The sequence below is a fragment of the Triticum aestivum genome, chromosome 6A (assembly GCF_018294505.1).
Source record: "Triticum aestivum cultivar Chinese Spring chromosome 6A, IWGSC CS RefSeq v2.1, whole genome shotgun sequence".
NCBI classification, from domain to species: domain Eukaryota; kingdom Viridiplantae; phylum Streptophyta; class Magnoliopsida; order Poales; family Poaceae; genus Triticum; species Triticum aestivum.
The window spans coordinates 569,523,532-569,595,620 of NC_057809.1; positions in this window are offsets into that span (position 1 = coordinate 569,523,532).

Sequence of the window (72,089 nt, forward strand, 5' to 3'; positions counted from 1 at the left end):
GCCGCACACGCATCGGTTTCGACCATTGATTCGGAACCTACTACACCGATCGAGGATCAGCGATTGGACGCTGCCTCAGGGGCTGCGATCTCAGAGGCGATCGAGCCGAACTCCAGCCCCGCACTCCGCATGGCCCGTGACTCCGAGGAGCCGGATTCCTCTCTGAACTCCGAGCCCCCTGCGCCCCTGCCAATCGAATCCGACTGGGCGCCGGTAATGGAGTTCACCGCAACGGACATCTTTCAGCATTCGCCTTTTGGCGACATCCTGAATTCTCTTAAGTCTCTCTCTTTATCAGGAGAGCCCTGGCCGGACTACGGTCAGCAAGGGTGGGATACGGACGGTGAGGAAATTCAAAACCCACCCACCACCCACTTTGTAGCCACTGTCGATGACTTAACCGACATACTTGACTTCGGCTCCGAATACATCGACGGCATGGACGACGATATAGGAGACGAACAGGAATCAGCACCTGTAGGGCGCTGGAAAGCCACCTCGCCATACGACATATACATGGTGGATACTCCAAAAGATGGAGATGGTGATGGAACAATGGGGGATAACGTCCCCAAGAAACAGCCAAAGCGGCGGCGTCAGCGGCGCCGCTCTAAATCCCGCCAAAGCAAAAACGGTGATTCCGGCACGGGAGATAATACTACCCTGGACAACGACGAAGAACACCCACCTCAGCAAGATTCGGCACAGGAAGATGGAGAAGCCAGCCCTCACGAGAGAGCGGTAGACCAAGAGGTCGAGGATGATAACTATATGCCTCCCTCCAAAGATGAGGCAAGCCTCGATGACGACGAATTCATCATACCATCAGACCCTGCCAAACAAGCTCTTAGCCACGGCAAGCAGCCTCAAGAAAAAGCAGCAACAGCTTAGAGCTGCCCAAGATTTGCTAGCTGACAGATGGACTGAAGCCCTTGCGGCCGAAGAGTATGAACTTGAACGCCACTCCAAGAGTTACCCGAAGCACATGCAGCTACCCCGGTCAGAGGAGGAAGCACCTACATCACCAGCGCATGACATGGCAGACCGGCCACCCCGTGGCCGTGACAGAGAGGCCGCTCAGCCCTCCACCCAAGCCATGCCCCGACGCCGCACAACTAAGGCACGGGAAAATGCGCCCGACCTGCGAGACACACTGGAGGATAAAGCAAGACAAACAAGATCGATCTACGGATTGCGCAGGCGCCCTACGACATGTGACAATGATCTTCACTCCGGATACAACAAATCCGGCCGGGCCGAACACAACAGACATAGCTATGCTTCACGAATGAAGTAATGGATCATAAAATCCCAGAGGGCTTCAAACCCGTAAACATCGAATCATACGATGGCACCACAGACCCGGCGGTATGGATCGAGGACTATCTCCTTCACATCCACATGGCACGTGGCGATGATCTACACGCCATCAAGTACCTCCCGCTCAAACTTAAAGGACCGGCCCGGCATTGGCTTAACAGCTTGCCAGCAGACTCAATTGGTTCTTGGGAGGACCTGGAAGCCGCATTCCTCGATAACTTCCAGGGAACTTACGTAGGACCGCCGGATGCCGACGACTTAAGCCACATAATTCAGCAGCCAGAAGAATCAGCCAGACAATTCTGGACACGGTTCCTAACAAAGAAAAACCAGATAGTCGACTGTCCGGACGCAGAGGCCCTAGCAGCCTTCAAGCATAACATCCGCGACGAGTGGCTTGCACGGCACCTGGGACAGGAAAAGCCGAAATCCATGGCAGCACTCACGACACTCATGACCCGCTTTTGCGCGGGAGAAGACAGCTGGCTGGCTCGCAGTAAAAACTTATCAAAGAACCCTGGTAATTCGGATACCAAGGACAAAAGTGGCAGGACACATCGGAATAAGCAAAAACGCCGCGTTAACAGCCACAGCAATGAAGAGACGGCAGTCAATGCCGGATTCAAAGGCTATAAATCCGGTCAGCGGAAAAAGCCATTCAAAAAGAATACTCAGGGCCCGTCCAGTTTGGACTGAATACTCGATCGCTTGTGCCAGATACATGGCACCCCCGAAAAGCCAGCCAATCACACTAACAGGGATTGTTGGGTGTTCAAGCAGGCAGGCAAGTTAAGAGCCAAAAACAGAGACAAGGGGCTGCACAACGACGACGAAGAGCCCAAGCCGCCGAACAACAATTGACAGAAGGGCTTTCCCCCACAAGTGCGGACGGTGAACATGATATACGCAACCCACATTCCCAAGCGAGAGCGGAAGCGTGCGCTGCGGGACGTATACGCGATGGAGCCAGTCGCCCCAAAGTTCAACCCATGGTCCTCCTGCCCGATCACCTTTGATCGAAGGAACCATCCCACTAGCATCCGCCATGGCGGCTTCGCCGCATTGGTTCTCGACCCAATCATCGACGGATTTCACCTCACAAGAGTCCTCATGGACGGCGGCAGTAGCCTGAACCTGCTTTATCAGGACACAGTGCGGAAAATGGGCATAGATCCCTCAAGGATCAAACCCACAAGAATGACCTTTAAAGGTGTTATACCAGGTGTAGAAGCCAACTGTACAGGCTCAGTAACACTTGATGTGGTCTTCGGATCCTCGGATAATTTCCGAAGCGAAGAGTTAATCTTCGATATAGTCCCGTTTCGCAGTGGCTATCACACCCTGCTCGGACGAACCGCATTCGCAAAATTCAATGCGGTGCTGCATTACGCATATCTCAAACTCAAGATGCCAGGCCCTCGAGGAGTAATCACCGTCAACGGAAACACCGAACGCTCCCTCCGTACGGAGGAGCATACGGCGGCTCTCGCAGTGGAGATACAAAGTAGCCTTCTTAGGCAATTCCCCAATCCGGCCATTAAATAGCCAGACACCGCCAAGCGCGCCTGGAGTAACCTACAGCAGGACCGCCTGGCACACTCTGAGCAAGCGTAGCAATGCGGCCCCAACCCCAGCTTTGGCGACCTAGCGAAATCAGTACCTCACATACACAACTACGCCCTTGAAATACCATGGGCACAGGGGAAGGGGCACAACAAACGGCACGCCGACATACGGCTTAAAACGTACTAGGGGCTGCCGGATTCTTTTTTTTTAATTTTTTCTTACTTTCAGGACTCCATACTTCGGATGACCTATTCGGCAACTCGACTGCCGCACAAACGATGCAAGATCCAGGGAGGCAGACAAGCCATGCCGCATTATGGAACTCCCAGGTGGTCTCTGTTACGAGCGGTATACCTGTTTTAAATACAATTCCGCGGCTTGCCCCTGGTCAGGACATACTGAATAGTCCAATATCTTTTGCTTATCGCACTATTTGTATCGTTCGGCTTTGATAAATAGCCTCTCTATAAACAATGCTTAGCTTCTCGTCTATTTTTTGCATTACTTTATTTTATATATCGTTGCAAAGAAGCCTAACCTTGCATTGAAGGCCAAGCTCACCGTGGAAGAAGAAGAAGAGGAAGAAGAGGAGAGCAACCCCGAAGATACGAAGTATGCATATCATGAACACATGGCACTTGCTTCAAGGCAATTTTGGAGAAAGAAAAACTCGAGGCCAAACTTTAGCAAAAACAACTCGAGTGGCACAAAGGGCAAGCAACATGTAAGGACTTGCTACAATTGCGGCAACGTGAGTCATTTCGTTGCGGAATGCCCGTATGAGAAGAGGGAAGACAATGGTGGCAAACTCATCCGAAAGGACAAGGCCAAGTCGTTCCCCAACAAGAACAACTTCACCAAGAAGACTCCTCCCAAGGCTTTGGTTGTGCAAGAAGAGTACAATAAGGATGATGACGATGATGAAGATGATGAGTCGGTTTCCATGGTCTCCGTGCCATTGCAACAACGTCACGGGTGTCTCTCTTCGACTCCCCCAACGAGAGCATCACTTCCAAGTGCCTCATGGCTAAAGCCACCAACAAGGTAACCTCCAACATCAAAACTACCATCATTAATCATCCTTCCCCAACAGATAGCATTAATGAACTTGATGGAGCTAATGTGGAGGCTAACGAGTTTGAGGCCTTTATGGGAAAACTCAAGGGAAAATCCAAGAAGCACTTTGTTGCTCTCTTGGAACAACTTGGTGAGGCCAATGACATGATCGAGGCTCACGAAGACACCATCTCTAAGATGGAAGGGCATAGTCGTGACTATGCCGATGAGATTTCGGATCTTTCCAATGCTCTTGAGGAAGAGCGTGGTCTTCGTTTGGCTCTTGAGGAGTCACACATCGTTGATCATGCTAAGTTAAAGAAATATTATGATCATGCCCTCATTGTTTCTCGTGTGCTAAATTCCGAGAAGGCCAAACTCGGGGTTGATCTTGCTAGACTCAAAGAGGAGTTTGATATACTTGACAAGGCCCACAAGGCCTTGAAGGGTATTCACGCTAGTCTCAAGGAGTCTCATGATCAACTCCAAGTGAAGCTAACTAAGGAGAAAGCAACTTTTCCTCATATGGTTTTAATTGATAATGCAAATTCTACTAACCCGTGTTGTGAGCATATACATCTTGTTGAGGAAAATGCTAAGTTGAAGGAGCAACTTGAGAGAGGTCTTTCGGATTGCATACAAGGCAAGAAGAACCTCAACGATCTCTTGATCAACCAAAAGGGAGGTGTGGCCAAGGAAGGGGTTGGGTACGTGCCCGACTCCAAGAACAAGAAGAAGAAAGACAAGACCAAACGACCTCCTCCCCTCATGAAAACCTTTGTGAGGGAGGGAGAGAGTGCCCCCGAGGAGAAGAAGAAGAACAATGTCAAGAAGGGCAATGTCACCCCTCCCAACAAAGCCGCCGATTTTAATCCTTCTTATGTGTTATGTCGTGCTAGTGATGGGCATGTTTATGCCAAATTTGTTGGTTCTCTTCATGAGTACATTGAATGGTCTATTTGGGTTCCTAAGACCCTTGTTACTAACATCAAAGGACCCATTACAAAATGGGTACCTAAAACCAAGCATTGATCTCTTGTAGGTGTTTGCTTCCGGTGGTGGATCATGGTTGCTCGATAGCAGAGCTACAAATCATATGACCGGAAGCAAGGACTTGGTGGTGGACGTGCACAAAGTTCCATCTATGCCCACCAATGTCGAGTGGGGTGACGCCTCATCCTCTAAGGTATTGGGACTTGGCAAGGTGGCCATATCTCATGATCTCATGATTGAGAAGGTCATGCTTGTTGAGTCCCTTGCATACAATTTACTTTCCGTTCATCAACTTGCAATCATGGGCTTTGCCACTTTCTTTGATATCGATAATGTGGCCCTCTTGTGGAGCAAGACTCTTAAAGTAGCTTTTGTTAGGAATGTCGAGAACGGTCTATATGTGATTAACTTTTCGGAGCGACCCACTAAGACCGCGACATGCCTAATGGCTAAAGTTGATGTGGGATGGCTTTGGCATCGCCGTTTAGCCCATGTCAATATGAGATCTTTGCAAAGTCTCCTCAAGGGGGACCATGTCTGTGGACTAACAAATGTTAGTTTTGTTAAAGATCGTGCTTGCAGTGCCTGTATCGAAGGAAAGCTACATGAGAAGGCTCACCCTCCCATGACTATCATTTATTCAAATAGGCCCTTGGAGCTCCTTCACATGGATCTTTTTGGGCCCCCATCCTTCGATAGTCTTGGAGGTAGGAAGTATTGCTTGGTGATTGTCGATGACTACTCAAGGTACACGTGGGTGTATTTCTTCAAGAGGAAGAGCGAGACCCAACAAACCGTCATTGACTTTGCAAATGAAGCACAATGTCAACACAATGCAAAGATCTTGACAATAAGAAGTGACAACGGCACCGAGTTCAAGAACTACACCTTGGATGAATTTCTTAGTGATGAGGGAATCAAGCATCAATATTCCGCACCATACACCCCTCAACAAAACGGTGTTGCAGAGAGGAAGAACCGGACGTTGATGGATGTGGCAAGGACCATGATGGCGGAGTTCAAGTCTCCATACAACTTTTGGGCCAAAGCCATCAACACCGCGTGTCATGCATCCAATCGGCTCTACCTCCGCAAGGGCTTGAACAAGAATCCATATGAGATACTCACCGGTAACAAGCCCAACCTCAAGTACTTCCGGGTATTCGGGTGTAAGTGTTTCATTCTCAAGAAAGGTGTTCAGTTGTCTAAATTTGAGGCTACAGCTTATGAGGGCATATTTCTTGGTTATGCTACAAACTCTCATGCTTACCGTGTCCTCAATAAATCCACGTGACTTATTGAGGAAACATGTAACGTGGAGTTTGATGAGAATAACGGCTCCCAAGTGGAGCAAAGTGGCACTTGTGATGTAGGTGATGAAATTCCTCCTCAAGCCATAAGAAGAATGGGTGTTGGTTTCATCCTACCCATTGAGGAACCCCTTGTGGCCGAAGGAGAAGGACAATGCTCCACTCAAGTGGACCCATCACCAACCCAAGGACCACACGCTTCCGAAGAACAAAGTGAAGGCCCTCAACCTCATGAACAAGACCAAGGGCAAGATCATACTCAAGACGGTGTTGACACACCAAGTGATGCCCAAGGTCAAGTTCTCTCCCCCGAGCAAGTTCAAGATAAAGAACAAGTTCATGACGGCGCTCAAGATGATCAAGTAACCGCTCCTCAACTCACCACCGAGGAGGAATTAGAGCGTCGTGCCGCCAAGGTTGCTTCCAAGCTCTCCACCAAGGATCATCTCATGACGAATGTGCTTGGAAGCTTAAGAAAGGGGGTAAGCACTCCTAGACAATTAGCAAATTATTGTGAGCATCACACGTTTGTCTCTTGTGTGGAACCCCACAAGGTCTATGAGGTGCTAGAAGATCTGGATTGGCTCAATGCCATGCACGAATAACTCAACAACTTCGAGCGCAACAAAGTGTGGAGATTGGTGCCCAGGCCAACGGGGAACCACAATGTCATTGGAACCAAGTGGATATTCAAGAACAAGCAAGATGCCCATGGGATTATCATTCGAAACAAGGCTCGTTTGGTAGCACAAGGCTACTCCCAAGTCGAGGGTATCGACTATGGTGAAACCTTTGCTCCCGTTTGTCGTCTTGAATCCATTCTCATGTTGATTGCATATGCTTCTCATCATAACTTTAAGTTACAACAAATGGATGTGAAGAGTGCTTTTCTTCATGGTCCCATTAATGAATTGGTTTACGTCAAGCAACCCCCCGGGTTCGAGGATCCCTACTTTCCCGATCATGTGTATCAACTCGATAAGGCACTCTATGGCCTTAAACAAGCCCCACGTGCGTGGTATGACCACCTTACCGAGTTGTTACAAGACCGTGGTTTTGAAGTTGGGCTAATCGACCCCACTCTTTTTACTAAGAAGATCAAAGGGGAGTTGTTTGTGTGCCAATTATATGTTGATGATATTATCTTTGGTTCTCCCACGAAGGGTCCACGAAGAAGCAACCACCCACAAAGGGTCCATGAAGAAGCAACCTTGTCTATCCCACCATAGCCATCGCCCACACAGGACTTGCCTCACTAGCGGTAGATCTTCACGAAGTAGGCGATCTCCTTGCCCTTACAAACTCCTTGGTTCAAATCCACAATCTTGTCGGAGGCTCCCAAGTGACACCTAGCCAATCTAGGAGACACCACTCTCCAAGAAGTAACAAATGGTGTGTAGGTAATGAACTCCTTGCTCTTGTGCTTCAAATGATAGTCTCCCCAACACTCAACTCTCTCTCATAGGATTTGGATTTGGTGGAAAGAAGATTTGAGTGGAAAGCAACTTGGGAAGGCTAGAGATCAAGATTCATATGGTAGGAATGGGATATCTTGGTCTCAACACATGAGTAGGTGGTTCTCTCTCAGAACATACGAGTTGGAATGGTGTATGTGTTCTGATGGCTCTCTCTTCAAATGAAGAGGAGGTGGAGGGGTATATATAGCCTCCACACAAAATCCAACCGTTACACACAGTTTTCCAATCTCTGTGGGACCGAATCAACAAACTCGGTCGGACCGAAAAGGTAAACCTAGTGACCGTTAGAGATTTCGGTGGGACCGACTAGATCAACTCGGTGGGACCGATGTGCTAGGGTTAGGGTAAATCCGAAACTCGGTTTGACCGATTACTCAAACTCGGTGGGACCGATTTGGGTAATAAGTGAGACTGAGATTTGGCCAAGCAAAACTCGGTGGAACCGATTGCATATCTCGGTGGGACCGAGAATATTGCAATGGGTAACAGAGAGTTTGCAAGCCCATCTCGGTGAGACCGAGATCCCATCGGTGAGACCGAACTGATTAGGGTTTGGCAGTGGCTTATGACAAGTGAAACTCGGTGGCGCCGGATAGGAAGAATCGGTAGGACCGAGTTTGGCTTAGGGTTTAGGTCATATGTGGAAGTGGGAAAGTAGCTGAGGGTTTTGGAGCATATCACTAAGCACATGAAGCAAGAGGCTCATTAAGCAACACCTCATCCCTCCTTGATAGTATTGGCTTTTCCTAAAGACTCAATGTGATCTTGGATCACTAAAATGTAAAATGATGAGTCTTGAGCTTGAAGCTTTAGCCAATCCTTTGTCCTTAGCATCTTGAAGGAGTTCCCACGACCTTTAGTCCATTCCACTCCATTGTTGAACTTATCTCAAACATGCTAGATCGAAATGTTAGTCCAACAAGAGATATGTTGTCATCAATTATCAAAACCACCTAGGGAGCACTTGTGCTTTCACTCACCTAGTTGCACACCTAGACAACCTACTTTGATGCAAAGTTTAATTTGGTAAAGAAAATCTAAAAATTGGTAGTTGCCTATTCACCCCCCCTCTAGTCAACCATATCGATCCTTTCAGGATGACCCACACCTTTATAAAGAAGGAGCAGATGGTGTTATTAGACATTGTGTACCTGAGCATGAACAGGAACAGATCCTACGCAAGTGTCACTCCGAGGCTTATGGAGGACACCATGCTTGAGATAGAACTGCACACAAGGTACTGCAATCCGGTTTTTATTGGCCTACTCTCTTCAAGGATGCCCGTAAGTTTGTCTTGTATTGTGATGAATGTCAAAGAATTGGTAATATTAGTAGATGTCAAGAAATGCCTATGAATTATTCACTTGTTATTGAACCATTTGATGTTTGGGTCTTTGATTATATGGGACCGTTTCCTTCCTCTACTGGGTATACACATATTTTTGTTGATGTTGATTACAGTACTAAGTGGGTATAAGCTATTCCAACTAGTAGTGCTGATCATAACACCTCACTTAATGACTGATGGTGGTTCACATTTTATTCATGGTGCCTTCCTTAAAATGCTTGCTAAGTATGATGTTAATCATAGAATTGCATATCCTTATCACCCCTAGTCTAGTGGTCAAGTAGAATTGAGCAATAGAGAGCTTAAATTAATTTTGCAAAAGACTGTTAATAGATCTAGAAAGAATTGGTCCAAGAAACTTGGTGATGCATTATGGGCTTATAGAACTGCATACAATAATCCTATGGGTATGTCTTCGTATAAGATGGTTTATTGAAAAGCATGTCACTTACCTCTCGAACTAGAACATAAGGCATATTGGGCCATTAAAGAGCTCAATTATGATTTCAAACTTGCCGGTGAGAAGAGGCTTTTCGACATTAGCTCACTTGATGAATGGAGAACCCAGGCTTATGAGAATGCCAAACTGTTTAAAGAAAAAGTTAAAAGATGGCATGATAAAAGGATACAAAAATGTGAGTTTAATGTAGGTGATTATGTATTGTATACAACTCTCGTTTAAGATTTTTTGCAGGAAAACTTCTCTCTAAATGGGAAGGTCCTTACATCATCGAGGAGGTCCATCGTTCTGGTGCCATAAAAATCAACAACTTCGAAGGCACAAATCCGAGGGTGGTGAACGGTCGAAGAATCAAACATTATATCTCAGGTAATCCTATATATGTTGAAACTCATGTTATTGAATCCGTAACCCCGGAGGAATACATAAGGGACATGTAATAGCCTGGATTTTGGCCCTTTTCTTTTTGATTTATTGGTTTTTGCTCTGTTTTTCTTTTTGGAGTGGTTCTGTGGCCTTGTCACCTGGGAAATCCTCCTCATTCTCCCCCTCCCAAGTGGCTCATCATTCTCCAAACCTTTCCAAGATCATGTAACTCCACAGCTTGACCAAACCTTAATTCCTTTTTCTAGGAAATATTTGTTTTTCTATTAAAGGAATAATCCTATCTGCCCTAGGTTGTGAAGCAACCTATATTTCTGTCCATCCAAAAATCCCCAAATAATTCTTATGAATTGTTTGGGTCATATCTTCCTCAAATATGGCAAAATATTTCATTGGCCATATTTCTCATCATGCTCAATAAATTCATTTCTTGTTCTGTCCTAAATGGCACATTGTGAAGCAAGTGCTATTTCTCTTTTCCCATTTACCCCCAAACTATTTGGGCATGATATATCATCCAAATAATTGACCTGTGACAAAATTCAACTTTATTTTCCTAGCCAAACTTCCTCAGTGATGTTTCATAGTTCCTGTCTGAGGGAAGCCTTTGTGAAGTAAGTGCTAGCTATGTTTATCCAAATGAGTTGAAATTTTGCATGCCTCTTCTTGCGCTCATATTATCTCACTCTGAAAAATTTCAGATCCATCCCTTGATATATGTGAGCACACCATCAAATCTTTGATTCTGTCAATATTTTCAGGTTGTGAAGCAAGTATATTTTATATTGCTTCATTTTGCCTGAAAATTTACCAAGGCATTCTCCTACCAAAATAACTTCTCTGCACCCAATTTGGCATCAATTATTTAAGCAAATATTTCTCTAGAATATTTGCAAGTTTCTGGACAAAGGGAATAGCTGTGAAGGAGTACCATTTTGGTAAAACCGATTGGTATGAAATTTTTACAGAACCTTTGTTTGGCCAATTCATTAAGCCTTGCCAAATTTGAGCTCAAGTGGCATCACCATGTGAGTGCGTCATCCAAATCTCATTTCTAGACCAGTTTATGTGGTTGTTAAGCAACTACATTAAATATTGGCCTTAATCTTCTCAAAGTTACCAGGGTGAAAGTCCTTCTTTACCTAAACCTCTCAGACAACTCCTTTGCTTCCAAGCTCCTTCCTGTTGATCAGCAGTACTCGGTCAAGTTTACGGCAGTAAACTTCAGGTGGTGACTACCATTTAACCATGTCACTTTTCACTGATCTACCACCGTAGTTGAGACCTCCACTGGGTGAACTACGCACTAGACGACATGGTCAAGCCCCTCTCCCCCACTACATGCCAGTGCATGTGGTGACTGCGTAGCTGGCATGCACATTTACGCGCTCTGTGCGCTGTGGCGTGTCCAGAGCACCGTTTGTGCTTTGGCACCGCTCCCTCTTGTTGTCTTTATGCTCGTGAGCATGTCCAGTGGCTGCATCTCGTCGTCGCCGTTCCCCTGGACCCCTCTCCTCCTCCGTCCGCTTCCTCACCGCCGCAAGCCGCCGCACGTCCACGAGCGAACAATGGCGTCTTGGCTCGGTTCATCACCGTCGTCTTCCCCCATGCTCTCTTAGCCGCCTCTGCCCCGTGAGAGCCTCCACTGTGCCTCCCTTGTCGCCTTCCTCTGATCTTGTGCGCGTGGGCACGCGTCCGCGGCGCTGGCCACGCGTCCGCGGTAATGCTAGCTCGGCCTCCTCGCGCCGCGGCTATATAAGACCACCCCGCGGCCTCCCGAGCATCTCATCAGCTTTGCGTCACTCCCAGAAACCTGCCCAACCTCTCCTCCGAGATCGAGATGGTCCAGAGACCTCCCATGGCCGCCTTGGCCATCACAGGTCCCCGGCTAATTTCACTCAAAGCTTACTCCCTCACTCCATCCCTTCACCACCCGGCGAGATGTTGAACTCTAGCGGAGCCTCTCAACTCTTTCCCTCGACTACCGGCGACCTCTTGTCCCCTGTCCATCCATGGACGAAGCCTCTGTCCACCATGGCCTTGCTTCTGCTCGCTCCGGGCTTCTTCGTCACCCGTGCACCACCGGGGCAGGTGCGTGGTGTGATCCCGAGCCCACTGGTGGTCCTAGCTCCACCAGGGTTGGCCCGAGGCGCCGGGGCTAGCGCCGGCCGCGCCCGGCCTCGCCTTCCTGTCGCGACCATCGCGAGAAGGATGATGGAGGCGGGAGGAGAGAGAAGAGATGCTGTGGCCCCCACGCGTTAGGGACCCAGAGGCCGGCCCCGCACTCTGTTGACGTGGAGTAAGTGGACACGTATTCCTTCAGATATGTTTTCCTTTTAGGAAAGCGCATTTTCACCTTCTTTGGATTAAAATGCGTTTCCTTAGTTCTGAAAGCGCATTCGCTGAAATACGTTTTCTGTTTTGTCCTCCAGGGGCCTGTTTGTAGAAATCTTTTTACAGATTGGTCCCTGAACTTCGCCGGGCTATAACTTTTTGCTCGCAACTCCAAATGAGGTGATTCCAAAGCCCACTTCTTCGTTTCATCAAGCCCGTTCTGATGGAACCATTTTCACCATGTTTTGACATTCTGAAAATGACCATTTTGCCCCTACCCTTATTCAGGCCCCTCCGAGAGAGTATGTTTTCCAGTGATTCTTTCCGCGACCCTCTCACACTTCTTCTCGGTGATTTCTTGCACCCCAGGCAAGCCACACCCTCCATTTGCATGATTGCAATGCAGTAGCATGGTTTAAGTTATTTGAACTTGTTTAAAATATTGCATTAGCTATGTATGATTTGTTCATGGCATGTCTCGGAGTATTGTTTTGATATTGATATTGCCATGATATTGCTTGGAGTTCTAGGACTTATATTTTGATGATTATTTGGATATCATGTGCCTTTGGATTCTTAGTGGCTAGTATGATTATTTCATGATGGTATCTGGTATTATTTTGGAATATTACTTTGGATATCATGTTGCCTTTGGATTCTTAGTGGCTATTATGATTATGTCATGATGGTATCTGGTATTATTTTGGAGTATTACTTTGGATATCATGTTGCCCTTTGGATTATTAGTGGCTAGTGTTAGTTTCATCATGATACTAGATGATATTATGTTTTGGAGTATGATGTTGGAGATGATGCTTGCTGTGGAATCATAATTGGATAGTTAGATCTTGATATTTGAGTACTAGTATTATCATTCTTGGATTCATCATAGTAGTGTTATGATGTCCTCTGAGTATTTTGGAGATACAATATTCAACTTTAGATTATTTGTTGGATATTTCTATGACTTGGATTATAGGTAGATAGGTGATATCAGAGTATCAGTCATTACTATTATATTTTTGGGGATAAATTCTATCATTAAGTTGGTCAGGTGCAACCGAACCGGGCTTTCTCCAGTGCAACCACATTTGCCTTTATTGGAAGGCCCTAATGCGGTCAATTATCGTGCCTCTTGCCGGTGCCTCTAATGAGGGAAGGTTATGGGTGTGCGGTACCCGGGCCCGGTAAGCAAACATAACCTTGTGTGCTCGTTGTTGTTGTTATGGATGCGGTCCCCGTGAGTGACGTTTTGGCCACGACAGTGGTCATTGTGTCTTTGGTAGACACGGGGCCACCCAGGACTGGCCCAGTGGGGAATGGGTCAGAGTTGCCAGGAGAGTGTCATGGCAGTAGATCGGTTTTGTCGGAACGCCATTGGTCCACCTGAATGGGAGTGCGAGGCCATGGGTTCCGTGGTGTGGGTACAGTGCACTACCTCTACAGAGTGTATTTAAATCTATTGATATCCGCGTCCTCGGTCATGGGCATGGGTTCATACTAGGTCACACCGTTCGATCAAAACTCACATGACAGAATGACTTACCGTTGATTTATATGTTGATATGTTGAGCAGCATAGATGGGTAGGATGTTAATGATGACGTTTGAGACCAAGTGTTGGTCATGGTAGTGATCGCCGGAAAGATCACCGTTTGAGACCAAGTGTTGGTCATGGTTGTGATCGCCGGAATGATCACCGTTTGGTTTTGACCACGAGGTGATTGAGATGGTTTATTGCTTGGCTGGTTAGACAAGAGTGATATGGTTATGGAGATATGAGATGGTGATTTATTAGTATTGTATCAGTTTCATACCATGGTTAGTAGTTGTTTCATCATAATAGTTGTTAATTTAATTAACCTGTTAAATGCTATGTTATTGTCTTGCATTGATGTTTATGGTTTTTGTTAGCTTGCAAGTACATTCAATGTACTGACCTGGCGTGTCATGCCAGATTGCAGGTGATGCCATGATTGCTTGGTTGCTTGTCGATGGTTGCCGTGCGTGCGAGCTAGATCGTGTCCCAGCCAGAGTCCCTACGGAGTGGAGTTCACCACCTTCGTCGTTGTTCCGCTGCTAGAAGTATTCCGCTGCTACGAGTTGTTCCGCTGCTAGCATAGAGAAAGTGTAGTATCACAGGCATAGTGTCGCCGTGCTGATGTGCTTCTTTGTAACTTCAGACCCTTTTATTATTATTCTTGTAATGAGAGCTGATTTTTTCTATGTCAAGCAGTGTCGTATTCCAGGGACTTCTCCTCGATCTCTGGGCTGGAATACAGGGCGTTCCATTTTCTCTGAGCCGGGGTGCTACAGGCTTGGTTTCATAGAAGGCCTGGCTGTAGGACGCCCTAGTCAGTGCGAGCGGTAGAAACCGGTAGAAATTGGTAGTGTAGAGTTTGGCTTGTTTATTGCATATGGTTGCTGCATTTGTTTGTTGCACAACATGCATGTAGCCTTATTATTTTGCTACTGACGATTTATCTGGTGATTGTAGATGGCATTGGTTCAGATCCACTACAGCTCAGCCTTTGCATTTCTCCAGTTCCTTTTTCTTTCGGTGTTTGGTGTCATTTATGTCCCAGCAGAGTGATGCCAAGTGATCCCGACATGCTTCTACCCCGGACCGTCCTTTTTCTTGTCGTGTTTGCAACCCTTAATGGTCTTAGTCATCAAGAAAGGGCAGTGTCAATAGCCTCAGTTTTCCACGCCATCCTTATTTCTTGGACGATTACAGATATTTTCCGTCTGCTTGATAATAATGTGGTCGCGACACTTGTGTCCGGCTACATGGTTACCAAGTACGTCCTCACCTCCGAGCTAGTCCAGGTTGCTACCTGGCTAAGCTGGCACTTGGTGTAGAGTTGTTTACACTGATTCTTCCACACCTTTATTCGTCCTCGTGCACATCATCACAACATGCTAGATCGTAGAACCGGAGATCCCGCGAGAATTGTGTGCTTAAGTAGGCATGCATATTGTGTGACTAGCAATAATATGTGACACTGATTGTGTGTGAATTGATTGTTGTTGCGTGCTTGAGTTTCTTTTGCTTCTTTCTTTTGGGCCCCGATGTTACATTATTTTTCCCTATAAAGAGTTGCTCATCAACTGACACCGGATCCGAAGAATCAACAAGGAGTTCTATTTGGAAGCTTAGCTAAACAGAATGGAATTCTCAGCCGACTGCAGTGAAATGGGGAATATATGATCTTGAGGCTGATAACCAATTTTGCATTAGTGTGCACTCCTCACAAAAGTTCTGATAACTCAAGTCTACATCAGTACAAAATACTCACATCAGTAATAATCATGTCAGCAGCAAGACAAGTCAGGTACAAGATCCACGGTATATTTTCAGTCCAAGGTATGGAGCATATACAAAATTTTGGCTCAGCAAGGCATGATGCTTGAAATATATTATCATCTGAAATAAAGTCAGAATGTGATATGCTCAAGGAAGACGGTCAAACAAATTTTCTCATGCAAATAATCATGGGCATGTGTGTAGATTTCAGTCTGCATATTAGTATGAAGTTTTGGATATAAGAAACCCAGAATTATTCCACACGCTATCGGAAGAAATTTATGATGCAGGCTCTCCTCAATTTTCCTCAGCATGATTTGTGAACAATTTCTGGCCCATGATAACCGGTCTTACACACCAAGATACCTTAGTAAAAGCTTCTGATAGACGGAAATGAATTTTTCTCAACAAGCAAACCGGGGAGAAGCTTCTCAAGTACGGAAACCCGGCTTCTCCTACACAATAATCATGTCAAGCTTCGTGTGTAAGCTATCGAGGCTTCTTGTGCAAGCTACCCAGACAGAGGCTTCGAGCAGAAGCTAATGAGCCTTCCTCGGCAAGCTGCATGAATGGCTTTTCTCTGAAGTGCAAGGATCAGATTTGCAATAATTTTGTCAGAGATACAATGCAGTCAAAACATATGCCTACCGCAAGGATCGAGTGTTCGGTGGCATATGCTTCTTATACATATGGTGAGCATGCACCCCCAATCATATCAGTCACTCATACGAGGTACGGATCCAACAGATATACTTAAAGGAAAGTACGGATCCCACAGCCTCATGAATCATGCAAAGGAAGATAAGCAGAGATACATCTCATGAATTATAAGGATCAATAAGATCTGGGGATGACATCACAGAATCCACAGTGTTGCCAATGGTCATCAAGGTCATTATTCCCGAACCAGACAAGGTGATACCAGGAAACCTTGTCACCTTGTTGTATGATTGGCCTCAGCAATGAGCTCCGTACAGCTACAAAGCCTGAGTATATGTCATATATGTGCGGACACGGGTCAGAAAAACAAGCACAAGAAATAATGTCAAAATATTAATCACACCCATGGTCATACGAAGAATCAAGTGCAGGCGTGGCCATGTTATTTCAGCAAGGTATCCTAACAAAGAAAATCGTGACCATTAAAAGGTGGGACCAACAACAAAGGTATGATGATTTTGGATGACCATCAGGGTCCGGATACCCCAAGTCAGTTGGAGGCCATAATTCCATATGGATCCACAAAGACATACCCTCAGAGGCCTACTCTGTGTTACAAGAATTTCATATCCCGCTAACCCGCTTGGAATGGTTAGTGTGGAAAATCCAAATGAGTGTACCGAGAAAATGAGAAAGTCAAAAGCCGAACAATCTGCTTAGACCCGGTATACTCACCGAGGAAATCAAGTACATGGTCAGTCTGTCAGGAAAAAGCAATTGTCCGTCAGCCCCTATCGGGTCAGTCTCAAGATGTAAATATTTGAGGTATGACACAGCTATAACTCCATACACCGTTATATTGCTCCTGACAAAAGACAGTCAGATCTTTGGTGCATATCTCACGCTTGAGCCAAAGGAAATTTATACTCGGACTCATTGGATATCACCACAGGTATGAAAGAATCAACGTCAGTAAAAATAAATTGGTATATGAGCAAAGACCTGTCAGGATTTGGGGAAAGGTGAAGCAAACCACCCCAGAACAAGGGAAGAAAACCGTATGAAATTCTTCGGGGAACAATAAATTAAGGAAAAAGGATAGCCAAGCTGGAAACGGTATCCTCCAGTCATACTTATTCCTAGAGCAATTAAATCTCGAGGACGAGATTTCTTTAAGGGGGTAAGAGTTGTAACAGCCTGGATTTTGGCCCTTTTCTTTTTCTTTTTGATTTATTGGTTTTTTCTCTGTTTTTCTTTTTGGAGTGCTTCTGTGGCCTTGTCACCTGGGAAATCCTCCTCATTCCCGCCTCCCAAGTGGCTCATCATTCTCAAAACCTTTCCAATATCATGTTACTCCACTGCTTGACCCAACCCTAATTCATTTTTCTAGGAAATATTCCTTTTTCTATTAAAGGAATAATCCTATCTGCCCTAGGTTGTGAAGCAACCTATATTTATGTCCATCCAAAAATCCCCAAATAATTCTTGTAAATTGTTTGGGTCATATATTCTTCAAATATGGAAAAATATTTCATTGGCCATATTTCTCATCATGCTTAATAAATTGATTTCCTATTCTGTCCTAAATGGCACATTGTGAAGCAAGTGCTATTTATATTTTCCCATTTGCCCCCAAACTTTTTGGGAATGATATATCGTCCAAATAATTGACCCGTGCCAAAATTAAACTTTATTTGCCTAGCCAAACTTCCTCAATGATTTTTCAAACTTGCTGTCTGGGGAAGCCTTTGTGAAGGAAGTGCTAGCTAGGTTTATCCAAATGAGTTGAAATTTTGCATGCCTCTTCTTGTGCTCATATTATCTCACTCCTACAAATTTTAGCTCCATACCTTGATCTATGTGAGAACAACATCAAATCTTTGATTCTGTCAATATTTTCAGGTTGTGAAGCAAGTATAGTTTATATTGCTTCATTTTGCGTGAAAATTTACCAGGGCATTCTCCTACCCAAATAACTTCTCTCAACAAATTTTGGCATCAATGTTTTAAGCCAATATTTCTATAGAATTTTTGCAAGTTTCTGGACAGAGGGTGTCGGTGTCAAAACCGGCGGATCTCGGGTAGGGGGTCCCGAACTATGCGTCTAGGAAGATGGTAACAGGAGGCAGGGGACACGATGTTTACCCAGGTTCGGGCCCTCTTGATGGAGGTAATACCCTACATCCTGCTTGATTGTTCTTGATAATACGAGGAGTACAAGAGTTGATCTACCACGAGATCAAAGAGGCTAAACCCTAGAAGCTAGCCTATGGTATGATTGTTGTGCCTACGGACTAAACCCTCTGGTTTATATGGACACCGGAGGGGGCTAGGTTTACACATAGTCGGTTACAAGGAAGGAGATCTACATATCCATATTTCCAAGCTTGCCTTCCACGCCATGGAGAGTCCCATCCGGACACGGGACGAAGTCTTTAATCTTGTATCTTCATAGTCCAATAGTCCGGCCAAAGGATATAGTCCGGCTGTCCGGATACCCCCTAATCCAGGACTCCCTCAATAGCCCGTGAAGCAGGCTTCAATGACAATGAGTCCGGCGCGCAGATTGTCTTCGACATTGCAAGGCGGGTTCTTCTTCAAACTCTGAGTACCTGTTAAATTGTGTCCGGCTTCTCGTAAATGTTGCGCTTCTTGGCTTCTGTGTCCTATAATGGTCATCTTCCACGTGTCAAGCGAATGTGAGGAGCCAGGGTCTTTTTACATTTACCACCTGAGGGAGTCCTGGATTAGGGGGTCTCCGGATAGCCGGACTATCTCTATTGGTCGGACTGTTAGACTATGAATATAGAAGATTGAAGACTTCGTCTCGTGTCCGGATGGGACTCTACTTGGCGTGGAAGGCAAGCTAGGCAATACATATATGGATATCTCCTCCTTTGTAACCGATCTTGTGTAACCCTAACCCTCTCCGGTGTCTATATAAACCGGAGGGTTTTAGTCCGTAGAACAACAATCACAACATACAATCATACCGTAGGCTAGCTTCTAGGGTTTAGCCTCTCTGATCTCGTGGTAGATATACTCTTGTAACACCCATATCTTCAATATTAATCAAGCAGGACGTAGGGTTTTACCTCCATCAAGAGGGCCCGAACCTGGGTAAAACTTCGTGTCCCTTGCCTCCTGTTACCATCCGGCCTAGACGCACAGTTCGGGACCCCCTACCCAAGATCCGCTGGTTTTGACACCGAGATTGGTGCTTTGATTGAGAGTTCTGCTGTGCCGTCACCACAAGGAAGGATGTCTCGTCCCGTCTTTAAAGACGGCACTATCGCTGAGGGAGCTCTGGCTATCGGCCAAACTCTCCGGCTAGGTGGTTTTCTTATGACCGCCTGTTCGGCTGTTGCGCCGACGATGACTTCTCGGGTCATCGAAAGCAATCTTCACATTAACTCGGAACTCGCTGAGCAGTTAGATCCAATGGAGCTCTCTTCCCTGAACGAGCTCTTGGATCGTATCGCCGCCCTGGGAGTCGCTACAGACTACGATCAGATTGGGCCTAAACTAGATCTAAGAGAAATTAACTCTCCCTAGGTCACCCACCACGTTGCAGTGGTGGAAGAACAATGTAGAAAAACTTCATCTATCTTAAGGACTAGCTACGTCCGGATTCCCGATGCCCCCAAATCGGATACCCACGGAGGGGAAGACGTCACTCAAAGCCTGAACCCAGAATCAGGCAGCGGGCTAGATTTACCAGAAAACATTCAAGAAGCCAAGCTTTCGAGTCCGGAAACTCCTTGGCCACCGAGCCTCAGATTGGGTGAGGATTCTGATTCAATTCCACCCACCACCCAAGCATATAAGCGATCTATCCCAAATTAGGCAAGAGCCCGAAGAAACAGTACACCATTACTGGGGCAGATTCCTCCTAGTTAAGAATAGGATAAAGGACTGCCGCGAGGAAGACACAATTTCATTCTTCTACAATAGTTGCATGGACAAGGGAATCCTCAACGCCATAAGTCGTCGCGAAATTACACGCTTTGCCGACTTGGTGTCCATAGTGCGAAAGTACTGTGCGATGGAAAGTGCCTGGAAAACCAAAATAAAATTTTGGGATAATCCGGCCCTGAATACAAACCCAGTCCGAAATAAAAGGGTGCATTATCACAATACACCTGGGTTAACTACCAAAAAGCAAAAGCCCTCTATGGGGCAAGGAACCGTACTGGAGGGATGGCTCAACGAACCCTGCAAAATTCATAGTACAACGGATGCGATACCAACGCACAGCCTTAGAGCATGCTGGATACTCCGGCAGGTGGCCAAAAGTGGTGAGGAACTACTCCTCCCAAAAACCAAAGAGCACCACCCCGAGGACAATAGTACGGTCTTAACGGTCTTCGAGACCTTTGCATCAAATAAAAGACGGAACACTCCGCAGCATGTCCGAAATCTGCCACATAGCAGAAACAAATCCTTGGAGCGACACGGCTATTACCTTCAATGCCAGTGACGAACCTAAATTCCGAACATCCCGAGTACCAGCCGCACTGGTCCTCAGTCCAATCATGGACGGCTTTCGACTCACCAAGGTACTCATGGACGGCGGCAGCGGATTGAACCTCATCTACGAGGAAACTCTTCAAAAGATGGAAATAGACTGGAGCCGCATTAAGCAAAGCAGCACAACCTTTAGAGGAATCATCCCCAGTCGGGAAGCACACTGCGCCGGAAAAATCACACTAAACGTGGTATTCGCCACGGTGGATAATTACAGGTCCGAAGAAATTACATTCCAAGTGGCCCCGTTCAGCAGCGGATACCATGCTCTATTAGGGCGGGAGGCATTCACAATCTTCCAAGCCATACCCCATTGCGGGTACATGAAGCTCAAAATGCCCGGGCCCAACGGAATCATCACTCTTGTTAGTGATCCGGACATAGCACTCCGCGCCGAAAATAAGACAGCTGCACTGGCCCTTGAGGCAATATCCGAAGCCCTAGCGGCCGAAGAACTAACCGCGCTGCACTCCACGGTAAACAGGGACGACGTGATACTCGATAAAAGATCCAAGTCCACCTCCTTTAATCCGGCAGACGAAATAGTCAAATTCCAAGTCCATCCAACGGACCCTACAAAAATAGCTTCCATCGGGGCACAATTAAACCCTGATGTTGATGCCGCACTGCGAGAGTTCCTACGCAAGAACTGGCATATTTTTGCCTGGCACCCTTCAGACATGCCAGGAAACCCACGCAGGCTGGCTGAACACAGCCTAAATATCATAAAAGGTTTCAAGCCAGTCAAGCAGGCTCTTCGACGTTTCTCTGAGCCTAAAAGACAAGCCATGGGAGAGGAACTAGCCAAGCTATTGGAGGCCGGATTCATCAAAGACATAAAACATCCGGACTAGCTAGCAAACTTGGTGATGGTACCAAAGAAGGACAAATCCTGGCGCTTGTGCGTCGATTTTAAGGACCTTAACAAGGCCTGCCCAAAGGATCCCTTCCCCCTCCCCCACATCGATCAAATCATCGATGCTACCGCAGGACATGATTCATTGTGTTTCCTCGACGCATAATCCGGCTACCACCAAATCAAAATGGCAGAGCCAGACCAAGGCGCAATGGCATTCATCACACCATATGGCCCATTCTGCTTCAACACAATGCCCTTCGGGCTAAAAAACGCTGGTGCAACATATCAGCGCATGATTCAGACATGCCTGGCAAACCAGATCGGCAAAATAGTGGAGGCATATGTGGATGACGTGGTCAGTAAAACCAAGCATGTCAAAACTCTAGTAGACGACTTGAGGCTCACATTCGACAACCTCCGAACATATGACATCAAGCTCAATCCGGAAAAATGCGTCTTTGGCGTACTAGCAGGAAAGCTCCTGGGATTCATTGTCTCCAGTAGAGGTATTGAAGCTAATCTGGCCAAAATCCGAGCGTTGTCATAGTTGGCTACCCCAACAGACCTCAAACAAATACAAAAACTAACAGGATGCGTGGCGGCTCTAAGCCGCTTTATCTCCCGCTTGGGAGAAAAGGCATTACCCCTTTATCGCCTCCTCCGGCGTACCGAACACTTCGAGTGGACGGACGCCGCCACGGCCGGACTCAACAAAATAAAAGCCATGTTGGCAACAAACCCAGTCCTGGCCGCGCCAAACATTGCCGAACCAATGCTATTATACATTGCGGCAACTCATCAAGTGGTAAGCGCAGTGCTTGTCATCGAGCGAGAAGTGGACGGACACAAATTTCCCATTCAAAAGCCGGTTTACTACGTGTCCACTGTCCTTACTCCATGCAAGTCGCGGTACCCGCATTATCAAAAGATAGCGTACGCGGTATTTATGGCATCCAGGAAGCTGCGACACTACTTTCAAGAGTGTTCGATAACGGTAGCCTCGGAAGTACCACTTAACGACATTATAAACAACTGCGATGCGACGGGTCGGATTGCCAAATGGGCCATTGAGCTCCTCCCGTTCGACATAACTTACAAGCCACAGCGATCTATTAAATCGCAAGTTTTGGCTGACTTCGTCGCTGAATGGATGGAAGCCGAACTCCCTAAAGAGAACGGCACATATTCAAACTGGATCTTGCACTTCGACGGCTCCAAAATGTTGGCTGGTCTGGGGGCCGGCGTCGTTTTGACGTCCCCAACAGGAGACATAGTTCAATACGTACTACAGATAATGTATACAGACTCCAACAATGCAGCCGAATACGAGGCCCTTCTACATGGTCTCCGGATGGCAGTATCCATGGGTATTCAACGCCTAGAGGTGCGCGGGGATTCAAACCTTGCAATATCCCAAATAAATGGAGACTTTGATGCCAAGGATCCAAAATGGCCGCTTATCACAATGCCATCCTAAAAATATCAGCCCGGTTCGAGGGGCTCGAATTTCACCATGTGGCTCCGGAAAACAATCAGGCAGCGGATATCCCCGCCCGCATTGGCGCAAAACGCGACGCGGTCCCTCCCAACATTTTTCTGGAAAGGCTTTTCAACCCATCCGTAGCATAGGAAGGGGACACCGGTAACAATCGTCCGGACCCGGCCAAAATACCCAATACTGAACTCTCTGACACAATCGGAGGCTCCGCCACCGAAATAACACAATCAGCCCATGAAACAATGGCTATTATTGCCCCGTGGACATAACCATTCCTGGCCTACTTAACTAGACAGGAACTCCCGGAGGACCAAAATGAGGCATGCTACATAGTGCTACGATCAAAGGCCTACAGGGTCCACGAGGGAGAATTGTACAAAAAAAGCGCTACCGGAGTCCTTCAACGGTGCATCTCCGAAGAGGAAGGACAGAACCTTTTGGGAGAAATTCATGTCGGACTCGGCAGTCATCACGATGCAGCCCGGGCTCTTGTGAGCAAGGCCTCCCGTACATGATTCTATTGGCCAATGGCCCGGGCAGACGCACATGACTTAGTCCAGCGCTGCGCCGGTTGCCAGCTCTTTGCAAATGAAAGCCATATGCCACCCACCTCCCTCCGAACAATCCCCATTACATGGCCCTTTGCGGTCTGGGGGCTTGACATGGTTGGACCCCTTAAAGGTGGAACCCACAAGGAAAAATACTTATTGGTCATGGTGGATAAATTCACCAAATGGATAGAGGCCAAACCGGTTAAAACAGCCGAATCTGGACCGGTGATAGATTTCATATCCGGGGTTGTACATCGCTACGGCGTCCCCCACAGCATCATCACTGATAACGACACGAACTACACGGCCGACGAGGTAAAACTCTGGTGCAGCAAAATGGGCATCAAGCTTGATTATGCTTCAGTCTACCATCCACAAACCAAGGGTCAAGTCGAACGAGCAAATGGTCTTATAATGAGCGGCATTAAACCCAGACTAGTGTGCTCCTTAACAGAGTCTGACACACACTGGGTAGAGGAGCTCGACTCCGTACTCTGGGGGCTGTGGACCACGCCGAATCGTAGTACCGGATACACACCATTTTTATGGTGTACAACGCAGAGGCAGTCCTGCCCTGTGACATAATTCATGACTCACCTCAAGTGTGCATGTACGAAGAAAGAGAAGCCGAGCTCGATCGGTAGGACAGTCTAGACACCTTGGAGGAAGAGCGCGACGTAGCCAAGGCCCGTTCCGCATTTTACCAGCAACAGGCCCGCAGATACCAAAGCAGAGAAGTACGAGCCAAAACTTATAACGTTGGTGAACTAGTTCTCCGGCTGCCGGATAAGAAAAAGAACAAGCTAGAGCCCAAATGGGAAGGTCCCTTTGTCATCGACATAGTTCTGACCGGCAGAGCGTACCGACTGCGGGATGCATCGACTAGTCGACTCGAGCCGAACCCATGGAACGCAGCCAGGCTCCGAAGATTCTACGCCTAGCACTGGACTTTATGTTAGTCCCTTCCCTTTGTCCATTTTCTGCATATGCGTCGTCTGTCTTGTTTCCCTTTCTTTCTTTTATTCCTCTAGGCCTTCAAGGGTCACCTTGTGCCTCACTTGTACACTACAGAGGTGCTAGCCACACTATCTACACCTGGGGGCTTCTTTCACAGAAGCTTAAATTATTTACCTGGGCATCACGCCCAACACATGCGTTATACTTCCGCATGTACCTTTTTTCACCATTATATGCATTGATATGACTTAAGTTTTGGCCAAGCTGGGTTGCCTGGCTCTTGTATTTATGCCCTATGTTCCCGTTAATTCGGCTAGGGCATAAGGGGAGCACCTCTGCGATTGTTACCGCCGGGTCAGCCGGACGTGTACCTCAGACTAGGTGAAGCCGAAAGCTAGCGTTCTTAAGAGAATATTCGGTCGGTGAACAAAAGATGACTTTTATTTATTAACCATATCTGCCCCCAGACGTTTTTACTGCGCTTCTTGTCGTAGTCCGGACATGCACTTTAGGGCATGCCTACCCAAGGAAAGGAACCCTTAACGGAACTATTCTCCCTGGAAGATGTTTCTTACTACCCATGTAATATAACATAACTAGTTGGGCACTTTTCTGATAAAGCACTAATGACCCCTACGCCTAGTCTCCATGCATGCCCCGGTTCTTATATAACCGAGAGGGTATTCGGATACACTCCGAACTGTCGGGTCCCGAGGTTGAAGCGAAAAGGTCCGCCACGACAAACGATCTACAATCCAGCTAGAAGGCATCATATATGTCACTTTACAATTACATAGTCAATTTGACTGGTTGAATTCCTCTTCAATGCCATCCAATAGGCTGTCTAGTCTACAATCCTGTTGGGAATACTTGGCGGCCAATTCTAGTTGGCCGTACACTAAATTTACAGGGATCTCCTTGCCATCAGGCCCCACAGGTCCGACTTCGGCCATGTGGTTCGGGTCAGCCTTCGTGTACCATGTCTTCACCATCGCCCAAGCTTCCCTGGCGCCCTGACGGCAGGCTGATATCTTCCATAATCGGAAGCGCCGCCGTGCTCCCTTCAGCTTTTCTGCAAGCTCGCCAAGGCCTTCAGGTAGGGAGACGGACGGCCACAAGGCCTGGGCAACGCCTTGCATCACCTGCCAAACTTGTTCGTGCAACTGTGCAAGCTTGGGAAGAAGATCACCCGTCGAACTAGGCATCTCCTCGGTAGGACGACCTGTTAACGTACCTACAGACATACCTCTGTCAGCCAGCTTCCCTGCCGAACTCTTTTTAAGTTCATTCAAGCACTTACTAAATATGCCGCACCGAAGCCGTCGATTCTCCTTAGAGTCCGACAGTTGGGAACGAACATCTTTCTGTTCCACGCCCAGCTTGGTGTTGGCATCTTGGAGATCATTCTTCTCTTGCCTCACCCTTGTAAGCGCGCTCTCACCAGCCTTCAGCTGTCGTTTCAGCTGTTGCTTATCCAGCTTCACTCCAGCGTTATCTGCAATTTTTTCGTCAGATTTGCATATAAAGCCGCACTCTAATATGATACTTATCATTTGACGGATATGTTACCAGCGGGGGTCTCTTTGGGCTCCCCTGCGGCGGACAGTGCGGCCTGAAGTTGGGCTTTGCACCCTTCCAGCTCCTGGGACAGTTGAGTATTCTTTTCTGTAAGAACCTACATAACAAATGATCCTTAAATCAGTTATCCTAACAGTTTCAAGTCTCAGGGGCTACTGATATATATAATCATCAAATTTTCCCACCCGTATGTCTTTTACATACTTCTCCGTGGCTCTGGCTAGACCATCTTGAGCGGCACGGAGGTGCGCCTCTCTCGAGTTGAAGGCATCCAATGCCTCTGGGGAGAAACAAGCATCACGAAAAACAGTCCGGCGATGCCTGTGGTTCATGGCACTTTCCACCTCGGAATGGGTGGCGGACAGTCTATCCGTATCCTCTATCGGAGGAGCACCTAGCGCACGCCTTGTACTCGTTCCCACCTCCGAGTCTGGCCTTGGAGCCCGGCTTGTGGAGGCGCGATTGGTAGCCTCTCCGGGTATAGTCTAGCGAGCACTCTTTTTCCTGAAAAGAACGCATGGGCATTAGTATGCCTCTATAAATAATGTCTTGTAATAAAAATGGCGCGCCATACCGCTGCGCCGGTGCCTCAATTCGGACTGTGGATCTTTTTAGCCTGCCTAGCATAGCGGCCCCTTGTTGGCTAGTTGCCACGGGCTCGGCCTTCTGCCCCGAGGACCTCCCCTGCAAAACATGGCTGTTATATGGCAATAAAAAGAGCACAAGGACGGATCCCTTTTTAAGTGCTGGGATTTCGGTCTCAGTCACCTGTGAGGCTGGAACTAGCCCAGGGTAATCGGCTGTAATGGCCACCAAGGTATTGTCATTACTCCCTTGGTAAAATACCCCGTCAATCAGCTCCACGGATATGTCCGAATCCTCCTGGGAGGCCGGGTCAAGGGACCGTCCAAGGTCCTCGGGCTGTGCGAGAGGGCTGTTTATCTCCTTTACTACCTGGCGCAGCTCCTGCGATGAAATCGCTAGAATGAATACTTAAACTACGGGAATACAAAATGGATGGGCGAGAAAAATCTGCGCTTACCCAGCTCGGAGGATTGTACATGGAGAATCCGCCCCACGAGTTGACACGGAGGAATTCCTCCTCTTCTCCCTTGTACAAAGTGGACAAGATCTTTACTCGATCAGCAGCCGATCCTGGCCCTGTGCGGCCGTGGCGGGTGGCGTCATCCTCCCCGTTGAAATCCCACATTGGGTGGCCTCTATACTGGAGCGGCTGCACCCCCCGCATAATGCATATAGCCATGACCCCGATCATGGTCAATCCGGATCGAGCTAAAGAGCTTATCCGGCCCATCAGATAAAGAATGTCCCGGTTGTCTTCCTCCAGGGGGCTCCGTGGACGCTAGCCCTGATGCTTCTTCAAAGGGGCGTTGTCAAAATCTGGAAGGCCGATCCGAATAGGGTCCGAAAGGAGGACATCTTCTATATAAAAACATTCTGAAGGCCAGTCTTCGGACGTCTTCTTTGGGGTCCCGGATAGGTATCCGGTCCCGGCGATACGCCACGCTTCGGCTCCGCCCACTTGATATATTGATGCCTTCTTAGAACAGGGCACCAAGCAGAACAGCTTCTTCCACAGAGCGAAATGAGCCTCACAGCCCAAAAATAACTCGCGATATGCAGTAGAGAGGCAGGCGTGAGGTTGTGCAGCTGGAGGCCATAAAACTCCAGAAGCCCTCGAGAAACGGATGGATTGGGAATCCAAGCCCTCTTACCAGATAAGGGACAAGGCATACCTGCTCTCCCTTGGAGGGATTGGGACGGCTCTCCACTTGCTCTCCGCCATTATAAGTGGCAAGCCCGGCTCGAACCGGGACCTGGTACGCTGGGGGAAGAAATCCCTTAGACTGAAGCATCACCAATTTGTTGTGCTGGATGGAACATCTCTCCCAATCTCCAGGCTTAGAACTAGAGGTGCGAGAGGAGGAGCTGCGTCGACCGGCCATGGTGGAATGGATCTCTGTCGGGTACGCTCTGATGAAGACTCGGCAAGGGAGGATGATGTGATTTGGATCTGAATCCTCATCTTTTTAAATAGATGGGTCATTTACATAGCTAGGGGGTAAATGTGAAAACACCCTAGCTCTTCACATTTGCTCGACACATGGAAAGTAGCCATTATTGGGTGTAGAAGCCAAGAAGTACAAACCATCACAAGGAACCGGACATTATTTCGACAGGTACACAAAATTTGAAGAGGAACCCGCCTTGCAATGCCGAGGATAATACTACGCGCCGGACTCATCGTCATTGAAGCCCGGTTCGGGGGCTACTGAGGGTGTCCTGGATTAGGGGGTCTCCGGATAGCCGGTCTATCTCCGTTGGCTGGACTGTTAGACTATGAAGATAGAAGATTGAAGACTTCGTCTCGTGTCCGGATGGGACTCTACTTGGCATGGAAGGCAAGCTAGGCAATACGTATATGGATATCTCCTCCTTTGTAACCGACCTTGTGTAACCCTAACCCTCTCCGGTGTCTATATAAACCGGAGGGTTTTAGTCCGTAGAACAACAATCACAACATACAATTATACCGTAGGCTAGCTTCTAGGGTTTAGCCTCTCTGATCTCGTGGTAGATCTACTCTTGTAACACCCATATCTTCAATATTAATCAAGAAGGACGTAGGGTTTTACCTCCATCAAGAGGGCCCGAACCTGGGTAAAACTTCGTGTCCCTTGCCTCCTGTTACCATCCGGCCTAGACGCACAGTTCGGGACCCCCTACCCGAGATCCGCCGATTTTGACACCGACACCACCCCATCTATGTAAATGAACTGTCTATTAAAGAGACTCAGATCCAAACCACACCATCTTCCCTCAGCGAGCATTCATCGGAGCACGCCCGAAAAAATCCATCCCAACATGGCCGACCAGCGCAGCTCCTCCTCTCGCTCCCGCAGCCCCAAGCCCGGATATTGGGAGAAGTGTTCCATCCCGTACAATCAATTAGTGAACCTACAGACCCAGGGATTCCTCCCTCCAGTGTATATGGTCCCGGTTCGAGCCGGGCTCGCCACCTATAATGGCGGGGAGCAAGCGGAGAGCTTTCCCAACCCCTCTAAGGGAGAGTGGGTATGCCTTGTCCCTTATTTGTTAAGGGGACTCGGATTTCCAATCCATCCATTTCTCCGAGGGCTCCTGGAGTTCTACGGCCTCCAGTTGCACAACCTCACCCCTGCCTCCATACTGCACATCGCTGGTTATGTAGCCCTTTGCGAGATGATTCTGGGTTGCGAAGCTCATTTCGCGCCGTGGAAGAAGTTGTTCTGCCTTGTTCCCCGTACATAGAGGGGATCAATATATCAAGTGGGCGGAGCCGAAGTATGGCGCATCGCCGGGACCGGATACCTATCCGGTACCCCGAAGAAGATGTCCGAGGATTGGCCTTCGTTGTGGATTTATATGGAGGATTTTCCTCTCCCGGATCCTATCCGGATTGGTCTTCCTGAGTTCGACAACACCCCTTTGAAGAAACGCCTAAGCTGGCGTCCACGGAGCCCACAGGAGGAAGATGATAGAGACGTATTTTATCTGATGGGCCGGATAAAGTTGCTGGCCAAATTAGGACTGACCATAACCGAGGTTATGGAAATATGCATTATGTGGGGGGATGCAGCCACTTCAATATCGAGGCCACCCCATGTGGCACTTCAACGGGGAAAATGATGCCACTCGCTGCAGGCGCAAGGGACCAGACTCAACTGCTGCCCTAGAAAAAATTCTATCTGATCTGTATAAGGGGGAAGAAGAGGAGTTCCTCCGCATCAAGCCACGGGATGGATTCTCCATGAACAACACTCGAAGCTGGGTGAGCTTCCGCTCTTTTTACTTCCATCCTACCCTTGTTTTCGTGATAAATATTTACCTTGCTGTTTCATCGTAGGAACTGCGTAAGGCGGTGGGGGAGATCAATAGCCCACCTCCACAACCGGAGGATCCTGAATGGGCCCTCGACCCCGGCCCCAAAGAGGGTCCAGACATATTCGTGGAGCTGATTGATAGGATTTTCTATCAGCTAAGCTGTGATGACGCCATGGTGGACATTATAGCCGACTACCCTGGGCTACTCCCAGCCTCGCAGGTAAATGAGACCAGAGTCCCAACCTTTGAAAAGGATTTTCTTTTATGCACTTCACCTACCGTATACAAATGGTGTTTTATAGGGAAGGCCCTCGGGATGCCATGCCGAGCCCATGGCGACTCGCCAACAAGGGGTTTCAAAGCCGGACAGGCTAAAAAGGAAGGTGGTATGGACGGAGACACTGGCGCAGAGGTATGATGCAACACCTCACTCCGTGGTTTTCATCTTTAAAAACATAATAACACCCGTGTTTCCTAGAAGGAAGAACGCTCGCCAGACAATATCCGACGAGGTCGCCGATCACACCTCTACCAGTCGGGCTCCAGGGCCGGACACAGAGGCGGAAGCTAACACGAGGCACACGCCGGATGCTCCTTCTACAAAGGATGCAGATAAGATATCCGCTACAAATTCCGAAGTGGAGAGCGCCATGAATCACAGGCGTTGCCGAGCCGTACTCCGTGACGCTTGTTTCTCCCGAGAGGCGTTTGATGCTTTCAACGCAGGAGATGCGTACATTCGTGCTGCTCAAAATGGTCTAGCCAGAGCCACAAACCAGTATGTAAAGGATGTACGGGTAAGAAAATTTGATGAGTATATATATCAGTAGCCCCTGAGACTTGAAATAGTTGGCACAACTGATTTAAGGATCATTTATTGTGCAGGTTCTTGCAGAGAAGAATACTCGACTGTCACAGGAGCTGGAGGAATGCAAGACCCAACTTCGGGCCGCCGTTGCCACATTGAAGGAACCTGAAAAGTACCCAGCTAGTAACATTTGTTTCAAAGAATGATAGGTACCATATAGTGTGCGGCATGGTTGTAGATCTAATAATAGATATTGCAAATGACTCCGGAGAGAATCCGGAGGACCAGCATGTCGCACGACAGCTAAAGGCTGGCGAACACGTGCTGACTAAGGTCATGCGGGAGAAAAACAATCTCCAAGACGCCAATACCAAGCTGAGCATGGAACTGAAAGATGTTCGAGCCCAGCTTGCGGACTCCGTGAAGGAGAATAAGCGGCTTCGATGTGGCATTTTTAGTAAGTGCTTGAACGAACCCTTAAAAGAGTACGACGAAGAAGCTGGCTAACAGAGTTATGTCTGCAAGTATGCTGACGGGTTGTTCCGTGGAGGAGATGCCCGGGTCTGCGGGTGATCTTCTACCCGAGCTCTCACAACTGCACGAACAAGTTCGACAGGTGATGCAAAGTATTGCCCAGGCCTTGTGGCCATCCATCTCCCTGCCAGCAGGCATTGGAGAGCTTGCGGAGAAGCTCAAGGGAGCACGGTAGCGCTTCCGATTATGGAAGATATCGACCTGCCGTCAAGGTGCCAGGGAAGTCTGGGCCATGGTGAAGATGCGGTATACCAAGGCTAACCCAAACCACATGGCTGATGTCAGACCTGTGGGGTTAGATGGGAAAGAGTTCCCCGTTAGCTTAGTGTATGGGCAAGTAGAATTAGCCGCAAAGTATTCCCAACAGGATTGTAGGCTAGACAGCCTGTTGGATGGTATAGAAGAGGAATTTAGTCAGTCTACATGACTATGTAATTAAAGTGACATGTATAATGCCTTCTATCCGGATCGTAAATCATTTGTCATGGCGGACCTTTTCGCGTCAACCTCGGGACCCGATAGTCCGGAGTATATCCGAATACCCGCTCAGTTATGTAAGAATCGAGGGATGCGTGGAAACCAGGCATAGGGGTCATTAGTGCTTGAACAGATAAGTACCCAACTAGTTATGTTATATTACATGGGTAGTGAGAAACATCTTCCAGGGAGAATAGTTCTGTTAAGGGTTCCTTTCCCTGGGTACGCATGCCCTAAAGTGCATGTACAGACTGCGAGAGGAGACACAGGCAAAAACATCTGGGGCACATATGGAAAATAAATAAAAATCATGTTTTGTACGTCGACAGAATATTCCCTTAAGAACGCTAGCTTTCGGCTTCACCCAGTCTGAGGTACACATCCGGCTGACCCGGCAGTAACAATCGCAGAGGTGCTCCCCTTATGCCCTAGCCGAATTAACGGGAACTTAGGGAATAAATACAAGAGCCAGGCAACCCAGCTTGGCCAAAACTTAAGTCATATCGATGCATATAATGGCGAAGAAAAGGTACATGCGGAAGAATAACACATGTATGGGGCATGAAGCCCAGATAAATAATTAAGCTTCTGTGTAAGAAGCCCCCAGGTATAATGAGTGCGGTTAGCGCGTCAATAGTGTGCAAGCAAGGCACAAGTTGTCCCTTGAAGGCCTTGAGAAAGAATAAAAGAAAGAAAGAGAGAAAAGACAGATAATGTATATGCAAAAAATGGACAGAGGAAGGAGACAGACATAGAGTCTGGCACTAGGCGTAGAATCTTCGGAGCCCGGCTGCGTTCCATGGGTTCGGCTCAAGTCGATTATTCGATGCATCCCACAGACGGTACGCTCCACCGGTCAGAACTTGGTCAATAATGAAGGGACCTTCCCATTTGGGCTTGAGCTTGGTCTTTTTCTTCTCCGGCAGGCGTAGAACTAGCTCGCCAACGTTATAAGTTTTGGCCCGTACTTCTCTACTTTGGTATCTTCGAGCCTGTTCCTGATAGAATGCGGAACGGGCTTTTTCCACGTCGCGCTCCTCCTCCAGGGTGTCCAGACTGTCCTGCCGATCAAGCTCGGCTTCTCTTTCTTCGTAAATGCGCACTCGAAGTGAGTCATGAATTATCTCGCATGGCAGAACCGCCTTTGTGTCGTACACCATAAATAAGGGTGTGTATCCGGTAGTATGATTCGGCGTGGTCCGCAGCCCCTAGAGTACGAAGTCGAGCTCCTCTACCCAGTGCGTGTTAGACTCCTTTAAGGACCGCACTAATCTGGGTTTGATGCCGCTCATGATAAGACCATTTGCTCGCTCAACTTGGCCGTTAGTTTGTGGGTGATAGACAGAAGCATAATCGAGCTTGATGCCCATGTTGCTGCACCAGAGTTTTACCTCATCGGCCGTGAAGTTCGTGCCATTGTCAGTGATGATGCTATGGGGGACGCCATAACGGTGTACAACCCCGGATATAAAGTCTATCACTGGTCCGGATTCGGCCGTTTTAACAGGTTTGGCTTCTATCCATTTGGTGAATTTATCCACCATGACCAGTAAGTATTTTTTCTTATGGGTTCCCCCTTTAAGGGCTCCAACCATGTCAATCCCCCAGACCGCGAAGGGCCAGGTAATGGGGATTGTTTGGAGGGCGGTGGGTGGCATGTGGATTTGGTTTGCAAAAAGCTGGCAATCGACGTAGTGTTGGACCAAGTCCTGTGCATCTATCCGGGCCGTCGACCAATAAAAACATGTACGGAAGTCCTTGCTTACAAGGGCCCGGGCTGCGGCATGGTGGCCACCGAGTCCGGCGTGAATTTCTGCCAAAAGCTTCCGCCCTTCCTCTTCGGAGATGGACCTTTGAAGGACTCCGGTAGTGCTTTTTTTAAACAGCTCTCCCTCGTGGACCCTGTAGGCTTTAGATCGCCGCACTATGCAGCGTGCCTCATTTTGGTCCTCGGGAAGTTCCTGCCTAGTTAGGTAGGCCAGGAATGGTTCTGTCCACGGGGCGATGATGGCCATTATTACGTGGGCTGAAGGTGTTGTTTCGATCGCAGAGCCTCCAATTATGTCAGAGTGTCCGGTATCGGGCATTTTTGCCCGGTCCGGACTATTGTTACCGGTGTCCCCTTCCCATACCACGGATGGCGTAAACAACCTCTCCAAAAAGATGTTGGGGTGACCGCATCACGTTTTGCGCCGTTGCGGGCGAGGATATCCGCCGCCTGATTGTTTTCCCGAGCTACATGGTGAAATTCGAGCCCCTCGAACCGAGCTGACATCTTTAGGACGGCGTTGCGATAGGCCGTCATTTTCGGATCCTTGGCATCGAAGTCTCCATTTATTTGGGATATTGTGAGGTTCGAATCCCCATGCACCTCCAGGCGTGAATGCCCATGGAAGCTTCCATCCGAAGACCATGTAACAGCGCTTCGTATTCGGCTGGGTTGTTGGAGCCTGTATACAGTATCTGGAGTACGTATTGAACTGTACCTCCGGTTGGGGATGTCAGGAAGACGCCAGCCCCCAGACCAGCCAGCATTTTGGAGCCATAGAAGTGCATGATCCAATTGGAGTATGCGCCGTACTCTTTAGGGACTTCGGCTTCTGTCCATTCGGCAACAAAGTCGTCCAGTACTTGCGATTTAATGGCTCACCGGGGTTTGTATGTTATGTCAAACGGGAGGAGCTCAATGGCCCATTTGGCAATCCGGCCCGTGGGGTCGCGGTTGTTTATAATATCATTAAGTGGCACTTCCGAAGCTACTGTAATTGAACACTCTTGAAAGTAGTGTCGCAGCTTCCGGGATGCCATGAATACCGCATTGGTTATCTTTTGATAATGTGGGTACCGTAATTTGCATGGAGTGAGGATAGTGGATACATAATATACCAACTTTTGAAGGGGGAGTTTATGTCCGTCCGTTTCTCGTTCGACGACAAGCACTGCGCTTACAACCTGATGAGTTGCCGCAATGTACAACAGCATTGGTTCGCTGGTGTTTGGCGCGGCCAGGATTGGGTTGGTTGCCAGTATGGCTTTTATTTCTTCCAATCCAGCTGTGGCAGCGTCCGTCCACTCAAAGTTTTCAGTGCGCCAAAGGAGGCGATAAAGGGGTAATGCCTTTTCTCCTAAGCGGGAGATAAATTGGCTTAGAGCCGCCACACATCTGGTTAATTTCTTGATTTGTTTGAGGTCTGTTGGGATAGCCAGCTGTAACAGAGCTCGGATTTTGGTTGGATTTGCTTCAATTCCTCTACTGGAGACAATGAAGCCCAGGAGCTTTCCGGCTGGTACACTGAAAACGCATTTTTCCGGATTGAGCTTGATGTCGTATGTTCGGAGGTTGTCGAATGTGAGCCTCAAGTCGTCTATTAGAGAGTCGACGTGTTTGGTTTTGACGACAACATCATCTACGTATGCCTCAACTGTTTTGCCGATCTGTTTCTCCAAACATGTCTGAATCATGCGCTGATATGTTGCGCCGGCGTTTTTGAGCCCAAAAGGCATTGTGTTGAAGCAGAAGGGGCCGTATGGTTTGATAAATGCCGTTGCGGCTTGGTCGGACTCCGCCATCTTGATTTGGTGGTAGCCGGAGTATGCGTCGAGGAAACACAATGAATCATGTCATGTGGTAGCATCGATAATTTGATCGATGCGGGGGAGTGGGAAGGGATCCTTTGGGCAAGCCTTGTTGAGGTCCTTGAAATCGACACATAGGCGCCAGGATTTGTCCTTCTTTGGTACCATCACCAGGTTTGCTAGCCAGTCCGGGTGTTTTATTTCTCTAATGAATCGGGCCTCCAGTAACGTGGCTAGTTCCTCTCCCATAGCTTGTCTCTTAGGTTCAGAGAAACGCCGAAGAGTCTGCTTGACCGGCTTGAATCCCCTTAGAATATTAAGGCTATGCTCGGCCAGCCTGCATGGGATTCCTGGCATGTCTAAGGGATGGCAGGCGAATATGTCCCAATTCTCGCGCAGGAACTCTCGTAGTGCACCGTCCATGGCGGGGTTTAGCTGTGCCCCGATGGAGGCTGTTTTTGTAGGGTCTGTTGGGTGGACTTGGAATTTGACTATTTCATCCGCTGGTTTAAAATAGGTGGACTTGGATCTCTTGTCAAGTATCAGGTCGTCCTTATCCACTTTGGAGCGTAGCGCAGTTAATTCCTCGGCCGAAAGGGCTTCGGATAATGCCTCGAGGGCCAATGCAGTTGTTTTATTTTCGGCGCGGAGTGCTTTGTCCGGATCACTAGCGAGAGTGATGATTCCGTAGGGCCCGAGCATTTTGAGCTTCATGTACCCATAATGGGGTATGGCTTGGAAGATCGTGAATGCCTCCTGCCCTAAAAGGGCGTGGTATCCGCTACTGAACGGGGCCACTTGGAATGTAATTTCTTTGGACCTATATTTCTCTGGTGTGCCGAATACCACATCTAGTGTGATTTTCCCAGCACAGCGTGCTTCCCGACTGGGGATGATTCCTCTGAAGGTTGTGCTGCTTTGCTCAATGCGGTTCCAGTCTATTTCCATTTTTTGAAGAGTTTCCTCATAGATGAGGTTTAATCCACTGCCGCCGTCCATGAGTACTTTGGTGAGTCGAAAGCTGTCCACCATTGGACCGAGGACCAGTGCAGCTGGTGCTCGGGCTGTTCGGAATTTAGCTTCATCACTGGCATTGAAGGTAATAGCCGTGTCACTCAAGGCTGCGGAGTGTTCGCTTGCGCCTATTATTTGATGAGAAGGTCTCAAAGACTATTAATACCGTATTGTTATCCCCGGGATGGTGCTCTGTGGCATCTGGGATGAGAAGATCCTCACCACTTTTGGCCACCTGCCGGAGTACCCAACATGCTCTAAGGCTGTGTGTTGGTATGGTATCCGCTGTACTATGAATTTTGCAGGGTCCATTGAGCCATCCCTCCAATACGGTTCCACGCCCTATAGAGGGTTTTTGCTTCTTTGTAATTAACTCGGGTGTCTTATGATAGTGCACCCTTTTACTTAGGACTAGGTGTATAATTGGATCCGGATTATCCCAAATTTTTGTTTTCGTTTTCCAGGCACTTTCCATCGCACGGTACTTTCGTACTATGGACGCCAAGTCGGCGAAGCGTGATATGTCGCGGCGACTTATGGCGTTAAGGATTCCCTTGTCTGTGCAATTATTGCAGAAAAATGAGACTGCGTCTTCCTCGCGACAGTCCTTAACCTTGTTCATCACAAGGAGGAATCTGGCCCAATAATGATGTACTGTTTCCTGGGGCTCTTGCCTGATGTGGGAAAGATCATTTATGTTTGGGTGGGTGGGTGGATTTGAGACCGAACCCTTACCCGATCTGAGACCCAGGGGCCGAGGAGTTTCCAATCTTGGAAGTTCGGGTTCTGGGATGTTGCCCTATAAGTCTGGCCTGCTGCCTGACTCTAGGTTCAAGGCTTGGGTGAGGTCCTCCCATAAACGAGTATCCGGCTTGGAGAGCTCAGGAATACGGACATAGTTAGTCCTCAAGATAGAGGAAGAATCGCCGCATTGTTCCTCCACCACCGCAATATGATGGGTGACCGGTGGAGAGTTAATCTCCCTTTAATCGGGTTTAAGCCCAATCCGATCATAGTCCGTAGCGACTCCCAAGGCGGCGATGCGATCCAAGAGCTCGTTTAGGGAAGAGAGCTCCATTGGATCCATCTGCTCGGCAAATTCCGAGCCGACGTGGAGGCTGTTTTCGATGACCCGAGAAGTCATCATCGGTGCAGCAGCCGAACGAGCGGTCATGATGAAACTTCCTAGCTAGAGAGTTTGGCCGACAGCCAGGGTTCCCCCCAGCGGTAATGTTGTTTTTAACAATGAGACGAGGCATCCTTCCTTACGGCGACGTCATAGTGAAACTCTCAATGAAAGCACCAATGTCGGTGTCAAAACCATCGGATTTCGGGTAGGGGTCCCGAACTGTGCGTCTAGGCGGATGGTAACAGGAGGCACGGGACACGATGTTTACCTAAGTTCGGGACCTCTTGATGGAGGGAATATCCTACGTCCTGCTTGATTGTTCTTGATAATATGAGGAGTACAAGAGTTGTTCTACCACGAGATCAAAGAGCCTAAACCCTAGAATCTAGCCTACGGTATGATTGCTGCGCCTATGGACTAAACCCTCCGGTTTATATAGACATCGGAGGGGGCTAGGGTTACACAGAGTCGGTTACAAGGAAGGAGATCTACATATCCGTATTGCCAAGCTTGCCTTCCATGCCAAGGAGAGTCCCATCCGGACACGGGACGAAGTCTTTAATCTTGTATCTTCATAGTCCAACAGTCCGGCCAAAGGATATAGTCCGGCTGTCCGGATACCCCCTAATGCAGGACTCCCTCAAAGGGAATAGCTGTGAAGGAAGTACCATTTTCATAAACCAATTGGTATGAAATTTTTACAGCACATTTGTCTGGCCAAATCATTAAGCCTTGCCAAATGTCATTTCTGGACCAGTTTTTGTGGTTGTTAAGCAACTACATTAAATCTTGGCCCTAATCTTCTCAAAGTTACCAGGGTGAAAGTCCTTCTTTACCTAAACCTCGCAGACAACTCCTTTGCTTCCAAACTCCTTCCTGTTGATCAACAGTACTCAGTCAAGTTTACTGCAGTAAACTTCAGGTGGTGACTACCATTTAACCATGTCACTTTTCACTGATCTACCACCATAGTTGAGACCTCCACTGGATGAACTATGCACTAGACGACATGGTCAAGCCCCTATCCCCCACTACATGCTAGTGCATGTGGTGACCGCGCAGCTGGCATGCAGATTTACGCGCTCTGTGCGCTGTGGCGTGTCCAAAGCACTGTTTGTCCTTTGGCACCGCTCCCTCTCGTCGTCTTAGAGCTCGTGAGCATGCCCAGTGGTTGCATCTCGTTGTCGCCGTTCCCCTGGACCCCTCTCCCCCTCCGCGCGCTTCCTCACCGATGCAAGCCACCGCGCATCCACGGGCGAACAGTGGCGTCTTGGCTCGGTTCGTTGCCGTCGTCATCCCCCCGTGCCCCCTTGGCCGTCTCTGCCCCGTGAGAGCCTCCACTGTTCCTCCCTCGTCGCCTGCCTCCGAGCTCATGTGCATGGGCATGCATCCGCGGCACCGGCCACGCGTCCGCGGTGACGCCAGCTCGGCCTCCTCGCCCCGCGGCTATATAAGACCACCCCACGGCCTCCCGAGCATCTCATCAGCTTCGCCTCACTCCCAGAAACCTCCCAAACCTCTCCTACGAGATCGAGATGGTCCAGAGCCCTCCCATCGCCGCCTCGGCCATCGCCGGTCCCGGGCTAAATTCACTCAAAGCTTACTCCCTCACTACGTCCCTCCACCACCCAACGAGATGTTGAACTCTAGCGGAGCCTCTCAACTCTTTCCCTCGACTGCCAGCGACCTCTTGTCCCCTGTCCTTCCATGGATGAAGCCTCTATCCGCCATGGCCTTGTTTCTGCTCGCTCCGGGTTTCCTCGTCGCCCGTGCACCACCGGGGCGGGTGCGCGGCGTCATCCTCAGCCCACTGGTGGTCCGAGCTCCACCAGGGGTGGCCCGAGGCGCCGGGGCCAGCGTCGGCCGTGCCCGGCCTCGCCTTTCTGTCGTCACCGTCACGAGGAGGACGATGGAGGCAGGAAGAGAGAGAAGAAATGCCGTGGCCCCCACCCGTCAGTGACCCAGAAGCCGGCCCCGCACTCTACTGACGTGGAGTAAGTGGACACGTATTCCTTCGGATACATTTTCCTTTTAGGAAAGCACATTTTCACCTTCTTTGGGTTAAAATGCGTTTCCTCAGTTCTGAAAGCGCATTCGCTGAAATACGTTTTCTGTTTTGTCCTCTAGGGGCCTGTTTATAGAAATCTTTTTACAGATTGGTCCTTGAACTTCGTCGGGCTATAACTTTTTACTCGGAACTCCAAATGAGGTGATTCCAAAGCCCACTTCTTCGTTTCATCAAGCCCGTTCTGATGGAACCATTTTCACCATGTTTTGACATTCTGAAAATGACCATTTTGCCCCTACCCTTATTCAGGCCCCTCCGAGAGAGTACGTTTTCCAGTGATTCTTTCCGCGACCCTCTCACACTTCTTCTCGGTGATTTCTTCCACCCCAGGCAAGCCACACCCTCCATTTGCATGATTGAAATGCAGTAGCATGGTTTAAGTTATTTGAACTTGTTTAAAATATTGCATTAGCTATGTATGATTTGTTCATGGCATGTCTCGGAGTATTGTTTTGATATTGGTATTGCCATGATATTGCTTGGAGTTCTAGGACTTATATTTTGATGATTATTTGGATATCATGTGCCTTTGGATTCTTAGTGGCTAGTATGATTATTTCATGATGGTATCTGGTATTATTTTGGAGTATTACTTTGGATATCATGTTGCCTTTGGATTCTTAGTGGCTATTATGATTATGTCATCATGGTATCTGGTATTATTTTGGAGTATTACTTTGGATGTCATGTTGCCCTTTGGATTATTAGTGGCTAGTGTTAGTTTCATCATGATACTAGATGATATTATGTTTTGGAGTATGATGTTGGAGATGATGCTTGCTGTGGAATCATAGTTGAATAGTTAGATCTTGATATTTGAGTAGTAGTCTTATCATTCTTGGATTCATCATACTAGTGTTATGCTGTCCTCTGAGTATTTTGGAGAGACGATATTCAACTTTAGATTATTTGTTGGATATTTCTATGACTTGGATTATAGGTAGATAGGTGATATCGGAGTATCAGTCTTTACTATTATATTTTTGGGGATAAATTCCGTCATTAAGTTGGTCAGGTACCACCGAACCGTGCTTTCTCCAGTGCAACCATATTTGCCTTTATGGGAAGGCCCTAATGCGGTCTATTGTCGTGCCTCTCGCCGGTGCCTCCAATGAGGGAAGGTTATGGGCGTGCGGTATCCTGGCCCGGTAAGCAGATATAACCTTGTGTGCTCGTTGTTGTTGTTATGGATCCGGTCCCCGTGAGGGACGGTCCCCATGAGGGACGTTTTGGCTATGACAGTGGTCGTTGTGTCTTTGGTAGACACGGGGCCACCCAGGACTGGCCTAGTGGGGAGTGGGTCGGAGTGGCCAGGAGAGTGTCATCGTAGGTGATCGGTTTTGTCAGAACACGGTTGGTCCACCCGAATGGGAGTGCGAGGCCATGGGTTCTATGGTGTGGGTACAGTGAGCTACCTCTGCAGAGTGTATTTAAATCTATTGATAGCCTCGTCCTCGATCATGGGCATGGGTTCGTACTAGGTCACACCGTTCGATCAACAATCACATGACAGAATGACTTATAGGTGATTTATATGTTGATATGTTGAGCACTACAGATGGGCAGGATGTTGATGATGACGTTTGAGACCAAGTGTTGGTCGTGGTATTCATCGCCGGAAAGATCACCGTTTGAGACCAAGTGTTGGTCGTGGATGTGATCGCCGCAATAATCACCATTTGGTTTTGATCACGAGGTGATCGAGATGGTTTATTGCTTGGTCGGTTAGCCAAGAGTGATATGGTTATGGAGACTGAGATGGTGATTTATTAGTACTGTATCTGTTTCATACCATGCTTAGTAGTTGTTTCATCATAATAGTTGTTAATTTAATTAACCTGTTAAATGCTATGTTATTGTCTTGCCTTGATGTTTATGGTTGTTGTGAGCTTGCAAGTACATTCAATGTACTGACCTGGCGTGTCATGCTAGATTGCAGGTGATGCCATGATTGCTTGATTTCTTGTCGATGGTTGCCATGCGTGCGAGCTAGATCGTGTGCCAGCCAGAGTCCCTGCGGAGTGGAGTTCACCACCTTCGTCGTTGTTCCGTTGCTAGAAGTATTCCGCTGCTACGAGTTGTTCCACTGCTAGCATAGAGCAAGTTTAGTATCACAGGTGCAATGTCGCCATGCTGATGTGCTTCTTTGTAACATCAGACCCTTGTATTATTATTCTTGTAATAAGAGCTGATTTGTTCTATGTCAAGCAGTGCCATATTCTAGAGACTTCTCCTCGATCTCTGGGCTGGAATACGGGGCATTTCGGTTTCTCTGAGCCGTGGTGCTACACGACACTTTCCCGAATGTTTCAGACACCGAAAAGGAATAGGTATGAGGTACAGTAAGTAAACCGACTCCAAAACAGTTCTAATGTCAATTTTCTCTGTTTTGGAATATTTTGGAAAATAGGAAAATAAGAAGCAGTCCGAGAAGGACCCGAGGCGTCCACGAGGGTGGAGGGCGCGCCCCCTGCCTCGTGGGCACCTCGTGTGCTCTCCGGACTCCGTTTTCTTGCACGATACTTCTTTTGGTCGGTAAAAATTTATTATATAATCTCCCGAAGGGTTTGACCACCGTACCATGCAAATATCTCCTGTTTTAGTTTCGAGCTGTTTTTCTGATAGATCTAGATCGCCATGGCGTCTTCAAGTGCGCCCAAGGACAAGTTCTTTGAGAAGGTCATCAACCCCTACCTTGCGGAGGTGCTGCAACACCCTCAAACCATTGAGATGCGTGAGAGGTTGCTGCACATCCACGATGTTGAGGGACCAAGGAGGAGCGGAAGCGTGGAGACAAGGCTCGAGGCAATAGAGCAACAAGTTTTCAAGTGCCAGGAGATGGTGCAACATGGACTCGACTCCAATCATATAATGATCACAGAGTTCACCAACAACCACAAGCTGCATGACAAGAGCATTGGGGAGGCCATCTTCAAGCTTCATGAGAAAATTGAGCACCTCCAAGCCCAGATCTATGTCCTGCAAAACCAAAACTGTGAGTATGAATATAGATTCAAGAGGATGAGTTTGTCTGCAGATTTGAGGATCCCAGAGACTCGATCATCCTTCTATGATGGTGAGCCTATGCCTTGGAAGATGGACGACAAGCCCACGTCATCAACAACCCCATCATCACCACCTCCGAAGAGGGAGACATAAACACATGGGTATGGGCACTCCCCTTGGCAACTGCCAAGCTTGGGGGAGTGCCCCGGTATCGTATCACCATCACACTTTTATCTTTACCATTTTTCTTAGTACGATCCTTTTGTTAATATATTGATCTAGTAGAATAAAGTTTTAGTATGATCTAGTTTTGAGTTTTGCTTGATGATCCTTCTATGTAATCGAGTCCGTGAGCTACATATAATAAAGATTAGTGCTGAGTCAAGGGCTTGATTATCTTGCTATGGTCTTGAGGGAATAAAATAAAAGAGAAAGAATAAAAAGAAATAAAGAGATCATATGGATCATATGGAGAGTAATGACTTCACATATAAAGAGTATGATGAATAAAAATTGTTGAGAGTTGACAAACATAGTTTTGGTCATCGTTGCAATTTATAGGAAGTAATAAAGAAAGAGATATTTTCACATATAAATATACTATCTTGGACATCTTTTATGATTGTGGGCACTCATTAAAATATGACATGCTAAAGAGTTGACGTTGGACAAGGAAGACAACGTAATGGGTTATGTTTTCTTACATTTGAAATAAATTATATTGTCATGGATCCTCCAACATGTTGAGCTTGCCTTTCCCTCTCGTGCTAGCCAAATTCTTTGCACCAAGTAGAGATACTACTTGTGCTTCCAAATATCCTTAAACCCAGTTTTGTCATGAGAGTCCACCATATCTACCTATGGCTTGAGTAAGATCCTTCAAGTAAGTTGTCATCGTTGCAAGCAATAAAAATTGCTCTCTAAATATGTATGATTTATTAGTGCGAAGAAAATAAGATTTATATGATCTTGTGATGTGGAAGAAATAAAAGCGACGGACTGCATAATAAAGGTCCATATCTCAAGTGGCAATATAAAGTGACATTCTTTTGCATTAAGACTTTGTGCATCCAACCATGAAAGCACATGACAACCTCTGCTTCCCTATGTGAAGGGCCTATCTTTTATTCTTGACTTATACTTCATACAAGAGTCATGGTGATCTTCACCTTTCCTTTTTATATTTTATCCTTTGGCAAACACAATGTGTTGGAAAGATCTTGATATATACATATATATATAGCTAATTGGATGTAGTTTTCATGAACTATTATTGTTGACATTACCCTTGAGGTAAACGGTTGGGAGGCAAAAATATAAACCCTATCTTTCTCTGTGTTCGATTAAAACTTCATAACCATAAATATCATGTGAGTGTTAGCAATTGTGAAAGACTAAATGATAGTTGAGTATGTGGACTTGCTGAAAAGCTCTTATATTGACTCTTTCTATGTTATTATAAATTGCAATTGCTTCAATGACTGAGATTATAGTTTGTTGGTTCTCAATCAAGTTTCCGATTCATACTTGAAATTATGATTGAATTGTTACTTTAGCATAAGAGATCATATGACAATATATGTATATGTTGCTGTTCTAAGAATGACCATGACGCTCTCATGTCCGTATCTAATTTTATCGACACCTCTATCTCTAAACATGTGGACATATTTTTTGATTTCGGCTTTCGCTTGAGGACATGCGAGGTCTAAGCTTGGGGGAGTTGATACGTCCATTTTGCATCATGCTTTTATATCAATATTTATTGCATTATGGGCTGCTATTACACGTTATGCCACAATACTTATGCCTATTCTCTCTTATTTTACAAGGTTTACATGAACAGGGAGAATGCCGACAGCTGGAATTCTTGGCTAGAAAAGGAGGAAATATTAGAGACCTATTCTGCACAACTCCAAAAGTCCTGAAACTTCATGGAGCAAGTTTTAGAATATATAAAAAATATTGGGCAAAAGAAGTACCAGAGGGGGGCCACCCACCATCCACGAGGGTGGGGGCGCGCCCTAACCCCCCTAGGCGTGCCCCCCTGCTTCGTGGGCACCCTAGAAGCCCTTCGATGCCCATCTTCTGCTATATGAGGTCTTTCGAGAAGGAAAAAAATCATAAGCTAGCTCACGGTACGAAACTCCGCCGCCACGAGGCGGAACCTTCGCGAAACCAATCTAGGGCTTCGGCGGAGCTGTTCTTCCGGGGAAACTTCCCTCCGACAGGGGGAAATCATCACCATCACCATCACCACAGATCCTCTCATCGGTTGGGGGTCAATCTCCATCAACATCTTCACCAGCACCATCTCATCTCAAACCCTAGTTCATCTCTTGTATCCAATCTTTGTCCCAAAGCCTCAGATTGGTACCTGTGGGTTTGCTAGTAGTGTTGATTACTCCTTGTAGTTGATGCTAGTTGGTTTATTTGGTGGAAGATCATATGTTCAGATCCTTTATTCATATTAATACCCCTCTAATTATGAACATGAATATGATTTGTGAGTAGTTACGTTTGTTCCTGAGGACATGGGAGAAGTCTTGCTATAAGTAGTCATGTGAATTTGGCATTCGTTCGATATATTGATGAGATGTATGTTGTCTTTCCTCTAGTTGTGTCATGTGAACATCGACTACATGACACTTCACCATTCTTTTGGCCTAGAGGAGGGCATTGGGAAGTAATAAGTAGATGATGGGTTGCTAGAGTGACAGAAGATTAAACCCTAGTTTATGCGTTGCTTCGTAAGGATCTGATTTGGATCCATATGTTTCATGCTATGGTTGGGTTTACCTTAATACTTCTATTGTAGTTGCGGATGCTTGCAATAGGGGTTAATCATAAGCGGGATGCTTGTCCAAGGAAGGACAGTACCCAAGCACCGGTCCACCCACATATCAAATTATCAAAGTACCGAACGCGAATCATATGAACGTGATGAAAACTAGCTTGACGATAATTCCCACGTGTCCTCGGGAGCATTTTCCTTCATATAAGAGCTTGTACAGGCTTGTCCTTTGCTGCAAAAAGGATTGGACCATCTTGCTGCACCTTATTTACTTTTATTATTTGTTACCTGTTACAAATTACCTTATCACAAAACTATCTGTTACCAATAATTTCAGTGCTTGCAGAGAATACCTTACTGAAAACTGCTTATCATTTCCATCTGCTCCTCGTTGGGTTCGACACTCTTACTTATCGAAAGGACTACGATAGATCCCCTATACTTGTGGGTCATCAAATATGTAGTTGTTGCTATCTTCGACAAGCTTGTTGCCTTCCTTCATAGTTCGACTGGATGGATATTGCTCAAAAATCAGTTTCTATTCAATGATGAGTACTGTGATGCAATTCAATACGAGGGTCTTGTGTTTGCTGCCACCACTCGTGGCACTATTTTTGCATGGAATCCTTATGCTTTCGGTATGTTTGTCTTCCACCATAGTTATAATTGTTTCATCCACATGCATGTGGGTTAGCTAGTTTCCCTTTACTAATTAACCTTCTTGTTTTTCCAAGGTCCTGTGAACATTCTACCACCTATACTTGAAAAATTTTATAACCATGGGGGAGATGACGATGATGATTATCACGAGCATGAGGACCCATATACTCAGTGGCGCCTGGCAAGTTATTCGGATGGATCACCTCTTCTTGTCTGTATACAGGACACCGCTAATGTGACTACGGAAGCAGGTGTTGTCTCCCATGGTCGCACTCTCCGGACCTATTCCAACATCCGTTGTAGGGTATTCGGGATGGATACTACTGTGCTAGCACCAACACCCTCTCCTAGTTTAGTATTGATACTCTTGGAGGAAACACGCTCTTCCTTGGACAAAACTATCCAATCATGTTGAAAGGCGATCCAGCTGTTGTTGACACAACATTACTACCATTTATGAGAAGCAATTGTATCTATACCTCGGACATTGCTTAGCTTCCATACCATGGCTATCACAGTATGGGTCATGAAATAGGCCGCTTCAGCCTGGATGATCAGTCCTGCATTGGTCTCGAGATTAACAGTAGCTGGCCCTTCCGAGACAAACTCTTCTGGTTAAAAGCAAGCATTTCCAACGCCGAGTAGTGGTTGAGCTGAAGTTCATTTTATTGCTTGTTATTTGTTGTGTGATGAAAACTTTAGTGTTTACAAGAATATTTTGTTGGAACTAATCTATAATCCAACATGTATCCTCGTTGTCGTTGTGTGTTGATGACTTGTTGTATGTAATGAATGGTACATTTGCATATGCATGTCATAAATTCAATTTATAAATGGTTTTCGACTCACTTCTTGGAGTGTTAGTGCCGTAGTAGTATAGCCACTATCCATAGTAGTATGAAGTTGCCACATCACATAGAGCCAACCAATAGTTAGGTGTCGCACGGAGGCCGAGAAATATGGTGATAGCATGACTACGTGAGGTGGGCTTGTACATAGTATGAGGTACGCACAGGGCTTGCCGTGTTTCCTACTCATCCAATCTAAATGTTGAGAAGATTTGGTCGAGTTCTTCCTCCTTTTGCCGACACGTGGGGCATCCAGCATCCAGGTTGTGTTATGCAAGAAAATGGAGTGGTAGTTGAAGCCACGTGATGTGCATCTTGGGTTAAACTGTAAATAGAATCTTACTACTCTTGAGTAACTCCAAAAGCGACCACCGAAGATATTTATTGGATTTGTTTTTCATCACCAGCACGTCGAGGTGAAAGATGTGCAGGTTCAGTGGGTCCTCATGCGTTTTCACTGACATGTGGGACCTCATGTGAGCAAACAGGCGATGGGCTCTGCGCGTCTGCTGGCTGGCTGAGAAGAGAGATAGAGAGGGCTGAGCACGGACTTCGGGAAATTTGTTGTACGTAACCAGCACCTCGATATAGGCTCGATATAGCGGGGTGGCATGGGCCATAACTAGCATTCACGTCTAGCAGTATGACACACGCCATCCACACGAGTCGCATACGACAATAATTTTCTTGGAGTCCATGCTACAACCATCTCTTCTGCCTCCTATTTTCTCAGCCATCGCGCGCTGGGCAGGGTGGTGTTTTGCCGATAGTCGGTTTGCTCAACTGCAGTACCACTTGTAAGTGAAAATGCAACACAACACGCATTCCCCTTGAACGGCGTGCTGGACCAACGGTGTGGGCAACGGGGTGCGACGCGAGCACAGCAAGCTTTTCCTTTTGAACTTCTAACTTGTAAAATTTGGTTATGCTCCATGGCGCGACCGATAGATAGAAATAACGATTTTCCCTAGAGTAATGAGAAGTTAGGTTCTGGCGTGGTTCATGCATGGAGTACGTACAAAAATTATGAAGTTGATGTGAAAGGTAAGATAATTACTAGTAGTACCATATAATACTACATGGATTTGACAGAAAGATAAAGATACATACGGATCCATCAACGACATCCTCACGCCCTAGTGCGCCAGGTCACCAACCGACGTGTGAGGAGCAGCAGCGTTGGCGGCGAGCTCAACATGCTTCTGAACAATGCCATCCAAGGTTGCCCTGCGGGTCAAGAAGGACAGCGACCTATCGTCCTCCTCTGGCACATAGTAGTCCTTGTGGACGATTTGCGCGTAGACATGGGTGATTATGTCGATAGTGTCTTGCTGCGCCAGGCGCTATGCGGCGAGCGCGACCTCGAGGTGGACATTCTCTGGCGCAACGATGGGCAGTCACAGTGTCAGGGGTTGGGTGCGACATATGCCAATGGATGGCTTATCATGGTGGGGGCGAGTAGAACGTCGCCGGTGCCTGGAAACGGGATGAGGCGTAGATACAAACACCGGCGTACTTTACCCAGGTTCGGGGCTCTCCTAGGAGATAACACCCCTAGTCCTGCTCTGCAGGGTCTCCGCATGATCACTAAGGGAAAGTGAGTACGAAGGTGCTCCTCGAGCTGTATCTGTGGGTAGGAGGAGGCAGGGCCAGTTCTCTCCTTCCTCTAAGGTCTGCTCTAGTCCTAATGAATCGAAACCCTTTGCATGGGTTCCCTGGGGGGTTTATATAAGACTACCCCCAGGGGTACAATGGTAAACTGTATGAACGCAGGGCCCGACTGTTAGTCTCTTCGCCTACGGGCCCTCCTACCGACTGCTAGGGCCCGCCGATGGTGGGCCCAGTCGACTGGTCTGGTACGGAGCCGACAGGCCACACCCGCCGCCAGCGGGTCCTGCCGGCTGCTGATTACTGTAGTCGTGCTTCTAATGACGCAGGCTTGGTCATGGGTTCGTGGCTACAGTCCTACACCCTGGCGAGCGATTACTGTAGCCACTCCTCGTCTCGTCTGATTAATGGCGCGTGGGACCCATGGGAGGGGCAGGCAGTCTCCCGCGGGCCGGCTCCCTACGGGTCCGACTAGTGGCGCCCTTGCCGTCTTCTGGACTCTCTCTGACTAGTAGGGCCCGTCATCCGTGGACCGTACCGTCAGGCCGTCGTGGGTACAGGACTCCGCCCACTGTTGCCAACGTCAGGGATGGCATGGTAACAGTGCTGTGCCAGACGGAGGTCTCCGCTGGGACAGTGCACTGTGTCCTAGCCATCCCTAGAAAAGGGGAGGGAGTGGGCCTTACTGCCGCCACTCCCTGTCCCATCCCCCCTGATTAGGGCATGGGCTTTTCCGGTGTCGTGGGCCGACTTCCCGTGGCCGGCTTCTCCGGAAGCCGCTAGTCGGAGTCGGCCGGTCTCGATCTCATCTCTAGGACTCGGACGCTTATGGGCAGCCGGCTGTTTCCCCCAGCCGCTCTCCTGAAGTCGGCTCTCCGTCTGTTATCTCGAGGGGCGCAGTCGGCCCCGATGTCTTGAAAGGTTAGGGACCACGGGTTAGCCTACCCGTGGCCCATTACTCTGATAGTAGTCCCCGAAGCTGATGTGGCGCCGCGGACAACCAGCCGAGGAGCCTCAGTAGCTTCATTCTCCGAGTATTTTTGGTGGAGACTCTGCTTGACTCTGCCGGGCCGACTGGTAGGAGTCGGAGTCGCCTGATTTTGACTTGTCCAAGAAATACTTTCGAATGCCCTGGCGGGAACTCAGTGGCGTACAAGCTAAGTTTCCTGGTTGCGACCCACTTCGGGCCTGCCACGTGGCAACTAGTGGCTGGGCCAGCCTGCCTACCCATCCGCGAGATGGGACATGCCTGTAGGTGGGGCCCGCCACTACCGCGCCTCGGCACGTGAGTGTATCCGCTGCGGCCGTGGGGGACGGTTGAGCTTCCCACGTAGTTACTGCATGCAGTAACCTTGCGTGATAAACGTGGGGGCGTGGGGTAGTGGGCGCAGTAAATCCCACAACCGCCCCCCGGCTTCGCAGCCCACTTGGCTATAAGTAGGGGAGGAGGGGATGCGGCGGAGCACGGGCGTCCCGCCTTCCCACTACCTCCTCTCCTTCTTATCTCTCTCTGCACCTCGAGCCTTGTCGAACACCGCGGCGGTCCGCTCATGATGAGCTCTTCCTCCGCCATCATGCCCCCGACGGCGCACTCCGGTACCTAGGATGATTCAGAGGTCCACGACGACCACATTGATTTCCTTCGCAAGACGCGTCGATTGCCCGGCGAGGACCTCGTGAGGATCCGCCTCGCGCCGAGGGGAGAAATTTCACCGGCGCCGCAGGAGGGTGAGCGGGTCGTCTTCCGCTCGCACTGCCTGCGCGGCCTGGGCCTGCTGGCAAGCAACTTCTTCTGCTCCTTCCCCGAGTTCTACGGACTCCAGCCGCACCACCTCACTCCTAACACGGTGGTGCTACTGTCCACCTTCATTACCCTGTGCGAAGGCTTCATCGGCGGTCTCCCCTCCATCAAGCTCTGGGGGGAGTTCTTCTTCTCCAAGCTCGGCACCCAAGCCGCGGGCGTGCCGGCTCAGTGCGGCGCGTTCATCGTCGTGCGGAGGTCGGGGGCCGACAACCCATTTCCCTCCATTAGGCTGATCAAGTCAGTGAAGATGTGGCAGCGGTTGTACTTCTACGTGAAGAACGTCTCCGCGGAGGGTGATTGGGTCAACCTGCCGGCCTACGTAGCCGGCCCGCCGGCTGGGAGGCAGCCCAACAGGTCGCATCGGGCCCGGACGTTGACGCCTGCAGGAGTCGGCGCCATTGCGCGGCTTCGAGTGCTGACGCAGTAGGAGGGCCTGACCGGGCCGGACTTGCTGGCCGCCTTCATGGCATGCCGAGTGCTTCCCCTCCAAAGCCGCCCCCACATGATCTGTCAGATGAGCGGGCACCGGGACACGAGTCGGATGTGCACCAAGGAGGTGCCTCACGAGGAGGTAGCCTACATGGTGAACTATCTTGCGAGCTGCGGCCTCGACAAAGAGTGGCAGTTCGGCAAGGAGCTGCGACCTCCGCCTCTGCTGAGTCATTTTCCTTCTCTCTTTTTCTTTGATTCTCTTGACATCTTTACTGCCGAGTCCGTCTTGTCCGTTCTAACCAGTCGGCTTTGGTCAGAACCCCCCCCCCTCCAGCCAGCAGCCAGCACCGTCGGGCCGGACCGCGAGTTCCTCCCCGACCGAGTGGAGAGCGATGTGGATGACCCCGACTTGGGGGCGGCGGCCCTGGTGGACAACGCCGAAGGAGGAGGAGGCATAGCAGGCGGCCCGAGACTTGGGGCCAGTCTCGAGGACTGGCCTGATGATGATGAGGAGGTCGTCCCGTGCCAACAGCCAGGAGCAGGCCAGCCGGGCATGGGCTCGTCAGCCCCGCCGGGCGCTCAAGGCGGCAGCAAGAAGCGCAGGGCCGGGACGAGCCTGTTCGGCAGCTGGCCGAAAAAGCCTAAGGGCTCAGCCGCGGCGACCAAGCGGGACAAAGCGGCCACAAAGGCCAACCGCTTCCGCAAGGTGGTGAAGACGCCGCAGCGGATTTCGACATAAGTACTACCTCCCTTTATGCCTTCACATTTTTATTGAGTCTGTATGAAATCCCCTTTACTTTATTTTCCCGACTTTAGGGCCCTGCTCTCTCTTGAGAAGTCAGCCGCCGGCTCCGTCGTAAAGTCGGCGAAGACCTCCTCCACCACCCGGCGGATTGATCCCGCCGCCGACCTCTGGGAGGCGACGGAGCGGAACGCGCGGGAGGCGCATGAGGAGCGGGAAGCCGTCCACCTGATGAAGGCGGAAGCCGACAAAGCGGAGGCCGCCGCCCTGAAGAAGCTGGCGGAAGCCGAGGCCGCCGATGCGGAGAAGAAGCGCGCTGAGGAAGCCACACACCGCCAGTCAGCGGTGTTTGTCGTCCCCTTCAACTCTGCGCCGCCGCCACCGGAGTTCACGGCACAGACTGGGGAAGTCGGCGACGAGAACCCAGTCATGGAGAGGGACGTCGATGTCACCGCCACGCCGGAAGTCATTGTGCCGCCGCCGCCCTCCAGAAGCGCGCCAGGCGGGCAACCGGCGGACCCACCAGTGCCACCAACCAGAAGCGAGGCAGCGACAGGCCTGGTCCTCGAGGTCAGCATGTCGACTCGCCGCCGTCTCGCGAAGGCGGCCTCAGCACCGCGCCCTTTGGATACCGGCGCTGCGAGCTCCGCGATCCCGGACACCAAGGTGTCAAGCGCTGCGCCCACCGGGTGGGTGCGGGGAGGCGGGACGGGCCCATTGAACCAGGCGCTCTTGGACGTCCAAGCCAAGCTCCGGGCCGAGGGCGATGCCATCAAGGAGTGCACCAAGGCGTATTTGGCATCGCGAACAACCATCCGGGTACGCATCCTTCCTTTTCGTTTTTGCTTTCCTTGTTTTTCTTTGTAGGGGCGCGCCAGCGCACCCACTAGGTGTAGTCCCCGAGTTTCGGGTCGGCTGCTGAGCAGGCGGCTCAGAACTCTAATCCGCGAGCTCCAAGTACCAACACTTGTTCTGAAATTTTGATGCAGGATTACCACAATCTTCGTGTGACCTCCTTCAACGCCAATCTTGAGGAACTGGCCAAGCGGACCGCCGACTTGTCGGACAGCCGGGGTGAGTCTTCTTCTTTTTCCACGGGGGCGCGCTGGCGCACCTGCGGGCTGTAGTCCCCGAGATTCGGTCCGACTGCTAAGTAGTCGGGCCGGATCTCCCCGGCGACCTTTCTTCTTTGTTGACGACTTACACCCCTCCCATTCCTTCTTAGGAGGCCAACACCTCCCTTCAGCAGCAGCTGGGTGAAGTCAACACTGCACTGCGCATCAAGGAGGAGTGCTGCGGCCGGCTGACGGGGGAGCGCGACCGGGTGGCTACGCAGCTGGCGGAGCAGAAGGAGCTGCTCCAGAGGTCCCAGAAGGAGGCGGAGGACAAGGAGACCGCCCTTCTTGCCGAATTTGCGTCCGAGCGCTCCTCCTGGACCGACATGGAGGCGACGCTGATCTCCAGCTTCCGAGCAATCGAAGATCTTGTCGATGGTGAGCTTTTCCTTGTTTCCTTTTCTAGGCCGCCGACTGCTGGCTAAGTCGGCCTTAATGTTTAACCTTGTTTCTTCGCTCTTCTTCCTTAGCAGACTTCTTCCCCGGCCATTGTAATGCCGCCAATCAAGCCATCAAGGTTAATCGTGAAGCACGGAGGGCGGACGGCGCACAGATCGCCGCCAACGCCCCCCGAACTCTTGGCGTGCAGATTCTTAGCATCGAGTCCCGCCTTCGGCTGGCCCACCGGATGTTGCGTCGGCTTCAATGTGTCGGTGCCAGGCGATTGCCGCCCTGCCGACTGGCTGGAGGTAGCAGTCGGCCGTCTTGAGGCCTGGAAGGGTTCTTCGGCCCGGGCTGGAGCCCGTTGGGCTTTAGAATTCGCCAAGGTGTGATATCCTGGGATGAGTTAGCCCAGTTAGCCACGTTTCGGCTGGAAGCCCAGGCGGAGCTGGCAGCAGTGGAGGACGATCTTGTCAAGCGCGCCGCATCAATCGCCGAGTACACCGACACCAGCATCTTCGTCCCAGAGTGGGCTGAGAACGGCGAGGAGGCGCCGCCGGAGTGGTTCGGGCTGAACCAGGACGACGGCGAGGACTTGGCGGAGGTGATCGACTCCAGTGGCGAACAGGAAGGCGAGGAGGAGGAAGGAGACGAGGAGGAGGAGCCAGAGGTCGAGGCAGATGACCAACCCCAGCTTGATCGTGCCTCTAGCAACGAGCCGCGCCCAACTTAGCCAGCTGTCGCCAGAGGTGATCAAGCGGAGACCTACTAGCCGGCCGCCCCGGCAACTGGCACCGCCGACCCCTCCGGTCCTCCGAGTCCGTCCGCGGCTTCCTAGGCTGCCACTTTATCTTTATTTTACCTGCTTAGCAGTCTCGATGAACTTGTTATTTTGCACAATTCCACCCACTTGGTGTATCTTGAACTTCTATTTGATGATTCGGCGAAGGGCCTTTCTATGTAAATATTTATCCGCATTCTATCTCTTCTTGCTTATTTCTATTTGACTTTTTCCTTTGCCACCTTCCCTTGGTTGCCCTTTTGCCAGTCGGATAGCCGCTCTGCGGACTGCCGCTAGATCAAATACTTGGCTTCTTTGGGAAGGAAAGTACTTAGCCTTTTAGAGTTTTTAGCAAGTTAATTTAGAAAACGGCAAGCCGGCTGCTAAAGAGTCGGTTGTAAAAGGCTGAAAACCAGCCTTAAACTATGAGCGAGCTTTGAATCCTTAGCCATTTATCATATGGACACCCATTCTACCTTACTCCTGCTCGCCAGACGGTCGCTTTGTGATCCGCGGCTTCTAATAGGAGACGGCTTAAGTGCCACACATTACTTGTCCGGCTGCAGGAAGTCGTTTCATAGCTCAAGGCGGCAAGTCCTCGGGCGGATTGGCGCAGTCCCTGGGCCGGGCTCTGAAGTCTCCGGGCCGACTGCCGCAGTCCCCGAGCCGGGTGCGACTGCCATGATTCCCGTGCCGCCAGTCGGAATACTCGTGCCGTCCGCGGGGGCTCTTGAGTCGGATCTGGCTACTTCAGGAGGAGCCGGCATCAAGATGGAGTCTGATTCTGGCGATGGCTTGACGGACGGCTTGAGGAGGCGCTAGAGGGCGACACCGGATGGTATTGTCTGACGGGTGGAGCCGATTCGCGCCAGGGCGTCTGCTTGGTCGTTGTCGTTTCTTGGTACATGGAGAAACTTGCACCCCTCAAAATATCCACTGAGTTGCTGTACGAGGAAGCGGTAGCTTGCCATGTTTGCGTCCTTGGCGTCCTAATCGCCTAACGACTGCTGGACCACCAAGTCAGAGTTACCATAGCACAGGATCTGGCGAATGCCGAGCTCTTTGGCTAGCCGGAGCCCGTGAATGAGTGCCTCGTACTCGGCGACGTTGTTGGAGGTGGCAAAATGGATTTGCAGCACATATTTGAGCTTGTCGACCTTCGGAGAGGTGAGGATGATGCCGACTCCCTAGCCGGTGTGCATCTTGGAACCGTCGAAATGCATTCGCCAATGGGTGGAGTCGAGCGCTGGCGGTAGATACTGGGTTTTGGCCCGGTCGACGAGGAAGTCGGCCAACGCTTGTGATTTGATGGCAGTGCGAGGTTGGTAGTAGATGGTGTGGGGGGGGCCAAATCTATGGCCCACTTGGCCACTCGGCCCGAAGCGTCTCGGCTGCCGATGATCTCGGCTAGAGGAGCCGTGCAGACCACATTGATTGGATGTTCTTGGAAGTAAGGCCTTAATTTCTTGGCGGCAAAGTGCACACCATAGCACATCTTCTGGTAGTGGGGGTAGTTTTGCTTGGAGGTCGACAGTACTTCACTCAAATAATATACCGGTCTCTAGACTGGTAGCGCCTTGCCTTCCTCCTTGCGTTCTACCACGATGACTGTGCTGACTACTCGGCTGGTGGCAGCGATGTAGAGGAGCATGGGCTCCTTAGGAGTCGGAGCCGCTAGGACAGGTGGATTAACCAGCATCTTCTTTAGTTGGAAAAAAGCTTCGTCCGCCTTGTGGTTCCACTCGAAAAAAGTGGTCTTCTTCATGAGTTGGTACAGGGGAAGAGCCTTCTCGCCCAGCCGATTGATGAATCGGCTGATGGACGCCAAACAGCGGTGAACTTCTGTACGTCCAGCAATCGGCCGGATACCTCCATCCTTTCAATGGCACTGATCTTCACGGGGTTGCATTCTATGCCGCGTTCGGAGACCAGGAAGCCAAGGAGCTGGCCGGCTGGTACCCCGAAGACGCACTTCTGTGGGTTGAGCTTGATCTGAAATCGGCGCAAGTTCTCAAAGGTCTCCTTGAGGTCTTCCAGCAGTGTTCCAGGCTTCTCCGTCTTTACCACCACATCGTCCATGTAAACATGAGCATTTCTGCCGAGCTGCTCGAGGAGGCACTTCTGCATGCATCATTGGAAGGTGGGGCCGGCGTTCCTCAAGCCGAACGTCATGGTCAGGTAGCAGAAAGCTCCGAACGGCGTGATGAAGGCAGTCTTCAGCCTGTCAGCTGGGTTTAACTTGATCTGGTGATACCCTGAATATGCATCCAAGAAACTCAACAGCTCGCATTCGGCTGTGGAGTCTATCACTTGGTCGATCCTTGGCAAAGCGAACGGGTCCTTGGGGCATGCTTTGTTGAGGCTAGTGTAGTCAATACACATTCTCCATTGCTTGTTCTTCTTCAGTACCAGGACCGGGTTGGCCAGCCATTCTGGAAAGAATACTTCCATAATGAAGCCGGCTGCAAGCAGCCGGGCTATTTGTTCTCCAACAACTCTCATGTTCTCTTCTGAGAAGCGGCGCAAAGGCTATCTGACTGGCTTGGCATCAGATCGGACGTGTAATTTGTGCTCGGCGAATTCCGTCGGGACACCTGGCATGTCTTTGGGGGACCATGCGAAGATGTCTCGATTCTCACAGAGGAAATCGACGAGCTCGCCTTCCTATTTGCTGTCAAGGTTGGCGCCTACGACAGTGTACCTTTCTGTGTGCTCTGGGTCCAAAGGTATCTTCTTTGTTTCTTTGGACGGCTTGAAGGAGCCCTCAGCTTCGGACTCTCTGTGGTCAGGAGACATCTCTGGTTGTCTGCTTGCCATCGCCACAACCCGGTCTAGCAGTCGCTTCTCCGCTGCGATCACGAGGGACTCGGCCAGCCGACTGCTCTCTGACGTGCAGGCGGATGACTTTTTGTAGTCGCCTGTTATGGTCAGGATCCCCTTCGAACTCGACATCTTCATCTTGAGGTAGGCATAGTGGGGGATGGCCATGAACTTGGCCAGGGCAGGCCGGCCAAGTAGCGCATGGTATGGGCTCTCTAGGTCCACCACCTCGAACCATATTGACTCTCGGCGGAAATGATCTTTGTCTCCGAAGAGGACGTCGATCAAGATCTTGCCGATTGGTGAGCAGGAAAGGCCAGGAACTATGCCGTGGAACACCGTCCGGCTGAACTGCAGTTGCCTCTACCTGATTCCTAACTTCTCCATGGTGTCTTTGTACAAGATGTTGATGCTGTTGCCGCTGTCTATCAGGACTCTGGAGAAGCGAGCAACTCGTTTGTCCGTGGCAAAGGTGGCGTCCAAAACCAAAGCGTAGGACCGGGTTTGGGCATTACTTCTGGGTGGTCAGCTCTGCTCCAGCTGATGGGCTTCTCAGACCAATGCATGAACTCTGAGGTGTCAGTTGCTACTGCATTCACCTCCTGCTGCTGCAGCCGCCTGCTGCGTCGGTCGTCGGCCACACTGGTGAACACGACATAAGCTCCCTGCTCTTCTAGGTACTCATCTTGTACTGCGCCGACTGGTCTGACCGTCGGCTGCTGGGCCGGAGGAGGCGGCTGCCCCGCAGGTGGGGGAGGCAAAAGTCCGTCTCCCTTGGCTATCCTGGTGAGCTAGTGGCATTTCCGAGTGGTGTGGTTGGACGGCTTTGCACCACTGTGGAACTTGCAGGGTCCATCCAAAGTCTGCTCATATGAGAAAGCCGGCTGCCAGTTGGGCTTGCCGCCCTTCTGGTGCTTGGGCGGGGGCTGCCCTTCTGGCTGCTAGTTTTCAACTCTCGCCACCTGCCGACTGGTGGAGTCGGTGGTGGGGCTTTGTGCTTGTGGTCGTTCTGCGGTTCACGCCGACTGGTGTCTCCGGCCGGGGTTCGAGGAGCCTGAGGAGCCACCTTGCCGGTCGCGCTAACTTGAATCTCCGTCTTCATGGAGCAGTCGGCCGTGGCGTACTTGTCCGCTATGATCAGCAGCTCGTCGAGGGTTTCCGGCTCGTCACAGAGAAGCTTGTGGTTGAGGAGGGTGCAATCTCAGCATCCAATGGTGAAGTACTCAATGGCCTGCACCTCGTGCACGCCTTCGTAGGAGTTGCGAAGCTCGGCCCAGCGCGTGAGGTAGTCGCGGGTTGACTCCCTGGGGCCCTGTACACATAAGGAGAGCTGGCGAGGCTTGGGAGGCCTCTTGTACATGCTGGTGAAGTTGCGGACGAAGGCGTCGGTGAAGTCGACCCAACTGTTGATGCTACAGGGCCTTAGGCTATTCAGCCAAGTCTGGGCCGTGCCTTGGAGCATGAGCGGAACGTACTTCACGGCAACACGTTTTTTGCCGTTAGCTATGCTGACGGCGATGGAGTAGTCGACCAGCCAGTCTTACGGCTTCATGGAGCCGGTGTATTTGGGTGTATCTCTGGGGAGCGTGAGCCCTTTGGGGAAGGGCTCGTCTCGGATGCGGGGGCCGAAACACAGCGGACCCAACTCATCTTCCTCTTCAAGCGCCAGGGATCGGTGGAGACGGTCGATCCGGTGGCGGGCGTCATTCTCTCTGACCCCCTCTCGGCGGCCAAGGCGGTCACGGAGCGTCGGTTGATCAATAGGCGGAAGGGAGACTCGCCTTTCCCTTTGAGGGGGAGGAGGCGGACAATCATCTCGTCGTTCCACTATTCTTGGGCGGCCGTCTCGGTCGCGCTCTATGGTGACGCGAGTCCGACTGTGGCTGGCAGCCGGCTCCTTGATTTTTCTTCCGCGGATGCCGCCAGTTGGCGTCCGAGACTCCGCGCCTTGGTCTCGGCACGGAAGCAGGTTGTCATTATGTTGGCGCGGCGCATCAGTGTGGCAGCCGGCCTCGTTCTTATCAGCAACCGCGTCAAGCAGCCGCTGGACGCTCTCCGTCATCAAGTGACGTTCTTCGCTCTCGAACTTGTCTAGCTCGTCTGCCACCGCCTGGGCGCCTCGAATGTTCTCCGCAGGCGTGGCGTAGACGGGGCGATTCGCCCCGAACAGATCGGTGATAGCCGCGCCGCGCTGCTGGACCGTGCCAAGGCGGCTAGGCCAGGCTGCAGCCGGCGTGCCGCCCACAACGCGGTCCATCTCGCGCTGGTAGGCTTCTGACAGGCGTCTCATGCTGGCCAGCTTTTTGGCGCCTTCGACTAGCTGAAGGCAGCGTGCCTCCAGCGTCTGGGTGTTGGCGTCTTCGGGGATGGGCGCCGCCAGGTCTTGTAGCACCGCGCTGAGCGGGTCATAATCACCCCGGCCAGAGTGCTCGTCATGATTAATGACAAGGACTTCCGTGATGGTGCTTCCGCTGCTCTCCGTTCGAGGAAGCGGTTCGTCGTAGACCACCACGTTGGCGGGGAACGTGTCAAGCGACACGGTGTCGGTGTCGACCAACATCGGATCGGTGGAGCCTACGGACTCCAAGTCCCCAGCTGGCTCGCTGGCGACATGGAGTTGATCGAGGAGGCCCGCAAGGAGGCTCTCGGGGCTGCCGGTGCCCGCGTCGGATGCGGGCTCGTCGGAGAGGTGGACCTCGCCGACAAGATCGGCGAGGCAACTAGCTGCGACGACGATTTCAGCGCCATGCAGCGCGTCGGCACAGACTCCGTCTAGCGTGTCGGGCTGGCTGCGCTCGCCAGGGAGAAAAAGGGTTCTCGTCCAGAATAGGTCTCCGAACAACGGTGCACCAGGCCCCACGGTGGGCACCAAATGTCGAGGGTTGGGTGTGACATATGCCAATGGATGGCTTATCATGGTGGGGGCGAGTAGAACGTCGCTGGTGCCTGGAAATGGGATGAGGCGTAGATACGAACTCCGACGTACTTTACCCAGGTTCGGGGCTCTCCTAGGAGATAACACCCCTAGTCCTGCTCTGCGGGGTCTCCACATGATCACTAAGGGAAAGTGAGTACAAAGGCGCTCCTCGAGCTGTATCTGTGGGTAGGAGGAGGCAGGGCCAGTTCTCTCCTTCCTCTAAGGTCTGGTCTAGTCCTAATGAATTGGAACCCTTTGCATGGGTGCCCTGGGGGGTTGATATAAGCATACCCCCCAATGGTACAATGGTAAACTGTATGAACGCAGGGCCCGGCTGTCAGTCTCTTCGCCTGCGGGCCCTCCTGCCGACTGCTGGGGCCCGTCGATGGTGGGCCCAGCCGACTGGTCTGGTACGGAGCCGTCAGGCCGCACCCGCCGCCAGCGGGTCCTGCCGGCTGCTGATTACTGTAGCCATGCTTCTAATGACGCAGGCTTTGTCATGGGGTCGTGGCTACAGTCCTGTCGCCTGGCAGGCGATTACTGTAGCCACTCCCCGTCTCGTCTGGTTAATGGCGCATGGGACCCATGGGAGGGGCAGGCCGTCTCCCGCGGGCCGGCTCCCGTGGGCCGGCTCCCTATGGGTCCGACTAGTGGCGCCCTTGTCGTCTTCCGGACTCTCACTGACTGGTAGGGCCTGTCATCCGTGGACCGTACTGTCAGGCCATCGTGGGTACAGGACTCCGCCCACTATTGCCAACGTCAGGGATGGCATGGCAACAGTGCTGTGCTAGACGGAGATCTCCGCTGGTATAGTGCACTGTGTCCTGGCCATCCCGTGGAAAAGGGGAGGGAGTGGGCCATACTGTCGCCACTCCCTGTCCCATCCCCCCTGATGAGGGCATGGGCTTTGCCGGTGTCGTGGGCCGACTTTCCGTGGCCGGCTTCTCCGGAAGCCGCAAGTCGGAGTCGGCCGGTCTCGATCTCATCTCTAGGACTCGGATGCTTATGGGCAGCCGGCTATTGCCCCCAGCCGCTCTCCTGAAGTCAGCTCTCCGTCTGTTGTCTCGAGGGGCGCAGTCGGCCCCGATGTCTTGAAAGGTTATGGACCCCGGGTTAGCCTACCCGTGGCCCATTACTCCGACACGCAGGGCCACCAGTGCGCCGAAGAGGTTGTCACCATAGAGGACATTGAGGGTGGCGTGCATCGCAGAGCCTGGGCGCGTGGGATGGAGGCGTATGTCAAGGTCGACCGCGAGCTTCTTGACAACGTTGAACTTGTCGAGGAAGCCGACGAGGACCTTGTTGAACGAGGAGATGAAGCTGTCGTCCAAGCGGCCTCTCACCCTGGTGGCCTCAAGCACGACCTAGAAATGTTCCTTGGTGCCGGGCCACAAGCCGGCGTCATGGACCATCTGGGACAGCCGGCTCATGCTCGCGCTCATCACCTGTATGGGTCTAGCTTCTAGTCAATTGATCTTGCGATTGGAGTGATCACTCTTGCCCTTGGTTAGGGTGCATAGGTGCGTAGGATTTCGTAGATTGGACTGGCAGGGAGCCTTTATATGAGAAGTGCAGACTGCGTTGAGTTCACGTGTGTGTTGGCCATCTACTCCTCGGCCCTCTACTGCACCTGCCTTTGGCCGTATGATAGGCTGGCCAGCCACCTGTTGGTTCCACGTGTCATACAACCAAAGGCAGGTGCAGTAAGACAATGAAGTTGCGTCCCCCTCCATGCCGGTGCAGTATAGTCATCTCACCGGACCTCTAGTTGGGGCCAAACAAGAGAACTTTGATGTTTACTGGTTTATTGGTCCCCTTTTGCATTTTGTGCCCAATTTAGACCTTTGATTTATCTAATAAAATGTTAATGCATGTAACCAAAAATGTTGTGTAATCCCAAAACACTTAGGCACGGTACATTAACTCCCTCCTCATTTCTTATTTCGTGACATATCAACCAAAGAGAGTTGTGGGCCGTGCATGCTTTCAATGTCTGGAGACTACCAAACATGACATGCAGTGGTTAGTTCATTGCATGTAAATCCTATTAATTAGCAAAAAGACAGTAAGTTCTCTCGCCGATAGGAATAAAACAATACACCATGTACTTATTTACAGAGGGAGTAGTACATTTTTTGTGACATGCATTACTAGATATTGCTAGTCAAATACTAAATCCAGATGGACGTGGTAGTACTACTAAATCCAGACGGTGGTGCTAGTACTAGTAGTAGTACTACCAATGTACTAGTAGCACTGTACTACCCGTTGGTCAAATTATTACATGCTGCTCCTCACAATGAAGTGACAAGACCCTGCACCGGAGATGACACCTAAGTATAGGCGCCGTGTTCGGCATACCATAGTCAGCCTCACCATCTGCAGTCACTATCATCATGCCTGTAGAGCTAGCCTGCTTACAACTTAGCCGTGTTCGACATAATTTCCCGTGCGTAGATGCCAGTGCATTGCACGGAACACCAAGATTGGGGGTGGACGGCGCCGGCAGCGGCCATCGCGTCAGATTTTCCCATGGCCTTCTAGATGTGGTTGGGAGGAGATAAGGCTGATTATGAGAGACAAGGAATTGTTTGTAAATAGGGAACAAGTGCGGGCATCTTTTTGCGAAACTTGAGAAGTTTGGTTTGTATGCGTCAGATCTAGATCCGACGGCTATTGGTGAAAGATGACAGGCACAACATCATCACCAACTCAGGACCTCTTGGATTCGCAGGATTTTGAAAACACAGGAATATGACATGGCAATATTACAAGTTTCAAACTGATATTACAAATGTTAGGAGTAATGCTACACCTACGAAGAGGAAATTACTAGGAAGTTTACATAAGAACTTTCGTTACTTTAGGTGGATGCAGCATTATCATACAAACTAAAATCCACCGCCCTGACAAGTCACTAATGGGAAAATAAATTTTCGAGTCTCTGGCCACTTGATGTTTCAAAAACTAATTCAGCTTCTGCGGAAACTTTGTCATTTAGGCTTAGACACTTACGGTGATCAGCACGCCATTCATTGTTGCGCCAGAGAACGCCAAACCTCATTACCTTGAGCACGCTTGCCTCCAGAAGAAAGAACTTGGCCAATTTAATCTCAGATGTGCTGCCTCGGTAGTCAATCAAATCCATTTCTGTAAGATGGAGATCAAGGCATTTGATGAGATTGTTAGAGTGCAACACATTTTTCACTTTCGGGTCTTTTTTATCTGCAAAAGAAGAGAACATATTAGAGCAGCTGGCTGTATAAGATTGCCGTGTCATCAAGAGGTACCAATATCATTCGCCCATACGGTAGGGTTTGCTAGCTAGTGGTATTTTTCACTCTCTCTCTCTCTCTCTCTCTCTCTCTCTCTCTCTTTCTTTCTCTTTCCTCTCATTTACCAAGGAGCACGTGAAGAGCTTGGGCATTTGTTGCCTTCCACTATGTGGCCAATGCCATATTTCTCAAAAGTATGCCACATAATACGCATCGATGTCAAATAAAAAGATTTTGGCACTGCTCTCGCAATGTAAGAGAGTTGGCACCGCTGTGCACACAGACCCACATGTATAAACAAATCAATCAAACCAACGACAACAGCCTCTCACTCTCCCAAACAAGTTTTTTTTATTTCCTCAGTCCTCTCTCTCTCCCACGCAAGTGTTTTTTGTTGTGTGAGTTAATTTGGCACTAGAGCAAAGTAGGTGATCCAGATTGGGGCACCAGGTGAGCAATGGAGGGGCACCGATGCCAAATGCATCACAAGTGAAGTTGGCACGTGTTTTGGCCTACATAGTGGAGGGCCGTTATAGCCCACTTTTGTACTACCTCGCATTTAGTGTAAAATTTTCACCATAGATTTACCTAAGAAAATGCCAATGCATGTCACCAAAAATTATACCATTTGAAATTATGTTCAAATACGAATCCAACGATATAATTTTTAGTGACATGCATTAACATTTTGTTACTTAAATTTATGGTCAAATTTTGATACTCTACTACAAAATAGGAAAAGTAAACCAGGACGGAGGTAGTACTTGATAGGAAGAGTAAACCAGGACGGAGGTAGTACTTGCTCTTAGGGTAACCATAGAGTTACTAGTCTAAGTTACTTTCCACTATGACTAGCCTAGGCTACTATAGTAGTACAACAACAAAACGATGCAGGTGATCACGCGAGAAAAAATACTAAAAACATTTCTTTGGGTGCAGTACGTAGATGCAATTTTGAACACTACACTTGTCATCATAATTTTGGAAAATTACGAAGAAAATTGAGCTACGTTCTGATTACCATTTACTAATAGGAAAGAAGTCTCACCTCGATGAGTAGCTTCTCTGTGCTCGGAAAGCATGTAAGGAATCCAACAACTTGATCCAGATTGGGGCCGATATATTTTATTGCCAAGATCTTCAGTGTGCGCATAGACTAGGTCAAGCTTGTGGGAATCATTTTTTGGAAGACAGTCGTAAATACATCAAGAAGAAATTTTAAAATGTGAATTTCAGGAAGACGGAGAAGAAGATGAGTGGTGTACCTGAATGATTACGGATCCCATAAAGAGTTTGGAGAATTTGGCAGACGAGTACGCCAACGCTGTCAATTTTGGTGCGTCAATGACCCAGATTTTTGTTGGACCTTCTAGATCAGATACAAGCAATCTCTCAAGGAAAGGCACATTCTCAATGACCATAACGTGGAACAGCTGGAGTGATCTCTTCCCAATTGATGTCTTGTTGCGAGGCCACCAAGGCACAAAAATCCATCGGAGATTCGTCGAGGCGATGTGCAGGCTAGTGAACCCGTGGATCTGCTCAAGACGAAGGTACTCGAGTGTAGTACAGCTGCGGAGCAGGTGCTCCATAGCCTGCTTCGAGATGCCAACGTCGAAGAGGTCAAACTGCTTGAGTTGAGGGAGAAGAACGGCGGACGCGACATTAATCTGGGGAAGATAGTAGGAGCTGAAGCTGGCACAGCGCAGCGTTGGCGTGAGGCGGAGCACGGATGGCTGCAGAGAGCTACATCATCCAGCTTCAAAGCTGAGCTCCTCGAGCTGATCTAGGGCGGGGGATAAGAACCACTCGTCGAACTTGGCTTCGACCTTGCAGTTGGTACTGAACATGCGGATGTCATGGCGTCTGGCTGGCCTAGGATGCGATGAAAGGATATTGGAGACTGCGTCCATGAGTTTGCAATCCCTGTCGCAAAGGGAGCTCTCGATAGTGAGGTTGAGGGGGACGCGACGCCAGAGGGGGCGGCACCACTGGGAGAGCAGGGCGGTCCGCACTAGAGATTTGGTGGGGAGGAGGCCGATGATGACGAGCAGCATGTCATCGGGGAGGCTACTGATGAAGTGTAGGCTCGCCGAATGCGATTTTGGCTCGAGCCGCCTCCGCTTGTTGGCTGCCTCGCCGTCCATCTCAACCGACGACAACGCCGGTGTACACATGTGCTGGTCTGTGTTGTGTGCTGGCCTACTGGGTGTGCCTGAGTGCGTCCTTCTGTGCATGCCGCCGCACAGTGGTGAATTGTGCGTGAGTGCGTCCTCCACGTGGAATAAGTGTGTTCTCAATGCACCCTCAATTTACTAGCGTGCGGGGTGCTACCCCGAGTGGTTTCAACTTTGTTTACTTCATTGCGTGTAAGATGGGCCTCTAGTTTAGTTATTTTCACCCACTGCCACATGGGCCAGCACAAGAAGATAGAGAACACGAGCTAACAAGGCAGTATGTGGACTGGTTGACCGGTCAACTAAACAATATACGGAGCTACACGCTGACACGGTGAGCATATAATCCATCGGTATAGAGATTTCGAGTGAGAGGGGAGGCCCGTAAGAGATACTCCCTCCGTTCCAAAATAGATGACTCAACTTTGTACAAACTATACTAAAGTTGAGTCATCTATTTTGGAACGGACGGAGTAGCAGAGAGTGAGAGAAAGACCTACTCCCTGCGTTCGATAATGTAGTGCCAACATTTTTTTGAAGTCAAACTTTTGAAACTTTGACCAAGTTTATAAAGAAATTACTTATATCTACAATACCAAAGATAAATAATAGTATGAAGTCAGTACATGTTGTGATGAATCTAATGATTGTTCCAGATGTAAATGTTTTTCTCCACATGTACCTAGTCAAACTTTTCTGAGGTTTGACTTTTCAAAACATCCATATGGTTATGGACATGAGAGAGTCCCTAACTAGAGAGAGAGTGTGTGTGTGTGTGAAATAGAAAGAATGTGTGAAAAAAGTGTGTGTGCGTGTGTGAAAGAGACATCGACAACACACAATAAAAGTAGAGAAAAGGGGTGTGTGTCTTATGCAAACATATCACACATGCATCTTCAACAATGGAAGCAAGGTGAGGAGATAGTGTGTGGTTGTTTGTAACCAAGACAGAAGACCCCTAGCATGTGGCCGACAGGGGTCTGACAGGCAAGGGAGAGAGGTCGAGAGAGACGTACGGAGAAAATGCAGACATGGGGAGGAGAGAGTGTATGTTTTTGATAGAGAGATCCCCTAGAATTCGTGATGGGACTACATGGGCGGGAGATCGAGTGACAAGGTGTGTGCGTGATAGAAGATACCCTGAGAGATATCGAGATAGACGTATGGATGGAAGGAGACAATATGTGTGTTCCTGATGGCTAGTAAGAGATAATCATACTTAGGGGGGAGTGTGTGCGCCTATGATGGAGTGAGGGATTATGGTACTTAGAGGGGTGTGTGTCACATAGAGAGAGAACAAGGGCGGAGAGTGTTGGATGGGTCTATATGTAGTGCGAGCGAGACAGGTGTATGTGTGAACCAGGGAGATATAAAGTTTGAGAGAGATAGTGGAGCCCCAATAAGGCTGAGTGGTGTCAGATAGCTGAGAGGGGGAAAGAGATATTCCATCCGCTCGATATTGCAGTGCATGTAAAAAAATTTAGAAGTCAAACTTTGGAAACATTGATCAGGTTTACGCAAATGTTATTTGTATCTACAATACCAAGGATACATAATATGAAACTACATCTCATGATGAATCTAATGGTATATATTTGATGTTCTAGATGTAAATGTTTTTCTCCACGTACATGGTCAAACTTTGTGATGTTTGACTTTTCAATAAATCTATATGATATGGACCGTAGAGAGTGCCTAAGTCGAGAGAGATCAAGTGCGTGTGAAGGAGAATGAGTGAGTGTGCAAAAAGAGTATGTGTGTGAAAGAGAAAGGGACAACAAACGATAAATTAGAGAGGGAGAGTGTGTGTTTTCGTTTCTTATGCAAACATATCACACATGCATCTCCGAGATAGAAAAGCGAGGTGAGGAGATACACAAAAATAGCTAGTGCATGCTTGTTTGCAATGGAGGGAGACACCCCTATAGCACATGTCCAATAGAGGTCTGGCCAACAAGGAACGAAGGTTGAGAGGGACACATGGAGAACATGGACGCATGGGGAGGGAGAGAGGGTGTGTTTGTGATAGAGAGATCCCCTCGAGATCGCGAGGGGACTTTTATGGGTGGGAGATCGAGGGAGGTGCGTGCGAGATAGAAAGATGCCCCGAGAGAAATCGAGATAGACCATGCACATGTTTGTGATGGAGACTAAGATTAGCTAGTCATATACATATAGGGGGGCTGCGTGTGTCTACATTTGAGTGAGAGACCATCATACTTGGCTAGGCATGAGATTGTGTGTGTGTGCGTGCGAGATGGAGAGAGAACGAGGGAGAGAGATAAAGTTTTAGATGGGTCTATCGAGTGCGAGTGAGATATTCATGTTTATGTGTGACCCAGGTAGATGGAGAGTTTGAGAGAGAGGGAAGAGCTCCGAGACGACAGAGTGGTGTGTGAGAGAGGTACGAGCGACGAGCCAAGGAATTTGTTTGCGTACAATGAGTGCACCCAAGATATTTAGCTTGGACTAGAGAATCATACATAGTGTGCGAGAGAGACCTATAGATGGAGTATATATGCATGCGAACTAGAAAGACCCACCCACACACACAAAGAGAGAGAGAGAGAGAGAGAGAGAGACAGGGAGAGAGGGAGAGGGACCAACAAGGTTTGTGTGTTGGATGCATGCGACAGAATAGAAGATTGTCGGAGAGAGAGAGAGAGAGAGAGAGAGAGAGAGAGCAGGAGTCCGATAGAGGGGGAGGTTGCGTTTTATGCATCAAAGACTGATGTAAACCATGTTTCGATATAATCTTGCATTCAAATATTTAAATTGGAGAACATGTTGTCTGCAATCCACACATGAACGGATATATGCGTATATCAAACAAGTTCATTAATATGACTCTCAACATGTGCATGGAGTACTATAATACTATACAACATGCTACTCGATTGAGGTGTTTAATTTTGGATTTAGTTCACTATTTTGACCTGGTGAACATGCTATTTCATTGAATCGAGATATTTCATTTTGGGTTTTATTCTCGTTTCTGAGTGGGTCAATGCTACGTCTTGAGCTTGCGTTGGTTTTCCCTGAAGAGGAAGGGATGATGCAGCAGAGTAGCGTAAGTATTTCCCTCAGTTTTTGAGAACCAAGGTATCAATCCAGTAGGAGGCCACGCGCAAGTCCCTCGTACCTATACAACACAAAGAGCTCAACGCAACCAACGCGATTAGGGGTTGTCAATCCCTTCACTGTCACTTACAGAAGTAAGATCCGATAGATAATATTTTTGGTATTTTTGATATAAAGATGCAAAGTGAAAAGTAAAAGGCAAAGTAAAAACAAAACAAGATTAAAGTGATGGAGATTGATATGATGAGAATAGACCCGGGGGCCATAGGTTTCACTAGTGGCTTCTCTCGAGAGCATAAGTTTTCTACGGTGGGTGAATAAATTACTGTTAGCAATTGACAGAATTGAGCATAGTTATGAGAATATCTAGGCATGATCATGTATATAGGCATCACGTCCGTGACAAGTAGATCGAAACGATTCTGCATCTACTACTATTACTCCACTCATCGACCGCTATCCAGCATGCATCTAGAGTATTAAGTTAAAAATAGAGTAACTCTTTAAGCAAGATGACATCATGTAGAGAGATAAATTCATGCAATATGAAATAAACCCCATCTTTTTATCCTCGATGGCGACGATATAATACGTGTCTTGCTGCCCCTTCTGCCACTGGGAAAGAACACCGCAAGATCGAACCCAAAGCTAAGCACTTCTCCCATGGCAAGAACTACCAATCTACTTGGCCAAACCAAACGGATAATTCGAAGAGACTTGCAAAGATAACCAATCATACATAAAAGAATTCAGAGAAGATTCAAATATTGTTCATAGATAGACTTGATCATAAACCCACAATTCATCGGTCTCAACAAACACACCGCAAAAGAAGAAGATTACATCGAATAGATCTCCACAAGAGAGGGGGAGAACATTGTATTGAGATCCAAAAAGAGAGAAGAAGCCATCTAGCTACTAAGTGTGGACCCGAAGGTCTGAGGTAAACTACTCACACTTCATCGGAGAGGCTAGGATGATGTAGAAGCCCTCCGTGATGACGGCCCTCTTCCGGCGGAGCTCCGGAACAGGCCCCAAGATGGGATCTCGTGGATACAGAAAGTTGCGGCGGTGGAATTAGGTTTTTGGCTCCTTATCTGTTCGTTTGGGGGTACGTAGGTATATATAGGAGGAAGGAGTACGTCGGTGGAGCACCGAGGGGCCCACGAGGCAGGGGGCACGCCCTAGGGGGGGCGCCCCCCACCCTCGTGACCGCCTCTTTTGTTCCTTGGAGCAGGGTCCAAGTCTCCTGGATCACGTTCGGTGAGAAAATCACGTTCCCGAAGATTTTATTCCGTTTGGACTCCGTCTGATATTCTGTTTCTTCGAAACACTGAAATAGGCAAAAAAATAGCAATTCTGGGCTGAGCCTCCGGTTAATAGGTTAGTCCCAAAAATAATATAAAAGTGGAAAATAAAGCCCAATATAGTCTAAAACAGTAGATAATATAGCATGGAGCAATCAAAAATTATAGTTACGTTGGAGACGTATCAGGCATCCCTAAGCTTAATTCCCGCTCGTCCTCGAGTAGGTAAATGATAAAAAGAGAATTTTTGATGCGGAGTGCTACTTGGCATAATTTCAATGAAAAATTTCTTAATTGTGGTATGGATATTCAGATTAGAAAGATTCAAGACAAAAGTTCATATTGACATAAAGAATAATAACACTTCAAGCATACTAATAAAGTAATTATGTCTTCTCAAAATAACATGGCCAAAGAAAGTTATCCCTACAAAATCATACAGTCTGGCTATGCTCTATCTTCACCACACAAAGTATTTAAATCATGGACAACCCCGATGACAAGCCAAGCAATTGTTTCATACTCTAACTTTTTCAAACTTTCTCAATCTTCACGCAATACATGAGCGTGAGCCATGGACATAGCACTATGTGGAATAGAAGGGTGATTGTGGAGAAGACAAAAAGAGGGAAAGATAGTCTCACATCAACTAGGCGTATCAACGGGCTATGGAGAGGCCCATCAATAGATATCAATGTGAGTGAGTAGGGATTGCCATGCAACGGATGCACTAGAGCTATAAGTATATGAAAGCTCATCAAAAGGAACTAAGTGGGTGTGCATCCATCTCGCTTGCTCACGAAGACCTAGGGAAATTTGAGGAAGCCCAACTTTGGAATATACAAGCTAAGTTGTATAATGAAAAATTCCCACTAGTATATGAAAGTGACATAACGAGAGACTCTCTATCATGAAGATCATGGTGCTACTTTGAAGCACAAGTGTGGTAAAAGGATAGTAACATTGTCCCTTCTCTCTTTTTCTCTCTTTTTTTGGGCCTTTTCACTTTTTTATGGCCTCTTTTTTTTCGTCCGGTGTCTCATCCCGACTTATGGGGGAATCATAGTCTCCATCATCCTTTCCTCACTTGGGACAATGCTCTAGAAAATGATGATCATCACACTTTTATTTTTCTTACAACTCAACAATTACAACTCGATGCTTAGAACAAATATGACTCTATATGAATGCCCCCAGCGGTGTACCGGGATATGCAATGAATCAAGAGTGACATGTATGAATGAATTATGAATGGTGGCTTTGCCACAAATACGATGTCAACTACATGATCATGCTAGCAATATGACAATGATCGATCGTGTCATAATAAACGGATAGGTGGAAAGTTGCATGGCAATATATCTCGGAATGGTTATGGAAATGCCATGATAGGTAGGTATGGTGGCTATTTTGAGGAAGGTATATGGTGGGTGTATGATACCGGTGAAAGGTGCGCGGTATTAGAGAGGCTAGCAATGGTGGAAGGATGGGAAAAAGTGCATATAATCCATGGACTCAACATTAGTCATAAAGAACTCATATACTTATTGCAAAAATCTAGAAGTTATCAAAGCAAAGTATTACGTGCATGCTCCTAGGGGGATAGATTGGTAGGAAAAGACCATCGCTTGTCCCCGACCACCACTCATAAGGAAGACAATCAATAAATAAATTATGCTCTGACTTCATCACATAACGGTTCACCATACGTGCATGCTACAGGAATCACAAACTTTAACACAAGTATTCTTTAAATTCACAACTACTAAACTAGCATAACTCTAATATTATCACCTCCATATCTCAAAACAATTATCATGCTTCAATCTTCTCTTAGTATTCAACGCACTCAAAAGAAAATTTCACATATCTTGAACACCAAGCATATTTATATTAAGCAAATTACCATGCTATTAAGACTCTCAAAATAATTTAAGTGATGCATGAGAGATCAATAGTTTCTTTTAAAACAAACCACCACCGTTCTCTAAAAGATCTAAGTGAAGCACATAGAGCAAAATTATAACGCTCAAAAGATATAAGTGAAGTGCATAGAGCAAAACTACATAGCTCAAAACATATAAGTGAAGCACATAGAGTATTCTATCAAATTTTAATTCATAGATGACTCTCTCAAAAGGTGTGTATAGCAAGTATGATTGTTTCAAACTAACAAAGAAAGACACAAATAATACAAGACGCTCCAAGCAAAACACATATCATGTTGGTGAATAAAAATATAGCTCCAAGTAAATTACCGATGGAAGTGGACGAAAGAGGGGATGCCTTCTGGGGCATCCCCAAGCTTTGACTTTTTGGTGTCCTTGGATTATCTTGGGGGTGCCATGGGCATCCCCAAGCTTAGGATCTTGCCACTCCTTGTTCCATAATCCATCAAAAGAACTCACCCAAAACTTGAAAACTTCACAACACAAAACTCAATAGGAATCTCGTGAGCTCCATTAGAGAAAGAAAACATAAAACCACTTGAATGTACTGTAATGAACTCATTATTTATTTATTTTTGTGTTAAAACTACTGTATTCCAACTTCTCTATGGATTATAAACTATTTTACTAACCATAGATTCATCAAAATAAGCAAACAACACACGAAAAACAGAATCTGTCAAAAACAGAACAGTCTGTAGTAATCTGTAACTAAC